The 72,089-nt window shown below is 38.6% G+C and overlaps 1 protein-coding gene across 1 annotated transcript; it reads left to right on the top strand.

Moving 5' to 3' along the window:
• The first annotated feature begins 43,244 nt into the window (after positions 1-43,244).
• On the top strand, positions 43,245-45,558 carry LOC149233985 (pathogenesis-related thaumatin-like protein 3.5). Its single transcript, XM_089371699.1, has 3 exons — positions 43,245-43,635; positions 43,826-44,519; positions 44,620-45,558. The coding sequence occupies exons 1-3, from the start codon at positions 43,587-43,589 to the stop codon at positions 44,843-44,845; spliced, it is 969 nt and encodes a 322-aa protein (XP_089227825.1). The 5' UTR covers positions 43,245-43,586; the 3' UTR covers positions 44,846-45,558.
• Positions 45,559-72,089: the final 26,531 nt, after the last annotated feature.

The raw sequence follows: 72,089 nt of genomic DNA, 5'->3' as shown, positions 1-72,089 counted from the left end.
TGAATTTGTTTTCTTTTTTATTCTCCTTTCCTCAATATTAAAATTTTTGGATCTTAAAACATTTAGAATATCATTTTTCATTCCAATTATTTCTATTTTTTTTAATACTTAGACTCAATCTATATTCTCATTTATTTGAACTATTTTTAGAATTTGTCTCATTTATTTAATATTAAATAAATTTTTAATAAAAAAAAATTTGATATATTTATTTATTAATTTAATTTAGTCTTTATTTTTATCTAAATTTAGAATAATAATAAATATTTGACTTAATCTATATTTTTTTAGTTAAGGCATTTTCATTATCATATTTACAATAATTTTTCATTCCAATTAATTTTAATTTATTTAAATATTTGACTCAATCTATATTCTTATTTATTTGACCTAATTTTTAGGATTTGACTCAATTAATTAATATTAAATTTAATTTTGATATATTTTATTTATTATTTAATTTATAAAAAACTTTATTAATTTTGTCTTTATTTTTATTTCAATTTAGAATAATAATAAATATTAAAATTATTAATATTTGACTTAATCTATATTCTTTGACTAAAGACATTTTCAAAATTATTTTCAACTAGTCATTTATTTATCATTAAAAAATTTGAAGGTCTACATTAATCTCTCTATTTAATCCACTGCCTAGATCTGATTCTCCATCTTGTCCTGACGATGAACCACAATGGATGGTTCGAAACATGTTGACAATTTTCTTATGATGTGATTTTCATCGAACACTTTCTCATATTCAAGTAAATTACATGTTTTTAATTGAATAATCGCCTACATTCTATAATTATGAATTTTCATACCAAAATAGCCGCCTACAATACCCTTAAAAAATAGTAAATCCTTAAAAAATACCCTGACTTCAAATTTACCTTTTTCATTTGTTCTTAGATTGCAGATTAACAGTGGCTTCTCTGTGGAAAAAAATTACCCCTTTCTTGTGACTTATGCAGACTTAAAACGACCTCCTCCTACAACCTTGACCTTGTCTTCCTTATGCTGCCTAACAAGACTATTTTAGCCTCGTTATTTGGCCTCAACAAACTTCCCTTTTGCAGCTTAAACATGCATCTCTTTTGCACTAAAACTAGGCCTAAATAAGCATCTCTTCTATGGCCTACAAAGAGCTCAGTCTGGGAAAATATTTATCCAACAAATTTTGGATTCCTTGCTTTAGACATGGCCTCAAATAAGGCTAAGAAAATTTTGCCTCAAGTCCAATGTATCACAAGAAGGATAAAGAACAAAACCAAAACAACATTAGATACTTAACCTTGCTTCAAAATACAAACTTGTCTTCTTTATCCACGGTCTCTCTTCTTCTTGCCTAATTTACTCCTTTTTGTTGGCTTCAAGTTGCATTAGTGAGATCATAGGTGTTTACCTCTTAGATAGATGTATGAAATTATGATTTTGAGGCTCCATGAATGGGTAATTTATACTGTTTGGAAGGGGGCCCTATTTTGGGAATGACCTTAACCAAAATTAAAAATTTCCATTTTTAAAAGGCATATTTATTTCTAGAGCTAATCTGAATCTTTTTTAGGGTTGACTTGAATATTAATTAATCATTTTTTACTTTTAACATGAGGGGGGTTGACTTACCTATAATGGAGGTTGTCTTCCCAATTTAATGGACCACCATGATTAAGGCTTGGACCATATTGAAAATGATTGTGTCATGCATTTTATGTGGGCTCAAACCCGTTCAACTTGGGGCAGATTATAAGCAAGATTCAAACTTGAATATTTCTCCAACCAGGATGACCCACAAAGAGTACCACCTATCAAACAAAATGGTGTGACAATGGATACCATTCTAGAGTGGCATTGAATTCAATTCACTAACTTTTGAACACAAATCGTTAAGAAAGTGCATCGTATGAATGGTCCATTAACCCTTTGACATCAATGACAAATTCTTCCAACAACAACAACAACCACCACTCTAGCGACAATGATGGAGAAGAGCCACTGCCTCATGTTTCCCTTGAAAAACCACATGTAGTTTCATCATCTAAAAGTAAAAGTTCAAGTAAAAGGGTTTCACATAATGCAGAAGGAACCATGAACATGGAAGTAGACAATACTAGAATTTCAAAATGGGTAATGACATGAATGGTTGAAGCTAAGAAATTTGCTGAAGAACTGTTCATTGAAGATCCAATCACATTTGAAGATCAATATTTAACCATTAGGGACACCAATTGTGATAAGTCTACCAAGAAGCTGCAATTTGAAAAGGTGCAAATAGAAAAGAAGAAGGTAGTGAGTCAAATGAGGAGTAAAATAGATGTTTTAGGAGTTGGATCTTTTGGACTCCTAAAACTACATCAAACTACAAGGGGCACTCTTGCTTATTCTGTAACAGAGCGAGAAGACGAAAATTTAACACTAAAGAAAATGATACATGAGGTTGAAGAAGCTCTTAGTCCAACACCCCTATTCATAACTTCATTATCAATTCAGGCACTTGAAATAGCAGAAACACCCAAAACACCCTAGAGGATTAGAAAAGCAACAAAGTTGTTAATAGGAATCAGAACATACACCATTATGAATACTAACAAGTGACTTGAAATTGTAGAAGACGCATGGTGAATTTCTCTACACTTGAGAAATTTATCTCAAAGAATTAAATAATTTTCACAATGTTTATCAAGGGACCTTGAGAATGATCAACAATTTACTGAAAATGATTTGAACACATTTATAAGTAAAATGAACTCTCTCAGTGAAATCCAAAGATATTAGCAAGGTTTGCCTACTCCAAAAAGAGTTAAGCAAATCAAAGCAGGTTGGTTTGTTATAATTAAGATGCTTGAGGAGGCCCTTGTTGAATCTTCAAGCATCAATGACCGCATAAGCAATAGTTTCTTCAAAGCCATTAAGATTTTCAAAGATCTTAGAGGCCCTCGAATGATTAGGGACTCCATGATGATCCCTAAATTTGTTTTAAAACAAGAACTAGATGCTATAAGAGTATCATTGGGTGTTGACTTCGACAATCTGGCTGACTTTCTAGGAAGCCCTAATCAAGAAATGTCTAGTGGCATTTTTTAATGACAATAACAGCCAAACGGCTAATATTGCCCAGCTGTAGTTAGATGGAAAATAAATAGAAGATTAAATATTTACTTGAGTGAAGCAAGACATAATGATCCTGCCCATGAAAAACTACATTGAAGAATGGCTCAATAAGTTCTTGAATGAAGTTTGCATCGAATAATGGCTCAATAAGTTCTTGATTGAAGTTGTCAACCCACAATAACTGGCTGAGCAATTATGATAACGAAAAATTGAGGAGCCAATTCTATATAATTTCTTCTAGAACAACTACACAAGGGAGATTTTATAACTATGCTTTAAGTAGTTGACTTTATTATGAAACTTTAAATTTGTAAATTATTCTTTTGACTCTTGTAGAGAGCTTGATTTGAAGCATGCAATTTTTTATTCTAAAAATTTAATTTTGAGTCAAGAAGTGAGAGTCTTGTGAATGTTTTCCTATGCTCTTATGCTTTTAAATGTGTGATATAATTTTATAGTTTTGTGGGTATTTAGACCAATACTTTCAATATACATCTATTTGAATTTGCTTAAAATATGTTTCCTCGTCTATTTTTATGGATGACCATTTGGAATGGATTTGTGAGTACATAATTTATTTTGCTATCATTTAGTTTTTTACTTTTTCACATAATCATTTCATTTTTTACTAAAAAAAACCCTTATTCCTCTCACAGGTGCATGTATTGAATGCTCAATCTTTAATATTCAAGTTATACTATACCAGTATAAGAGTACCACCCCTATTAAAACATAGAGGGAACTTGGAAACATGCCCTTGGAAAAAAATTTCTATCCCATGGAAAAAATATTAACATTTGGTTTGAATGGACATTAATCATCATCATTATCAAAAAAAAATTTATTATATTGAAATAAAAAAAAAAAAGAAGAAGATTAATTTAATATTTATATTTGTTACCACTCAAACCAGCAGGGGACCTAAAGGGATTCCTAAGAGGAAAAATGTTAGGTTAAGGGCAACAGTGGAGGCTTAGCCCACTATCACCACAGCTAAGTCTCCCTGCTCTTTACAGACTCTCACTGATGGGAGGAGTCCCGGTAGTGTAGGGATTCACTTGTAAAGTATATGTCAATAGATAGGTGAGAAGTGACCTTGAAAACCCTTCCCCAAGGATGGAGTGAAGAATGGAGCATGCTTACTCTTTAAGCAAGGGACTTGGTCCACTAAGGATGAGGGATGAGGATTGGAGGGTTGAGGGAGAAAGGATAGGCTTATGAACAAGTTTCTCAATCCCTATAATCATCGGGAAACATGGATTCCAAAATGGTCCTTCACAAATAGTCTTTATTGAGAAGTGGGACCACACGGGGCCAAGTGGACCCAACCCAGGTTCGGGGATGGAATGTAGCAACCAATGATGTTACTATCTTGGACAAGGTGAGGGGAAAGGACCAAACAAGAATGCTTTCTTAAAAATGTTGAATTGATCCTATTGAGTTCTAGCCTTGGGGATGCCTAGGAACAATTCAATCCCAGAGCTAGGGCTTGAGATTCCCAGAGATTCCACCATAAGAATTGCCTCAAATTTGGAGGAGAGGGAGGGGACCCACCAACGCAGTAGCCTATAGGAGATCAAATTTTTTCTTTGGGTCAATTCACAAGAAATTGACGCCCTAAGTGACCTGATGGGGCTAGACATGGGGAAAAAGGGGAAAATGGTTAAAAGAGGGTTGAAATGATCACGCTTTTTGAGGGATTAGTGCCTAGTTCACTTGGGGATATGGATTCAAGGAGAATGATGGGTAAGAACTTGGTTTCTTGATTAAGGACGCCCAGAAAGTAAACTTCGTCCAATGTTCAAAGAAAGAAAAGAAAAGTGACCTTCAAGCATTTAAACTTCAAAGAAAATGATGAAAACTTCTCAAGAGAAATAAATACCTCAGACATTTCATTCATATAACATTGGCCCATATATTAAATTAGCTAAAACATGCTCAATTCCACATTTCAATAATGCAACAACTGGCCCTAATTTTAGCATTATGCAGCAACAAGAATAATGGCATCAAAATTATTCTACAATGTTATAGAGTATATCCAATGAGAATTTCGTTTGCTCAATAAAGCTCCAAGACAAGAGAAATAGCCCAAATCCATACATCAAAATTCATCCATCTCCTAGAATATCCACCAAGGAAAAATTTCGAAACTTCTCTATGATTAGAGAGATCCCAAGTCAAGTGATGATACAAATGAGTGTATATAACATCAATATATAGCCTCCTAAGGAGTTTGAATTAGCCTATGGGCCTACATTAGCCCCTAATGATAGAATATTGTGCAAATAAAACCCCTATTGGTGACAAGCCCACCAAACTAGCTCATAAGTGTAAAAATAAGCCTCATAAGGGGCCAAATAATAATATGTGCATGTTGTAGGGTCCTCTAAAGGCTAAATAATATCCCGAAGTGCCATATTGAGGAATAAATTCCTCGGATCATAGTGAACAAGGGGTGGCCCCTTGTTCTCCAAGTAGTAGACATGTGGTTCTCCCATTGGGTATGAGGGCACATAGATGATCCCATGGTTCTCCATATGAATCAGAGATCCTCTCCAAGGGTCCAAGTGGTGGAATTAATGTTTCCATGACATCGTATAAATACTAGGACACCTGTCAAGAGTGTGGGGCTCCTGTGGGGGCCTACTTGGCATAATGTACCAAGCATATCATCATCATCCCAAAAGTGGATCGCTAGTAATCTCTGAGCATCCATGAAGATACATGGAGTGTTGTCTACTACTGTGGAGGCCCGTGGCTCTCTATGCACACCCTACATGTGCCAATGTAGACCTTTGGGGGTTAGGATCCCATATAGGGAAACCAAACCCAAATGGAAAGAACCTATAATCTTGCATAAGATCCAATGCATCCCCTAGGCTTCCAGTAGAACCAATCATTAAAATAATCGGGTTAAAAGTTTACAAATCATGGATAACAACATAGACACTTCATAATGGCATGCCCTTTCGTAGTGGGATTTGGCATGTGCAAGTGTCTCCAAGATCCAAAGGGGGTCAGCTAAGTACCTTATTAGGTGGTTTCAGCCCTTAAAGGGGATAATATATCCAAGGTACATCCCTTTAATGGGGGTGGCAAGTAAAAAATAAGTGGAATAGAATAGGGAATGAGAGGGGAAATCTTGGGCCACATAGTGGGCATAAGGGTAGCTAGATAAGGGGAAGACCACACCAGGGTATGTAATGTATAGGAGGGAGAAATCGTGGTACATGAGGTGCCCCAACCTTGATTTTTCCATCCTTGTTCATTTACCTTTTGCCTTTTATGAAATTTCTTTAATTAACTGCTTGGGGCCTAAAGGACAAGAGCATGATGTGTAAGATATAACAGTGATTACCCCCTTTTAGGTAGGGCAGTTTATTACCCTCCATGGGTTGGACAATCATGGGTTCCTAAATGATAGAGGAGGCTCGCCTAGGGCCTATGGAACTAGGGATATGGCTAATGATTGGGGTAGAGCTCATGTAATGGATTTTTCCTATGTGTTAATTATTGTTGTCCCAACCATCTTTTGCATTTTGTGGTACAATTTCCTGTTAAATGTGGCCATTTATGCTTTTCACTTTTTCTTTTAATTCCTTCAACCTCCGAGGCATATCATTCTAAGCCTGACCCAAGGTGGGGGCAAGGGGATAGGGAGGCTAGCCCTATGTGAACCCAAAATGATAATGTGGACCCATGTGGGAGAAAATATGAATAGGGTATAGTGAGTGGAAAGGGAGTAATATGTGCAGATAAAGGAGAGGGACCACATGCCCAAAGTCGGGGTTTCCCAAATAGTACCACCCTAGAACCAAATGGTCAATAAAGGAAATCCCACAGGACTAAGATCCAAGGGTAACAACCAAAAGAGATCAAGGGGACAAGAGCACAAACTAAGCAAGTCTTTCTGCCAAATCCCCCCATCAATCCATACCCAGAATGATCCATGATAAGTAAACCCAATACTCAATTACCAAATGACCAAACATACCTTTAGATTCGGGAGGTCCACCTTCAAACATATGATCAATACATGTGGGTGAGGAACCACATGGCTGGCTCGGGCGGTAGAGAAATGGCACAATGAGCTAGTAGGAGGCATCAAGGGGCTACTGACTATCAGTTGAGGCTCATCATGGGGAAAATTTTCTCTTGGGGATATCACCCACAAGATGATGGGTAGCATCTGGCTTCAACTATGACATGATCTCTCAAAGAAGTGGACGAGGTTGCCCAAACAGGAGGCCACGAGAACTCCAACGATATCTTGGTCACCGTAGACCTATTATCTACACATGTCAAAGATTGAAACCATGGGGCAACATGTTTAGACCTATGCTTAATGTTAGCTCATAAACCAATATATATATATATATATATGTGTGTGTGTGTGTGTGTATATATATGTATATATATATAGATATATATATATATATATATATATATATATATATATATATATATATATATAGAGAGAGAGAGAGAGAGAGAGAGAGAGAGAGAGATATATGCAATCTAATCTATCATGAGAAACATCATATGCGGTTATTTCTAATGCCAAAATCATTATGAAATGCATCCTATCTTAACATGCATATAATACAACGTCAAGTATCAAGGAAAGGAGTGATGTGACTTATTTTGACAGGTTGAGGCCAAAGTTTGTCGTCGAGTTTGGCAATGTAGTAATAGTCATCCCCAACTTTCCCATGAATCTTGACGGGAACTAACTCTCTGTCCACCAAGACCAAGTCCCCTACTTTGTATTCTTTCTTTGGTTTCCACTTCTTTCCTGGCTTGTGATTTGTTCTTTTAAGGATACAAACCTCTTGTGAAGCGAAAATGGGGGAGGGCTTCTCGGCGTTATGTGCTTCATAGTAGGGACCGGGTTCAATCACATGAGATAGGTAGGTAGGTTCTCTATGAAGAATGAAAGGGTTCCCATCAAATTGAGGGATGGTAGCATATGATAGATCCATTTGAACATGGCCCCTAATAGTGGCTCCCCATTTTCTAGATAGCAATATCCCCCATACATCAGGAATATCGATAACAAAAATGTCCATGAGGAGAGATATGTCGGGGTTCATAGCTAGAGAAACCTTAAGATCCTTGATGAGACCCTCCACTTCCACATGTTTGGAGTTAATCCACACACCTTATTGCATGTCGGGCGATGTTGAGACCCAATTGCTTCATGACAGTTAAAGGCATAATGTTTGCAGAAGCCCCTGAGTCGAGCATACAATTATGGAGGTAAAGGTCATTGACAACCAAAGTGAGCATGAAAGGTTTGTGTCCGGGGTTATGATTGGGAATGTGAATGTTTTGCAAGTCTTCAGGTAATTCTTCCTCTTCAAAACCCAAGGAATTCTTAATTTGTTGTCCTTGCTTAGGAAGTTTAGCAATCTCCTTTAGAGGGATAAATACAGTCATCTTTCCGATAGTAGCATCCATGTCAATGTTAAGCCCAACATGTTTTCCCTTTTCTTTCTTTTTGGTGTTTTCTCCCTTTTGAGGGCCCTTTTTTGGTTCAACTTTGTTTTGGGAATCCTTTTTCGGAAGATTCCTTGAAAGGGATTTCTCTTTGGGAGGCTCTTTAGAGGGGACATTTTTGGGAGGATTTTTCTTGGGAGGACCGTCCTATTTGTTAGGCTCTTTGGAGTTTGTAGGGTATTTATTATTGTGTCTTCGGGAATATTGAACCCCTTTGAATCTCTCACTATGTTATAGACATTTTTGTGCCTTACAACTCCAAGCATGAAATGTCCATAAACCAAGGGCTCCTAAGTCCCTAAAAGTGTTGTTCTAACCCCTAAAGGAACAAGGTCAACAAATTACAGCTTCTCCCAGAAGTTCCCCACCAAAAACTGCTCAGAATAAGTCAAAACAGGATCATTTCAGCTGCTCCACTGGCTAGGTGCGTTGCATTGCACCTAAATACACTGGCTAGGTGCGTTGCAACGCACCTAAATGCATTATGAGGGTGCGTTGGGCGAGAAATGACAAATGGCGGTGTCATTCCGCGAGGTGGAGAGACAATGGAAGCTTCCAGAATCTTCTCCTGTGACACTTGCCTCACTGAATTCGACCAAGGATGAGTAAGAGGCCTTCAGTCTCCAAGTGGAAGCAAGAACTGACAGAGAGAAGACACTAATCAAATCACAAGCTGACTCATCCTCCTTACACATATGTATATATGGATCCCTCATCCCAGAGATCCAGAGGCTACAATTTTGCATATTGTAAGGAATTGTTGTTGGTTTTGAGACAAACATCAGAGTATTGGGTGATCTATGCTTTGTTGGAGGTGAAGAGGGGCTTCTTTGCTGGGAGGTTGATGCTGGGTCAGGAACCATCGATTGCAACTCCTCCTGGATCTATTCTTGTTTATCAATAAAAATTATTTGAGTTTTTCCTCCATGCTTTTGTATCATTGATGCTTGTTACATTCGTATGGTTAACTTAAATCTGATCCTAAGTTGTTTATGAATATAGATCCATGTCTTTGTATAGTATTCCTCTTCTGTGATCTTACAGGTACTTGCTGAAGCTGGGCAAGTAAGGGAGCAGGTAGCTGGAGGCTGTCAAAGAAGAGAGGGATTGGATCAAAGGATTAGCGCAAGACACAGGTTGGTTCTTTATATTCCTCTCTATCTATAGTTCATAAAGGAAATACAAAAGTAGTTTTTCTCTGTTTGTTTCTAAGGCAGCTGTCACACCTTAGTGGGATAGAGCTGTTCTAAATAGACACTTTTCCCAGTAACACACTACGCCCATAAGTGTTTAGCATAGGCTTCTCTTTTTCATCTTTGGTTATGACCTCATTAATGGGAGGATGAGTGTATGAACCACCAAGTAGAATGTTGAATACATTGGACTCTATAAGGTTAGTTTGCTCATTTGTTTCATCATCATCACTCTCATCACTCTCACTAGCCTCATCTTCAGATGATGAATCCTGGTCCACAATATTGGTTGGGGCTAAGGTATTTGGGACTTGAGATGAACTAGGTTTATCTTCCTCACCTTGCTTTCTTACAAAAGTCTTCCCTTTCGCAACAAAATTTGACATTTGGGCTTTCTTGAAAGTTGCGATCTTGTTCATAATGATTTGATCTCGTGAATGAAATTCCTCGCTAAGTTTGTCCATTTTATTAAGGATAACCCAAATGGTTTCTTCATGTTGATCTTTCAGCTTTTCCTTCTTAGTCTCAGTTTTGGCTTTAGGGAGGTCATCGAAATTCATTTTTTAGACACGAAGGTTTTCCTCAACCTAAATTGCAATTTCTTTAGCTTCAACAAATGTGGAAGGTTTCTTGTTTCTTAAGGCATAGGTTAGGTGGACCCCGATAGATTTAAAAAATTTATGAAGGATGTTGGCATCGTAAGTACTAAGGCTTTAGGTCATCAGGGATATCCTGTACAATCCTATCAAACTTTTAAATGAATTCCTGGAGGTCTTCTCTTCCCTTGGATATCTGAAAAAAACTTCTTGATGTTGAACATTCCTTGAGCATTGAAAGACCATCTTTTCATGAATAGGTCTTCAAATTCATCATAATCACTAATGCAGCCAGGAAGAAGACTAAGGTAACACTCTCTAGCTTGTTCCTCAATTGATAAAGCAAACAACATCATGATTCTATCTTCATCAGAGATCAACGTAGGGGACAATTTCCAATAAAATTCTTCAACAAAGTCACGAGCACTCATGGTGGTATCTCCCTTGAACCTGGGTAACCATCGGTCGTATTTTTCAGGTAATGGCTTGGGATCATTACCGAGCTTCAAAGGAGAAAATACACTAACCAAATGTCTTTGACTTTTGGTCAACTTGTTCTTGCTAGTGCCAACAGTACTTGTCATTTTCGGAGTCGAGTCACTTACTTTTGCAAATTCAGGAAAGAGAGTGGTGCCAACAGGTGATGGTTCATGGTTACTTCTTGCAACAACCCTAGTTAAAGCAGGAATGTTGTCTCCTTCAAGCAGACTGGGGGTTTTGATAATGAGTGGATTCACTAGAGGAATTATGAGAATGTCGTTAATGAATCAATTCCTCGATGATTCACTAGGGAGGCAAACTTTCTTCCTCCCCAGCAACGGCACCAGAAATGTTACCACTCAAACCAGGAGGGGACTTAAAGGGGTTCCTAAGAGAACAAATGCTAGGTTAAGGGCAACAATGGAGGCATAACCCACTGTCACCATAACTAAGTCTCGCTGCTCTTTACAAACTTTCACCAATGGGAGGAGTTTTGATAGTGTAGGGAATCACTTGTAAAGTATATGTCAATGTATAGGTGAGAAGTGACCCTGAAAACCACTTCCCAAGGATGGAGTGAAGAATGGAGCTTGCTTGCTTTTTAAGCAAGCGACTTGGTCCAGCAAGGATAAGGGGTGAGGATTGGAGGGTTGAGGGAGAAAAGATAGGTTTATGAACAAGTTTCTTAATCCCTATAATCCTTGGGAAACTTGGATTCCCAAATGGTCCTTGACAAATAGTCTTTATTGAGAAGTGGGACCACATAGGGTCGAGTGGAACCAACCTAGATTCGGGGATGGAATGTAGCAACCAATGATGTTCCTATCATGGACAAGGTGAGGGGAAAGGACCAAACAATAATTCTTTCTTCAAAAGGTTGAGTTAATCCTATTGAGGTCTAGCCTTGCAGATGCTTAGGCATAATTCGATCCCAGAGTTAGGGCTTGAGATTCCATCGTAACAATTGTCTCAAATTTGGAGGAGAGGGAGGGGACCTACCAACACAATAGGCTATAGGAGATCAATTTTTTTCCTTGGGTCAATTGTTAGAAAATTATATATTACGAAGCAATGGAACACATAAAAATATTGCAGAAATATAAACACAGAAAAATGCATAAAACAAGAGAGACACAGATATACGTGGTTCACCCAGTTTGGACTACGTCCACGGAGAAACAACCAGTCCTTCCTTTTATATTATCCAGCAAACTAAAGAGATACAACCTACAGCTGATTCGCTGCAACACCCTCTTCGCTCTCAATCTCCTCTCTCTTCCTCACTCAGAATCTAGATCTACATAGATGCAATACAATTCCATCATATATAGTGAGGGGTTGCCTTCTAGGGCAAAAAAAACCCTAAATTAAACATAAATTCTACTGTGAGATAATCTGCCTAATGAACGGCCCATATTGACTAGAAATTACTAGACTTTTACAAGGCAATTTTACATCTATTTTTAGCTTTGGGGGCACTGCCCCAAACCCCTGCCGGGGGACTGCTGGCCCCCGGACCCCCTAGTCGGGGGGATTAGCCCCCCCAGACCCCTGCAGGGGGGACAAGTCCCCCCCGCATGGAGGGGTGTATAGTCTTCCTGGGGTATACATCCAGCTGAAACCTTTGAATATAGAAGATAATCAGGCTCCACACCCAACAATCTCCCACTTGGAGACTGATTATAGCAACTCCACCGCTGCTTCATTTGCTAGACAATAACTCCACTTTGGACCTGGCTGTTTCTCATCTTCTTCATCATACTTGAAGACCAATTGAAACTGAGCAGATTCTCAGTTTCTCCATGGTTACAACTTTTGTTAACATATCTGCAAGATTCTGGCTAGTGTGTATCTTTTCCAGCTTCAACTGTCCATCTTCCAATGCTGACCGTATGAAATGGTACTTGAGCTATATATGTTTAGTCTTGGAATGAAATGCAGAGTTCTTTGTAAGATGTATGGCACTCTGGCTGTCACTGTATAACCTGCCCAACTCCTGCTTCTTACCCAATTCATCCAGAAACCTTTGTAACCAAATCATTTCTTTACTAGCCTCTGTAGCAGCAACATACTCTACTTCTATTGTTGAAAGTGCAACAACACTTTGGATTTTTGAAACCCAACTGGTAGTTGTTCCACCTACAGTAAATACATATCCTGTAGTGCTCCTCCTGTTATATTTGTCACCTGCCATATCTGCATCAACATATCCCTGTAGAGCAATGTTTGAACCGCCAAAGCATAATGCTTGATTTGTGGTACCTCTCAAATACCTGAGAATCCACTTCACTGCCATCCAATGTTCTTTCCCTGGATTTTTCATGTACCTTCTTACAACTCCCACTGCATGTGCAATAGCAGCCTTGTGCAGACCATTGCATACATTAAGCTTCCAACTGCTGATGCATATGGAACTTTAGACATATGAGCCATTTCTTCCTGAGTCTTAAGACATGCCTCCTTACTTAATTTGAAATGGATAGCCAAAGGTATACTAACTGGTTTTGCATTCTGCATATTAAACCTTTTCAACACCTTTTCTATGTACTCACTTTGAGACAATGTTAATTTGTGATTCTTCCTGTCTCTAGTTATTCTCATACCAAGGATTTGTTTTGTAGCACCCAAATCCTTCATTGCAAATGAGTTTGCCAATTTCATTTTGAGAACATTTATTTCCTGCATGTTAGAACCTGCAACAAGCATGTCATCTACATATAATAACAATATAATATAGCTGCCATCATTTTGCCTTTTGAGATAGACACAATGATTAGAGTGACATCTAGTATAACCTTGTTCAGACATAAACCTGTCAAATTTTAGATACCACTACCTTGGAGCCTGTTTTAAGCCATACAAGCTCTTCTTCAACCTGCACACTAGTTTCTTCTTCCCTTATACCTCATATCCTTGTGGCTGCTGCATATATATCTCTTCCTCCAAATCCCCATGGAGAAATGTTGTCTTTACATCTAACTGCTCAAGATGCAAATCTTCAGCTGTTACTAGACTTAGAATAGTTCTGATTGAAGTCATTTTAACAATAGGAGAAAATATTTCATCAAATCAATACCTTTGTTCTGTGCAAACCCCTTCACCACAAGTCTAGCTTTGTACCCCTGTTTTCCTCCATCTTCTTCCTTCAGCCTGTAAACACATTTATTCTGCAATGTTGTTTTACCTACAGGCAACCTAACTAAGTCCCAAGTCTGGTTATGTGCTAAGGAGTCCATCTCTTCTTTCATGGCTTGCTCCCACTTCTTCCTGGTTTCTACCTGCACTGCTTCTTCATAACATTCTGGTTCACCAGAATCAGTTAACAATGCATAACATAATGAAGGAGAGTATCGTTCAGGGGGTCTACTTATCTTGGTAGATCTTCTAACACCACTTTCAGGTGTTTGAGGTGCTTGTTGCTGTTGAGGTTGTTGTTCTAGCTGTTGATCATTATGATTTTCAGGCACCATCACTTTTCCTGTGACATCGTCAAGCACTGTGTATTCTTTGTTTTCTTTTTCCTGTTTCTTTTCCTGCAGCTGATCCTTATACAAAACCTTTTCATTGAATATTACATCTCTGCTCCTAATGATTTTGTGATTTTCATAATCATATAAGCAATAACCAAAATCATTAACACCATATCCAATAAAGGTACATTTCTTTGATTTTGCCTCAAGCTTTGTTCTATTTTCTTTGTTAATGTGGACAAAGGCTTCACAACCAAAAGTCTTTAAAAATGAGTAGTTTACCTTTTTACCTGTCCATGCCTCCTCTGGAATACCACCATCCAAGGAACTTGAAGGCCCTCTGTTTATTAGATAAACAATAGTGTCTACAACATCTGCCCAAAATTGTAAAGGCAATCCTGCATGCGATCTCATGCACCTTGAACGCTCCATGATTGTTTTGTTCATCCTTTTTGACACGCCATTTTCTTGTGGTGTTCTTGGAACTGTCTTCTCTCTATGAATTCCATTCTATGAACAGTACCTATCAGACTCTTTGCTGCAATATTCACCTCCATTATCTGATCTGAGACACTTCAACCTTTTTCCTGTCTCATTTTCAACCAAAGCTTTCCATTTCTTGAAAGTATCAAATACATCAGATTTATTTTGAATACAATAAATCCAGGTTTTCCTGGTTGCATCATCAATAAAAGTAACATAATAACGAGAGCCGCCAAGAGATGATACTTGAGTAGGTCCCCATACATTTGTATGCACAAGCTCTAATTTTTCACTCTTCTTTTCTTTCCCAACTCTAAGGAATCTGACTCTCTTCTGTTTTCCATAAACACAATTCTCGCAGAATTTTAAATCGACATGCTTCAAACCTGGAAACAAATTTCTTGAGTGAAGAATTTGCATCCCCTTCTCACTCATGTGCCCGAGCCTATGATGCCACAATGTTGTATCTTCTCCTATAGAGGTTAAAGCATTAACAGAATTAGAAATACCATTGCATAAATACAATGTACCAACCTTTTCCCCTTTCGCTATTACCAGGGATCCTTTAGTGACCTTCTAGGTTTTATCTATGAAAGTAGTTACGCAACCTTCACCTCCCAACAGCCCTATTGAAATCAGATTTTTCTTCAGATCTAGAACATGCCTTACCTTCTTCAATAGCCACTGATTATCATTTTACTGTTTTATGAAAACTGTACCCATTCCAATAATTTTACAGGGTTTATCATCACCCAATCGAACTTGTCCAAAATCTCCTTGAACATAATCATGAAAATGTTTCTTATCAGGTGTGGCATGGAATGAGGCCCCTGAATCTACCACCCAGGCATCAATAATATTTTCTAATGAAATAATCAAAGCATCTTGCAACACATCACCTGTTACATTCGCTTCATGATTAGTTTCTTGTTGTGCATCTCCTTCTTTTCCCTTCTGAGACTTGAAATCTTTCTTCAGGTGTCCTTTCTTCCCGCATTTCCAGCACACTATCCCCGATCTGGAATTGGATCTATATTTTCTTGACTTACTGCGATATCCTGAGCTCTTTCCTCTTTCCATTTTTCTTCCCCTAGTCTCTACAGTCAAAGCATTACCTGATGTCTCACTAGAGCTTTTTCACCGCATTTCCTCGCTAAGGATTGCACCAACAACATCATCAAACTTTAAAGTACTAAATCCAGAGACAGAGTTACTAACAGCCATAACTAAACCATTCCAACTTTCTGGCAATGAGCACAGAAATAACAGAGCCCTAACTTCATCATCAAAATTTACCCCTACAGAACTTAACTGAGTTGTAACTGTATTAAAATCATTTAAATGATCTGCAATAGATCCATCTTCTGACATCTTCATATTAAATAAATGCTTCATAAGAAATACCTTATTTGAGGCGGTGGGTTTTTCATACAGTTTGGCCAATGCCAACATTAAACCCTATGTTGTCATTTCCTTAGAAATATTAAACGCTACCGAAGCCGCTAGGTATAGCTGTATTGTTCCAAGTGCCTTTCTATCCAGAATATCCCATTCTGTGTCTATCATACTCATCGGCTTCTTTATCTTTCCGCTCAATGGTAGGTATAGATCTCTCTGATACAGATAATCTTCCATCTGCATCTTCCACGGCTGGTAGTTTTGGTCATTGAATTTTTCAACCCTAAACCTACCATCTTCCGCCATTGCTCCCACTTGAACCAAGAACCCTTCTCTCCCAGTTTATAAACCAAATAGACCTTCAGCTCTGATACCAGTTGTTAGAAAATTATATATTATGGAGCAATGGAACACATAAAAATATTGCAGAAATATAAACACAGAAAAATGCATAAAACAAGAGAGACACAGATATACGTGGTTCACCCAGTTTGGGCTACGTCCACGGAGAAACAACCAGTCCTTCCTTTTATATTATCCAGCAAATTGAAGAGATGCAACCTACAGCAGATCCGCTGTAACACCCACTTCGCTCTCAATCTCCTCTCTCTTCCTCACTCAGAATCTAGATCTACATAGACGCAATACAATTCCCTCATATATAGTGAGGGGTTGCCTTCTAGGGCAAAAAAAACCCTAAATTAAACATAACTTCTACCATCAGATCATCTGCCTAATGAACGGCCTAGATTGAATAGAAATTACTAGACTTTTACAAGGAAATTTTACATCTATTTTTAGCTTCTGGGGCGCTACCCCCGAACCCCCGCCAGGGGACCACTAGCCCCCGGACCCCCCAGCCGGGGGGGATTAGCCCCCCCGGACCCCCGCGGGGGGGACAAGTCCCCCCCGCGTGGAGGGGTGTACAATCTTCCTAGGGTATACATATGGCTGAAACCTTTGAATATAGAAGATAATTAGGCTCCACACCCAACATCAATTCCCTAGAAATTTATGCCCTAGGTGACCTGATGGGGCAAGACTTCGGGAAAAAGGGGAAAATGGTTAAAATAGGGTTTAAATGATCACCCTTTTTGAGATATCAATGCCTAGTTCACTTGGGGATATGGAGTCAAGGATACTGATGAGTAAGAACTTGGTTTCTTGATCAAGGAGGCCTAGAAAGTCAACTTCGTCCAATGATGAGAGAAAGAAAAGAAAAGTGACCTTCAAGCATTTACACTTCAAAGAAAATGATGCAATATTCTCGAGATAAATAAATCTCTAGGACATTTCGTTCATATAACATTGGCCCATACATTGAATTATCTAAAACATGCTCAATTCCACATTTCAATAATGCATCAACTAGCCCTAATTTTAGCATTATGCAACAACAAGAATAATAGCATCAAAATTTAATTACATCATTATAGAGTATATCCAACCAACATTTTGTTTTCTCAATAAGGCTCCAAGACAAGAGAAATAGCCCAAATCCATACATCAAAATTCATCCATCTCCAAAAATATCTACCAAGGAAAAAGTGTGAAAATTCTCTATGTTAGAGAGATCCCAAGTCAAGTGATGATACAAATGAGTGTATCCAACATCGATATATAGCCTCCTAAGGAGTTCAAATTAGCCTATTGGCCCCTAATGATAAAATAATGTGCAAATAAAACCCCTATTGGTGACAAGCCCACCAAACTAACTCATAAGTGTAAAAATAAGCCTCAGAAGGGGCCAAATAATAATATGTGCATGTCGTAGGGCCCTCTAAAGGCTCAATAATATCCTGAAGTGCCATATTGAGGAATAAATTCCTCAGAACATGATGGACAAGGGGGTGGCCCCTTATTCTCCAAGTAGTAGACATGTGGTGCTCCCATTGGGTATGAGGGCACATAGATGACCCCATGGGTCTCCATATGAATCAGAGATCCTCTGCAAGTGTCCAAGTGGTAGAATGAATGATGTCATGACATCGTACAAATATTGGGACACCTGGCAAGAGTGTGGGGCTGATCCAAAATGGATCCTAGAACCCTCTAAGTCTTCATATACTTAAAAACATTAACAAATGGCGGAAAACACTTGCAAAGGAAAAAACGTGCAAAATGGCCAAAAACAGAGTCTATCAGAGGCTTGAACAACTTTGCATAGGAGCCATTAGATCTGGCCGATCAACGATCCAGATCTGATCGGCATATCACAATCGGCGATGGCAGGCGGAGTCTATTGGAGGCGGCTTTATGGGAAGTGCGATAACGATCAACGCGATTAAACGAGGACCGTCGATCAAGTGCGCAGATCAACGATCCAGTTCAATAGCGCTATCGCATCGCCAATATCTATATATATATATATATAAGGACTTAACCGTGGCCCGAAGGATCAGCGATATGCGATTATGATATCTCAATATCGCATCGGAGAAATACAAAGGAGCGGGGCCAATACGAATGCGACTTGCAATAGCTGGACCCGATGGGATTATGGATGAAATTTAATAATATTTCAAGTCCGGTAAAAGGATTTTTCCTATGTATTTCGCATTTTCGTTAAATAAACGAAAAACAAAGGAAATGTGAATGGAGCGACAAAACGGACCCCTAAAGGATTATATATGCAGTTTTATCTCATTTGAGTTCTATAATGAGTAGGATTTCAGGTGGGCCTTAGGCGGTAAGTGGTATTGGATAGGCCCCACCCGATCCCATCCACTGACTGACACGTGGCTTGACAAAACTGCCTTTTCGGGCGAGTAATCTCCATACACCTTAGCCACCCGAAATGAATCTCAACCATTGGATCAAGATCACTCAGATCAATGGTGGACATGCAATAGTGATATAAAGGTGGACCCAATGGAGTTATAAGGCAGAATTGATAATATTTCAGGTCCGATAAACGGCAGTTTGGCGGATTTTCTCGTGTTTTTGTGTATTTCTTTGTGTAAATAGAGAATGACTATTTTGGGGATTTCAAAGGTGCCGATGGTCCCTTCCATTGCAAAATAGGTGGCCACCATCCCTGAAACCGTTTAGCAATGATTGCTTAACACTCAGAGGGGATTTGAACGGACAGAGGCCGGGAGCCAGAGAGCCCAGAAGAGGAAATGAACAGACAACATCGATTGGCTTAAAAGCCACTGCGTGACAGAGACAGAGGCAAGCAGTGCTGGGACAGAGGGAAGAAAGAGACAAAGAGCGAGAGAGAGTCAGTGTTATAGGAAAAATTGACCTCCTAATAAACTCAGAGGATAAAGACAAGATGACTGAAAGAATGACCACAGTTGCAGGGCCAGAATCCACACTAACGCTTTTTGTACACTGACAACCTACTTTATAAAGCTTGTTACCAAGCATAAAGGAGTGTTAGTCAACCTGCTAACTCTTGTTGTTAGACCAGGGGGAGCGTTAGTGAACTTAAGTGATGTTCAAGTGGTTATGCCAACGAATCTACCAATAAATATCTAGATATTAAATCCCTAAATTTATGCAAGAAAAGCAAGGAAACTCCAAAAATCAAGATATTTGGAGAAATTCTATTCCGGGAATAGAGGCAAATGGGAAAAAGCTGGTAAACAAGGCAATTTCATGGTTTTTACCCAAATGAACTACAGGTGGAGTTGGGCAGCCCTAATTCGATTGCTATATAAGCAATGAGAGGGCTATTGCAAAAGGGGTCAGAGCATTTAGAAGGATAGTACATGGTGCTGTTGTGATATTGTCATATTCTTGAAGGAGCTAGCTGAAAGAAGGAGAGAGAGAGAGGAAGAAGGGATAAGGAAGGATGATACAATAGGGTTGTTGTAATCACTCTTCTATTCTGAATATAGGACTGTGGTTGTGTTCCCTACTCCAAAGTGTCGATGATATTGTGCATTTACTTGTTCATTCTGATGTTTGTTGTGTTGAGTAGATAAGTTACACATTTATAAATGTTTGTTACAGATTCTTACATTAATTGTCAGAAGTATATGTTGTGTTTAGTTTGCTTCGTTCTTTTGTGTAGGAATCATCTTGGAGCCGATCAGGAGGAGTTCTTCTTACTGCATGGAGATCCCCAAGCGAATCTAGAAAGAACCAAATGTGATCCTTTCTCCATATCCTATCAATATATGTCGGATATATGAAGATGTATGTAACAGGTAGCTCTTGCAGATAACCTTACGGTCTATTGGAAGTCCTGGGAAGGCTTTCGAGGGTAGTTTTCATCCCGTGCATTATACCCCATAGCAGAATTGGCAACTCCACTGGGGACTATACATTTAGTTCCCGGTTATCCAAACTCCTCTCAAATCTCTTCTCTCTTTTATGAGCTTCCCGCTTCTTCATATCCTTCTCTGATCCACCATCTAACTTGTTGCATCCTGCAAAGTTGCATTCTCTTCATAAACTGATCCCAAAAGCCGACTTTTTGAGCTCTTTCCCTCACTAACGCAGGTTGTTGGTCTACACAGAGCTTTATAAAGCTCTTTAATTGTGCACAGGGAGCGTTAGTGGCCAAACTAAAGCTCTGTTTACACACAGACAGAGCATTAGTCTCCCATTTCCATGTTTTTCAAGAGATTTTGTGGACCAAAAGGGGGGGAAACTTGTCTCAGGGGCTAAATTAAGATCTGCAACAGTATCATGCTAACAAATTTGGTGTCTTAAAATTTATTTTTTAAGAAAATGCTTTAGTTTTTCTCTCATAAAAGAAATTTTTGTTGAAAGAAAAGTTGATAAACTGTACATCTCCTTCTGTCAAAATAGTTGTAGGCTGCTTTGTTTTGGTTCAATAGTTTTTAGGGAATATTGAGAAAAGAAACTTTCGGTTATGCAAAGTGTTGAATGGCTTTAGATGCACTCCAAATCCATGAATATGTGAAATAATACATGTGTAGAATAAGACTTGTTTGCATAAGAAATTGAAAAAAAAAATTCAAAGCATTGTTCTGCATGGTTTATTGAGTCGATAGTCTCATCATATTCATACATCAACACCCCCTCCGAAGACAAATAAGCATGTACACTAAAATTTACACTAAAAACAATAAGTTACTCTTTTTAGAGCAAACCAACATTAGATAGATTAGGACCTTGGGATAAGAGAGTGAGTCAACTACCCAGGGTTGAAAATCAAACTAGTGTCGTTAACGAGTGAAAAATCCTTCTGCACTCATATTACCAGGACCACTCCACTCACAACGGAGCGAAATACGAGACAACATCAAACTGTAATCGAAGGTAGCCTGCCTTATTTTACATCTCCTTTGGGAATTCTGTGTATCAGGGGTCCCCTCGGGGATTTCGGAACTGAGTCGGGGACTCAGGTATCCTGCCCACGCAGCGTGCTGTCTACGACTATGTCCCCCCTGGTAATGTCTATGATTTGAGGTATCTCTAGTGGCCAATACTTGTAGGTACTTACCTAAGGTGACTAGGACGGGCTGTCCTGGTACCTCAAACGGACAGACCTACTTTGTCTTCAATTTTTGGGAGGGTGCTCTTCTTCACGAGAGTACTTGGCCCCTCAATCTGAGGCTCGGGAGAAGCTCAAAAGTAACCGTAATCGTACATTTGGCCATCCTTCTCTGTTACTCATTGAGACATTGGGTTTCATCTCCAGTAATCGGTGTTTATCAGATGAGGTAATTTCCCTCTGTTTGCTGATTTTCATATCTAGTGTATTTTTTCTTTTTAGGTACCTGAGTGCTATCGTTTTTGAGACTTAAAGACTATCACCTTAAAATTTATCTGATAAAACTTTCTAGTCATTCTAGCTACATCCGACCATCATCGTCAATGCAGACGGTTGTTAGGACTTCCTCCACTCACTGTGGAGGATCCACCGAGATCCACTGACTCAGATTCCTCATCTTTGAGGAATCAGTCTCCTAAATCGCACACGGGATATTTCTGGACGACCAACGATTCTAGTTTGCCAGAGGATTTCTTCACGGAAGGATTTCTTCCTCATTTTAACACTCCGCTTACAAATCTATCAGATCCTGTCATTGCTCCCGTGGTACCTGTACTTCACTCTTCAGTGGGAGGAACTCTCCCATCTATTCAGTCGACACCTCAAGGGTTGTGGAATTATAGAGACACTGTGAGTCCTCTACCACCTCCCCAGTCGACGATCATCACAACATCGGTAATGTGGAACCCTACAATCCTGTTTGTCCCAGGTACTGCAACTCACATAACACCCTCTATAAGTAGAACCCAGCAGATGCCAGGTTCCACTCCTATGGTGCGCCAAATCATACCTTCGACTAGTGCCACATATAGTGCTCCATATAACACTCAATGTGGCACTATGGGTGCGGTTCCAGTTTACCAAAATCAAGGTCGGTTGCCAATGTATAGTTCTAACCCCCAGATTTAGATATCTAGGGCGTTTCCCAATATGCACATGCTGGCAGGGAATCTCATAGTTCCCCTGTCGTTCTCCGGCATGCATGGACAGTCGCTGATTGACTTGAGTGTACCCTCTATCAATCAAAGCCATATGGTTAGTTCTGTGTCAGTTGGGAATCCACAAGGGATCTCCACCCAATCCATGGGGGCACCCTACTCACAAAATCAGATGAGTCAAGGGGGCACCACTTATACTGGGGGCAACTTCATACCCCAATATCAAAATCCTCATGGTAATCCACTTTACAACGTCGTACCGCAAATCAAGTGCTACACCACGCAGCCCATGTACACCATGGGGAACCAAATGATGGGAGGAGCACAGAGCTCCTCAGGTCATCCGTCATCACAATGGTCAGAGTTGGGGGCACCCAACAATTTTCCTTTTTTGGCAACATTGGATATCCCCAAGTTATACAAGTTGACAAATGACCCCATCTACCACAACCTACAATGGTCGCCGATCCTGCATAAAATACCAGCTGATATTCCTAAGTTCGATGGAAAACAAGGGGAGGATCTGGGCACTCATGTCACCACCTACCATCTATGGTGTGTTTCTAACTCCATGGTGGATGGCAGTGTCCGGTTGTGTCTTTTCCCCGCACCCTCACTGGCAATGCTGCAAAATGGTATATTGAGTTACCACGTGCGTCAGTGAATACCTTTGACACTTTAGCGATGGAGTTCCTAAAGCACTTTCAGTTACCTATCCGTTATGAGACAGGGACAGAGCTCCTTACTTCATTTCGTCAGGATACCGCCACCCACATCTCCGATCATATCCATGAATGGAGACGTAGGCGGAGGTTAGTCAAAGCTCCCATCCCTGACTTTCTCTTAACAGACTGGTTCTGTAAGTCATTGCTCCCACAAATCGCTAGAGATGTCGCTCTAGGTGGTGCAGTCACAGAGGACCAATCCATACGTTGTGCCCAGCACTTGGATTTAATTTATTCACAGTCTAGCACTCTCTACGACATTATCCCCTATGCTCCCAGTAACCCCAATCCTCCCACCACTCAGTGCCCTAGAGCGCATGCCGACGGGATCGTCGCGCAACCTCCACGGGTGCTGTAAAACAACTCAGTGGGTCCGTTTCCAAGCTGGCAATGGACCCCTCTACCAAAACGACTACTCTTCCTGCCACTACGATTAACTCTGTGCAGTCTACATAGAAATACAGTAGCAAGAACAAGAAGAAACAGAACAAGACCGCTCCTTTTGAGGAGCAGTCATCTAAGCAGCCCAACCCGAAACAGAAGGCCGTTGTGCCTACTGATGTGGGAAAGGATAAAGGCACCAACTATTTGTGCAAACTCTGTCTTGAAGATCACGTAACCTGGCATTGTCTGCGTCTTCAAGAATGCACAGATTACCTTACCAAGAAAGATTCTGGTAAGACACCTGCGGTCCTTAGAAATCCTTTTCCTAATCAACAACAGCAAAATCTCGTTGCCAACCAACCACAACCCATGTCAGGGGGTAGCGACAGTCCACACCATCCTTCAACTGGAGAAGGATCTTTTGCCGTTTACACATTTGGAACGGTAGATCTCACCACAAGAGCCAAATCTTATGGAGCTCCTGTCGCTCCGGCAGCAGAACCATCCACAAGTCAAAACCCATTGCTGCCCAACGATTTGCGAATCGAAAGGCCGATTGAGGACTTTGTAATTCGACCCCCCAAGGGGGCACTTCGATGCACAACGCACAACACATCTGCACGTGCCGCCCAACACTACAATATCGTAGAGGATTTGGCACAAGCATCGTTGGCTATGTCAGCGCTCGAAGTATTACAAACATGCCCTAGCCAATGGAAAGCTTTGATTTCGGCTATCGGAGGTATTGACCCTACGGATTCCATGCTTTCTATTTTCAACATGGACAAGTGTAAACCTCTCCTTTCTGACTAGCTTGCATTCCAGGTGCATATCACCACGAAAGGTAAAGGTATACACAAAACTGTCATCGACGAAGGTGCTTCAACATGCGTCATGTCAACTTCATGTTGGATCGCCCTGGGTTCCCCAACCCTATCCCCACCTTCAAACTCCCTTAAAGCTTTTGACGACCACACCTTTGTCCCAAAAGGATACTTGGCCAGTTTTCCCATCACTTTGGCTTGGAAAACTGTAACGGTGGACATAGAAGTCGTAGACAGAAAACTCATCTATAATCTATTGCTGGGTCGCAGTTGGACATATGCCATGACGGCCATCGTATCTATTGTCTTTCGCATCATCTAATTTCCATTGGATGGAAAGGTTATTACAGTAGATCAGTTGTCTTTCTACACCCCTGATTATTCACCATTACCAAGTGGCTCTGTACCCCTACTAGGAGGTGGAACTGATAGTTACGTCAGTTTAGGTATCGGTCTACTGAAGGCTTCTTCCCTCATGGTTTGTTTCCCTCTTCAGTTGCCGAAGGTTTCACAATCGGTCAACATGCTTTCATATTTTCCTCATGAACAGACTGATCCATGGATCCTACCAGCTCCTTCAGACATTAACACTTACGGAGAACAAATGCCACTGTCACCAGCTGAATTGGCCTGTGAAGCCATTCAAATTGCACCCGAATCTCTGGTCACTTTGGTTTCGGCCAATGGTACCACTGCCCCTCCCATAATCGCTCCTTCTTTCGATCCACTCAATCAAGTCCCGTCGATGGAAGAAGCTATTAGAGATATCACGAAGTTAGAAGAGCGACCTTGGGAGGATTCGCACCATCATGTTTCGATATCTGATTCGAACATGATGCCTCTTCAAATCCTGTCACTTGACGCACATGAAATCATTCCCTCACCATATACGACTATCCAAATTTTGGACTCGGAAGGAAACAAAGGCAATATTTCACAAACATTGCTCCCCGATATTTCTGTCATGACAGGCATCGTGGAAAACATACAGAGTGGAGCCAATCACAATCCTGAGGAAATTGTGAGATTCACCTACCCGTTTAGGGACTTCCATGATGCTTTTCCTTGGTCTTATGAGGAAATGCATGGCATAGACCTTTCTAATGTCAAGCATGAGATTGAGAAAGATCGAGCATTCTTTTTATGGTATTTTTCTTGCTCGTTAATCCGAAAAACCTCGAGTCTTCTTCTTTGGGCTCGTTAAACTACAAACGAAGATAATAGAGCACTGTTAGGGATATTTTATTGCTCTTTAAAAAATATAAACATCCCTGAACTTTTGTCGTTGCGCTCGTTAAATCTATGCAACGATAGATAGAGCACTTTTGGAGAACATTTTATTGCTCTTTAAAAAATATAAACATCTCTGAGTTTTTGTAGTAGGGCTCGTTAAACATATATACCACAATCTGTAAAGCACTTTTAGGGATATTTTATCGCTCTTTAAACAATATAAACATCCCCAAGTTTTTCATCACTTGTACTCATTAAATATATGCAAATGAAGCTTTGAGCACCTCTTTTTTGATCTTGTTCCAACTCATAAACTAAAAAAGAGCAACGAAGCATCCTTTTTAGGCACTTTTTTCTCGCTCTTTAAACTGAAAAAATCCTGAGCTGTGTCTTGCTGCTCGTTAAACATGGTAAAGATGACCTGAGCATTCTTTCAGGTATTTTTTTCAAGCTCGTTAAAAAATGAAAAATCCCGAGTTTTTGTTACTGAGCTCGTTAAAGTGTCACGACAAAACACGAGTTTAATCTGTTGCCTCGTACTCGTAACAAAATGAGGTCGACATCTATTGGAAAAAGGTTTCTCTTTATCCGGGTCCAATAGATTAAATATGGAAAAGTAACCGATACGGGTATACTATTAACCTTTTGTCGCACCGGGTTAGCAACTATGACAAAGGGACCACCATGGAGTCTCTCTTTACGATCTTTTCAAACTCTCTAAAGATGAAAAGACCACCGAGTTGTCTAGTCTGGACTCTTTAAATACACAGACAAGATATAGAGTCGTTCTTTTTACGATACTTTTCAGACTCTTAAAAGATGAAAAAATCAACGAGTTTGCCTGTCTGGACTCATTGAACTAATCAGATAGGGCAAAGAGTCGTTCTTTTTGCAATCATTTTCAGACTCTCTAAACGTGAAAAGATCGTTGAGTTTACTCGTCTGGACTCATTAAAAATCAAACGGGGAAAGCGCAAATACAACTGTATCCTGAAGCATGGTTTGGTAGCAAAAGTTCCCTTGAACATGGCACTCCGTCAAATAAACCATCATTTTGATAGCCTCTCAATATGAACCCTACCAACCTATGATTTTTTAGCCTATATACCTTGATGCCATTGCATCTCCGTATCTTAAACACTCTGTAGTGTTCATGAGTCTAGTGCTGTCTGGTTAAAATTGTTGTCATGCCTTCTATTATTCAAGGGTCCCTACTTGTTTCCTTGATCAACTGACCCTACATATCCTTTCATCATGCCCTCCGTTGTTTAGACCCAAAAGCTCAAAAGATTCTTCAAAAAAAAACAATCATCCTTGTCCTGTTTCGTGTCGACTAATGTAGGACACATCATTGCCTACCTTTCGATAGGCTCCTTACTATCAACTTCAACACTCTATCTAGGAAGGTAACCCAGAAACACATTCAGTGCCTTGGCACTTGTAGACATTAGTGGCAGGTTACCTTGTGCTTGATCACGGGTTTTCAGTATTGGCTCTTGGTTAAGCGATTCTACGAGTGTTCGATGAAAAAAAATCTTTCACACTCGCTAGTTTGCACTGTGCATCTTGGAGACCATCACCATTATCGGTGGCCTTCCTCGTGTCTGTTAACAGTCTCCATTATTGGTTGGTAATCAGATGATTTCGTGCATGTTCGACGTCAACTCATTTTATCACATGTACCGATCTATGTTGTTCGGTGAAGCAGGAATCAAGACCTTGGGTAGAGGCTTGCATCATTCAGCCTTGTTTCCTCTCCCAAGCTGCAATATTGTTCTTTGAAGATAGCCATTTCAGGATAATCTATTATGACACTGGATCTGCCCTGTGCCATATTGGCGGCCAGCATTGTTATATCTCTGAGGAGAAAGTTACTCTAACATAGCTACTGAGCATGGGAATGCCCGACTCAGGACATGATTTTAGTAGTTCACATATATGTACTTTTGTTGTATCAGGTTTTCCTTACCGCGTGAAACTTCTCTCTCTCTACAAAGATTTTGACAAGAAAACTACAGTATTTTCATAAAGTATTTTGGCCATCGTCTCTGCCTCTGATCTCATACTTTAGGGGGTGTCTGTTATAGGACAAATTGAACTCCTAATCAACTCAGAGGAGAAAGACAAGATGACTGAAAGAATGACCACAGTTGCAGGCCTAGAATCCACACTAACGCTCTCTGTACACTGACAACCTACTTTATAAAGCTTGTTACCAAGCATAAAGGAGCGTTAGTCAACCTGCTAACTCTTGTTGTTAGACCAGGGGGAGCGTTAGTGAACTTAAGTGATTTTCAAGTGGTTATGCCAACGAATCTACCAATAAATATCTAGATATTAAATCCCTAAATTTGTGTAAGAAAAGCAGGGAAACTCCAAAAATCAAGATATTTGGAGAAATTCTAATATGGGAATAGAGGCAAATGGGAAAAAGCTGGTAAACAAGGCAGGTTCATGGTTTTTACCCAAATGAACTATAGGTGGAGTTGGGTAGCCCTAATTCAATTGCTATATAAGCAACGAGAGGGCCATTGCAAAAGGGGTCAGAGCATTTAGAAGGATAGTACATGGTGTTGTTGTGATATTGTCATATTCTTGAAGGAGCTAGCTGAAAGAAGGAGAGAGTGAGAGAGGAAGAAGGGATAAGGAAGGCTGATACAACAGGGTTGTTATAATCATTCTTCTATTCTGAATATAGGATTGTGGTTGTGTTCCCTACTCCAAAGTGTCGGTAATATTGTGAATTTACATGTTCATTCCGATGCTTGTTATGTTGAGTAGATAAGTTACACATTTATACATGTTTGTTACGGATTCTTACATTAATTGTCAGAAGTATATGTTGTGATTGTTTTGCTTCGTTCTTTTGTGCAGGAATCGTCTTGGAGCCGGTCAGGAGGAGTTCTTCTTAACACACGAAGATCCCCAAGCGAATCTAGAAAGAACCAAAGGTGATCCTTTCTCCATATCTTGTCAATATATGTCAGATAGATGAACATGTGTGTAACAGGTAGCTCTTGCAGATAACATTACAGTCTATCAGAAGTCCCGGGAAGACTTTTGAGGGTAGTTTTCATCCCATGTATTTTACCCCATAGCAGTCTGTGTACTCAAAGAGACTTGAGGGATTCAAGTAAACTCCTGTTGTTTTGTATCTGTTGTGTTGAGACTCAAATTGAGCTCACTTTTGTAAAACTCTACTCTTGAAGACATAATAGAGAGGTCACCACTAAAGGCTGGACCAGGAGATATAGCCCAGGAGTTTTGGGTGAACTCCTTGATTATTTGTTGTGTTATGTGTGTGTGTCTGTTATGTTTCTTTAACTGCTTCATTGTCTATATTATTCACAATCTTTTCGATCCGTTGCACTAAGTAATATAGGCAAATCCTGCACATGAGTCTGTAATACCTTAATATTAGTCTAAGGTCACATTTTCAGATCAAGTGGTATCAAAGCTTTAGGTTTGCTAAGGTTAGAAAAGCTTGTGTTGGATTCTTGAATGTTAACTAGGTCAAAGCTCAAACTAGGAGAAGGAGAGCTTGTTGAGGCTAATCCAGAGATTGGAAGAGTCTACTCTCAGAGGAGAATGGCTCGAGAAGTCCCATTGGAATCAGAATATCAGTTCATGGACAACTTTATGGCCATGTGAGCCATGGTGGAAGAGATGTATCAAGAATTTAAGCAGGGTCAAGGTGAAAGCACCTCAACACCCAACAAGGCAAAGGAGTAGAGGAACCTTCTCTAGACTCCCATCCAGAGGGAAAAGGGAAAGGGGAAGAGCCTCCTACATCATCTCCTCCACTATCACCTCCTTCTAGCCCTGAAAAGAAAAAGAAGAAAACATCTTTGATTAAATTAGATGTAAAGTTTGGTTTGCCAATTTATGATGGAGAATTGAATGCAGAAAAGCTAGATAACTGGATTAGACATATTGATGTATATTGCAGGGTGCAGAACATTGATTCAGAAAGGAGAAAGATTCAACTGGCTAGCCTTCACCTTGGAGGAACTGCATTAGTGTGGTGGGAAGGCAAGACACAAGCTGATTTGAAGACTCATGGTAAAATTATTTCTACCTGGAATGAATTTGTTTTTGCCATTAAAAAATTGTTCTATCCTCTAGCTTATATGCAACAAGCAATGATGAGTTGGCAAACTCTTCACCAATTAAAGGGCCAAAGTGTACAAAGTTATACCCAGGAATTTAGAAAAAGAGCTTTAACTCTTGGCATATCTATAGACTCACCTGAAACTTTGTTGAAGTATATAGGTGATCTATATAGCTATTTGAAGCACACCATTCTCATGTTTAATCCCACTATCCTAGATGATGTATCAATTCAGGCTACACATCTAGAGGCTAGAGGCAAGAATGTGAACCCAGAGATTGGGGGATCATCAAAGCCCTTTGCAAGCAAGAACAAGGAAAAGAAAAAGCTGAAATGGAAGGAGAGGAAGACAAACACTGTACAGAAAGACAAACCTTCATACACTCACTGCAAGTGGGATGGACACAATGATGAGCACTGCTGGTCTTTGCATCCGGAGCTGAAACCTAAAAAGTTCGGTGGTAAGAAGAAGAAGATTGTTGTTGCTATTCATAAAGACTTTGGGTCAGACTCAGGTGATGAAACAACAGTCACAGCCACAGGTATAAAAGCTAAAAATTCTGAAGCATCTACAAGTAATTTTGCACAATCTATTGATAATGAAGATAATGAGAGGAAAAGACATGAGCTTTTTCATATTAGAGTTATTTCCAAGCACCAAAAGATTGATACTTTATTTGATAGTGGATCACAAGTAAACTTGATTTCTGAAACAATTGTAAAGAAGTTGGGCTTATTAACAACACCACAAGAAGCCATATCCATTAGGTTGGGTATGTGATAAAGCAAAGCTACAAGTGACCAGACAATGTAAACTTAGGTTTGCTATTGGGTCAACATTTGTAGATGAGGTTGAGTTAGATATAGTTCCCTTAGATATATGTGGTATTGTTTTAGGAAGTCCTTACTTGTATGATAGAAAATCCATATTCTATAGAGCTGAATATAAGTATCAACTCACTAAAGATGGAATATAATATATTGTAAGAGCTCATAAACTCAAAAATAACTATTCTCTCATAAACTCAGGGCAGATGAAAAGAATTGTAAATTCATGCAAGCAATTTTTACTGATGGTTGTAAAGGAAAAGAACCCTGATAAAACCGATGTATTTGAAGGATGTGATGCTAAACAAAAATCGGATTTATTTAAAGTTGTTTCAGAATATAATATCTTATTTCAAGAACCTAAAGGTCTGCCACCCAAAATGGAAATAGTACATGATATTCATTTGCAGCAAGATGCTCCATTTCCTAACATCGGAATGTACAGGTTATCCGCTTTAGAGAATGCAGAGATCAAGAAGCAGGTACAAGAGCTGCTCGATAAAGGGTTCATAAGACCAAGCACATCACCATGCAGATCTCCAATCGTGTTGGTGAGAAAGAAAGATGGTTCGTGGAGGATGTGCATTGATTACAGAGCATTGAATAAAATAATGATCAAGAATCGTTATCCTCTTCCTTGCATTGATGATCTATTAGATCAGCTGAAAGAAGCAGTTTACTTTTCCAAGTTGGACTTGCGTAGTGGCTATCATCAGGTCAGAGTAGCAGAACAAGATGCATGGAAGACTGCTTTCAAAACAAAGCAAGGGTTGTATGAATGGCTGGTTATGCCTTTTGGCTTAACTAATTCTCCTACCACTTTCATGAGAGTTATGAATGATGTACTCAGACCTTTTATCGTTGATTTTGTAATTATATATTTAGATGACATTCTTGTTTTCAGTAAAACATGGGAAGAACATTTGAAGCATGTAAAGTAGACTTTAGATGTTTTGAAAAGAGAAAATTTGTATGTGAAGTTGTCAAAATGTGAATTCGGCAAAACATCTTTAAATTATTTGGGTCATATTGTAGGGGGTGGTGAATTGAAGATAGATCCCTCTAAGGTTGAAGTCATTGTGAACTGGCCTAAACCCAATTCTGCTACAGAAGTCAGGAGTTTCCTAGGAGCAGCGCAATATTGGAGAAAGTTTATTGCTAACTTTTCCTTGATTGCAGCTCCCTTAAATGCTTTAACAGGATTGAACAAGGTGTTTCAGTAGGGAGGCAAACAACAGAAAGCCTTCGACACCTTAAAAGAAAAAATTAGTACAACACCAGTACTAGCACTGCCAGATCTTCAACGACAATTTTGAGATTGAAACAGATGCCAGTAACTATGCCATGGGAGCAGTGTTGATGCAACATGGTAAACCCATATGCTATCATTCTGAGACATTTAATTCTGCAGTAGTTAATTATCCCACATATGATAAAGAATTGTATGCATTAGTATAGAGTGTGAAAAAGTGGAAACATTACCTAATGGGCAAAGAAACAATTATACATACAGATCATCAACCACTTCAATATTTTCAGTCACAAACTAAATTGCAGCAATCAAGACACTATAGGTGGATGGGTTTTCTATAGCAATTTCATCTTGTCATCAAATATAAGAAGGGCATACACAATAAGGTTACAGATACGTTATCCAGACGAATCATAAATGCATCTACTATACTTAAGCATAACTCAGTAATGCATGAAAGCTACATTAAACAATATGCTCAAGATGTAGATTTTAAAGATGTATATGCAACTTTAAGTCATGGCAAACAAGTAGAAGAATTGGATTATTATGTTAAGGAACAACTCTTGTATCATTTGGGAAAGTTATGCATTCCACAAACTGAAAGAGTTAACATAATCCAAGAAGCACATACTTCTCTTATATCAGGTCATTTTGGTGTAAGTAAAACAGTTGCACAGCTGCAAAGGTTCTGTTATTGGCCAAGAATGCATGAAACAATTTCTAGATATATTAAAGGGTCTACTATGTGTGCTAAAAGCAAACCCAGTAATAGAAAATTAGGCTTGTACTCTCCACTTCTAGTTCCTTCTCATCCTTGGGAAAGTGTTTCCATAGACTTTGTTGGGGGATTGCCAAAGTCTAGAAAAGGTCATGATTATTTATATGTTATTGTGGACAGGTTCAACAAAATGTGTATTTTAATACCTTGTAATAAGCAGATTACAGTTGAACAAACAACGAAGTTGTTCTTTTAGCATGTCTAGGTTCATTTTGGGTTACCCACTTCCATTGTATCTGATCGAGATTCCTGATTTGTTGGGAAGTTTTGGTCAAGTCTGTGGGAATTGTTGGACACCAGATTGAAGAAGAGCACAACATTTCATCCACAAACAGATGGCCAAACAGAGGTGGTCAACAGGACAGTGATCTAGTTGCTCAAAGGCTATTGCAGCAAGCATCCCAAGCTTTGGGATGAACATTTGTGTTATGTGCAACATACTTACAACTGTGCTAAGCACTCTTCTACTCAAAGATCTCCTTTTGAGACTTGTTTTTGTTTTACACCAAAGTCTCCCTTGAATTTTGTCTTTAGTAAAGGCATAGCAGTTGATGGACACAATGATGTGGACAAAGCAACCAAGTTCATTAAACAGATCTAAGAAATTCACCAGGCATTACAGGAACAACTGGAAAGAAGCCAGGCCAAGTACAAGGCAAGGCATGACAAGCATCGAATTGAGCATAGCTTCCAAGTTGGTGATCAAGTCTGGCTGTACATCAACAAAGACAGAATGAAAGGTGAAGGTAAGAAGCTGAAGCCAATAAGGTATGGGTCTTTCAAGATACTTGAGAAAATTGGTGAAAACGCTTTTCGCCTTGATTTGCCAGCTTATATGCATATCTATTCAGTCGTTAATGCAGAGAACTTGAGGCTGTATGAACCTTCATTGATTGATGATCCCAAAGAGCAGAGTTAGGTGCCTTCTATTGATGATCTGTTGCCTAAATATCTCAATGAGTTGCAGGAAGACACAGTTCTGGATAGGAAGGTGAGAACTACGCGCAAAGGGGATGTTGAGTACCTCAGAATTGGACTCAAAGGTTCAAAACCAAGCAATGCACAATGGATAGAGATTGGACAAGTGAGGAAGTTGTATCCTCACTTGATCGATGCTTAAAAACCAACTTTTGGTGGTCCAAAAGCTTTTTCAGTGGGAAGGCGTGATCCAAAATGGATCCTAGAACCCTCTAAGTCTTCATATACTTAAAAACTACCGCAAAGGGAAAACATTAGCAACTGGCGGAAAGCACTATCGTAAAGGACAAAACATGCAAAATGGCCAAAAACAGAGTCTATAGGAGGCTTGAACAACTTTGCACAGGAGCCATCAGATCTGGCTAATCAACGGTCCATATCTGATTGGCATATCACAATTGGCGATCAGGCAGAGTCTATCGGAGGCGGCTTTATGGGAAGTGCGATAGCGATCAACGTGATTAAACGAGGACTATCGATCAAGCGCGTAGATCAACGATCCAAATTCAACCGCGCTATCGCATCGCTAAGATATATATATATATATATATAAGGACTTAACCGTGGCTCGAAGGCTCAGCGATATGCGATTGCGATATCGCAATATCACATCAGAGCAATACAAAGGAGCGGGGTCGATACGAATGCGACTTGCGATAGCCGGACCCGATGGGATTATGGATGAAATTTAATAATATTTCAAGTCCAGTAAAAGGGTTTTTCTTGTGTATTTCTCATTTTCGTTAAATAAACGAAAAACAAAGGAAATGCGAATGGAGTGATAAAAAGGGCCTGAAAGGATTATATATGCAGTTTTATCTCATTTGAGTTTCGTAATGAGTGGGATTTTAGGTGGGCCTTAGGCAGTAAGTGGTATTGGACGGGCCCCGCCCGATCCCATCCACTAGCTGACACGTGGCTTGAGAAAACCACCTTTTTGGGCGGGTAATCTCCATATGCCTTAGCCGCCTGAAATGAATCCCAACCATTGGATCAAGATCACTCAGATCAACAGTGGACATGTGATAGCAATATAAAGGCGGACTCGATGGAGTTATAAGGTGGAATTTATAATATTTCAAGTCCGATAAACGATAATTTGGAGGATTTTCCCGTGTTTTTGTGTATTTCTTTATGTAAATAGAGAACAACTATTTTGGGGTTTTCAAAGGTGCCAATGGTCCCTTCAGTTGCAAAACAGGTGGCCACCATCCTTGAAACTGTTTAGCAATGATTGTTTAACACTTAGAGGGGATTTGAACTGATAGATGCCGAGAGCCAGAGCCCAGAAGAGGAAACCAATAGATAGTGCCAATTGGCTTAAAAGTCACTGAATGATAGAGATAGAGGCAAGTAGTGTTGGGACATAGGGACGACAGAGATAGAGAGCGAGAGAGAGATTCTATGTACTTAGAGAGACTTGAGGGATTCAAGTAAACTCCTGTTGTTTTGTATCTGTTGTGTTGAGACTCAAATTGAGCTCACTTTTGTAAAAATCTGCTCTTGAAGACATAATATAGAGGTCACCACTGAAGGCTGGACCAGGAGACGTAGCCTAGGAGTTTTGGGTGAACTCCTTGATTATCTGTTGTGTTATGTGTGTGTGTCTGTTATGTTTCTTTAACTGCTTCGTTGTCCATATTATTCACAATCTTTTCGATCCATTGCACTAAGTAATATAGGCAAATCCTGCACATGAGTATGTAATACCTTAATATTAGTCTAAGATCACATTTTCAGATCAAGGGCTCATGTGGGGGCCTGCTGGGCATAATGTACCAAGAATATCATCATCATCCAAAAAGTGGAGTATCCATGAAGATCTCTGGAGTGATGTCTGCTATTTTGGAGGCCCATGGATCTCTATGCACACCCTACATGTGCCAACGTAGACCTCTGGGGTTTACGATCCCATATAGGGAAACCAAACCCAAATGGAAACCACCTGTAATCCTGCATAAGATCCAATGCGTCCCCTAGGCTTCTAGTACAACTAGTCATTAAAATAATCTGGTAAAAAACTTACAAATCATAGATAACAATGTGGGCACTTCATAATGGCATGCCCTTCCACAGCGGGCTTTTGCATGTATTAGTGTCTCTAAGCTCCAAAAGGGGTTAACCAAGTACCTTATTAGGTGGTTTCAACCCTTAAAGGGGATAATATATCTAAGGTACATCCCTCTAATGGGAGTGGCAAGTGGCAAATAAGTGGAATGGAATAGGGAGTTAGAGGGGCAATCTTAGGCCACATAGTGGAGCATAGGGGTAGCTAGATAAGGGGAAGCCCACACTTGGGTATGCAATGTATAGGAGGGAGAATTGTGGTACATGAGGTGCCCTAGCCTTGGTTTTTCCACCCTTATTCATATACCTTTGCCTTTTATGAATTTTATTTAATCAATTGCTCAGGGCTCAAAGGACAAGAGCATGATATGTAAGATATAGCAGTGATTACCCCCTTTTAGGTAGGGCAGTTTATTTCCCTCCAGGGGTTGGAACAATCATGGGTTCCTGAATGATAGAGGAGGCTCATCTAGGGCCTATGGAATTAGGGTGATGTCTAATGATTAGGGTAGAGCTCATGTAATGGTTTTTGCCCATGTGCTAATTATTTTTGTCCCGGCCATCTTTTGCATTTTGTGGTACAATTTCCTATTAAATGTAGCCATTTATGCTTTTCACTTTTTCTTTTAATTTCTTTGACCTTCGGGGCATCATTCTAAACCTGACCCAAGGTGGGGGCAAGGGGATAGGGAGGTTAGCCCTATGTGGACCCAGAATGGGAATGTGGACCTAAGTGTGAGAAATGATGAATGGGGGTATAGTGAGTGGAAAGGGAGTAATATGTGCGGATAAAAGAGCGGGACCACACACCCAAAGTCGAGGTTTCCCACGTAGTACCAACCTAGAACCAAATGGTCAATAAAGGAGATCCCATGGGACTAAGATCCAAGGGTAACAACCAAAAGAGATCAAGGGGACATGAGCACAAACTAAGCCCGATCTTTCCGCTAAATCCCCCCATCAATCCATACCCAGAAGTATCCATGACAAGTAAATCCAATACTCAATTACCAAATGACCAGACATACCTTTAGATTCGAGAGGCCCACCTTTAAACATACAATCAATACAGGTGGGTGAGGGACCACATGGCTAGCTGAGATGGCAGAGAAATGGCACAACGAGCTAGTAGGAGGCATCAAGGGGCTGCTAGCTGAGGCTCATCATGGAGCAAAAATTTCTCTTAGGGATATCACCCACAACATGGTGGGTAACAATATTCATTAAATAAATATTTTTTTATAATTGATTTTAGTTAAATATTCTGAGTGTGATTGGATATAAGGGTTTTTATTTTGTAAGGCATTCAAGGTTAAAAGCTCCAAGGAGGAGACACTTAAAAAAACCATCCATGTTAAGGGTTGGCATGGTCCAACCATGCTAGGAGATCACTGAAATTAAATATGATTTCCAATAATTTTGATGACTAAAATACACTTAACTCATAACTTTAGAAGCCAAAAACTAAACTCATAAATCATAAACATATTATCATTTAAAAAAAAATTAAATTAGATTAAAATTTATAAAAATAAAGTGTTAAATTAATAAAAAATTTAATTTTTATATTTTAAAGTGGATTCCCCGACCCTCACTCAGATCTTTTCTCATTTCCAAAACATGTGTCAGACTTCCAACCTTCTTGACTTGTTCATCCATGTTAACTATAGTGATCTAGGAAAGCTCCTATCCCTTCTATTTGATTATAGAAATAATATTTTAAAGTCTCAACTAATTTAATTTCTTAAGGTCCGATCGGTCTCAATGGACGTTAATCATCATCATCATCATAAAAGCTTACTATAATTTTAACCATACATAAAAATTGGCTAATGTGAGTCATAAGATGACTAGCATGCCTAACCTGTGACTTGAGTAGCCTTGACCCAACGACATCTAAGCCATTAAAATCATTTGGGGATCACACATCGCTTTGAATAGTTAGATTTTAATCCACATATTTCAAAGCAATGACCTTTTCACCATTAATTACCTTAAAAAAAACACCCTATCATCATCTATTTTAAACCTCATAAACTTAAAAACTTACTAATTTCAACTTATATAAAATTTAAATTTTTTAAAACTTTAACCATTCATCACATTTAACTTTTTAAAAAATAATATTTATTTAATTTTTTCTCTCCCTATTTCCCAAATTAGCAAAAAAATAAAATAAATAAAAATGGTTCAAACCTTAATCATAACTTATCCAATTTAACTTTAAAAAAATAATTTAAAAACAATATATATATTATTTTTCCTCTCTCCTTAATTTCCCAAATTAACAAGGAATTTTGTTCAAACTTTAATCATACACAAAATTTATCAAATTTAACTTTTAAAAATAGTTTAAAAACTATATCTATTATTTTTTCTCTCTCCCTCTTTTCTAAAGTTTAGGAGGGAATATTGTGCGATAAAAAAAGTGTGAATACTGATTACTCTTCTCTTGGAAAGATGGGTGACAAATCATATACACTCCCGCCACATTATAAATAGGGTTCAATATGTTACGGCGGAACATGGGGTGTGCTAATAATTTGGATTTTATGAAGATTATTAATAGATTGGGGGACATAAGGTACTTTGGTAACATGGGGTGTGCAAATGTTGTCTTCAAAAAAGTGAGATGCTTTGTTTTTTGTTTTTAATAAATATTTAAATCTTTATTTAAGGAAAATAATTAGTTAATGTGTAATTTTTTTTTTTTTAATTTTTAATATATTTTATAAAAAGGTAAGTTTTTTTTTACATTATTATAATTTTTTTTTTTTTTTTCTTTCGAAGGTGGCAAAACCTATCAAACTCAGGTGTCAAACCAACAGTGAGGACAACCATCTCTGGCTGCTATCCGCGAATGTCGATTTGACTCATCACCGTTATCAAGGAAAACCACGCCACCTGTAATAACCCGCTGGTGGTCCGTAAGGGAGCAGGCTTTCACTCCTGCCAGATGCCTCTGGGTCTTGGGCCGTTAACCTGTTTCCTTACGTCCGAGGAAGACGAGCTCTTAGCCAAGCAGAAGCAGTTTTACGGCATACTCCAGGCCGTACATTATTATAAAATTTATTTAAAAATAGTTTTAAATTAATCAATTAATTTATATTTTAATTAAATTTATAATAAATTTATATTACAATATAAATTTATGTGATTAAATATTTATATCTTCGTATTTTTTTGTAATTTGTGATGTTTAAATTAATTTGTTAATATATATTTTAATTAAATTTATAACAATTTTGATATTACAATATAAATTTATATTATGTAATTAAATATTTATATCTGAGTATTTTTTAGTAAATTGTGTTGTGATGCAGTTGATTTTATTGCAATTTAGTAATTGGATAGGATAATCATGTAAATATTTCAATAATTTTAAATTTCTTTTAATTATGTGATTAAAATATGTTTTTTATTTCATTAATTTAAATAGATTTAAATTGGAATATTTTATTTTTATTTAAGATTAAATAATTTGATAATTTTTTAAGATTATATATAGTGAGACACCATCTATAAAAGTTGTGTTATTTGTATTATAGTGCAATTCTAATTTTATTTAATATTTATTTGAGATTTATTGATAATTCTAGCATGTACCAGATTTATGAGATAGTTTGTGGTTTAAGAAATTGCAACTTAAAAATATTTAAATTGTCAAAATTATTTAGATCTAAGTCCTTAAATTTACTTGAGAGTTGGATCTAAATCTTCAAACTTACAAAAAAATCATGTTGAGTCTAGATTTATCTATTTTTTTTTTCCTGTAATGTCTCTTTCCAATTATTGTAAATCACTTAATATCTAACATGGATTTTTTTTGGGATATTGCTTTCCAACTATTATGACTAACTTAGTATCTATGTTGATTTTTTGGGTGTCTCTTTTCAGCTATCTAACTATTTTGAAACTTAGAAAGTAAGATTCTTAAAATCCAATCACATTAATAAAATTTGATAAATTTATTAATAACCTAAAATTATATTAACAATTTTTTTTCAATATTTTATTAAAAATATAACAAATTAAAATTTAACCAAATTTAATAATTTTCCCATATTTTATGAAAAAATTAACAATATATTTTTAATTATGATATCTAACATTATAACCCTACACTGAAGGGATATGGCTGATAAAGTTCGTCATTTTGAACCAACTGGTCTGCAGGTTTCAAAGAGAAAATCAGATCTTACGTTTTTGAAACACTGCAGAGATGCATCCGTGGTTCCTGTTTTCGCCGGTATTAACCCCCTAACAGCTAGTTTTTAATGGCTATTTAAACTTTTATTAAGACCCCCTAATAGCTAGTTTTTAATGGTTATTTAAACTTTTGTTAAGACTGTTTTTCTCACCATTTGTGGTGAGGATGAACCACATTAGTTGGTTCGAAACATCGACCCATTTTATAACATGTGATTAATCCGGAAGACATATAGATTACAAAAGTCTGAGATCTAACAATATATTTTTTCAAAAAATTTAAAATAGAAATAATCTAAAAAGACATCATTCCATTATAAAATTTTGAAACTCTAATCATATATCAAATATTTAACTAACTTTAAATTATATTATTAATCTTAATAATCTAATTTAAATTCAATTCTTCAAAAGATTTAAAATGAATTTTTAAATACATAAATAAATTCAACATACATAAATTAATGTAGCACTTAAATTTTACAGATTATACCATAAAATTGACCCTCCTAAAGAATTCCCACTAGTTTTCAATAATTTTTTTTTTTTTGTAGGCTGCGGTGGGACTCTTCGATTTACATGTCCATTATGTACCCCTCTACGGGGGAAGGGTAGCCCAAGATTTGAACCCAAGATCTCCGGTTGGTAAGACTTCATTTCCACGGCCCTTGCCGCTTGAGCTACCCCATGTGGACCACTAGTTTTCAATAAAATTGATCCATAAAAGTATTTGTAAAAGAAAAATTTCCAATAATTAGACTACCTTAAATTTGACTACGGGTTTTTGGGAATTATTATATTTTCTCACCTTATTCTAATTGTTATAAGTTTTGGAGGTTTCGAGTGATATTTTGTGGTTAAATTTCTCCCAAATCTTAATAGGATTGGTTAGAATCACATTCCTCCCAAATCTTACTTGATTTTGTTCAAATCACAAGTTTAAGTTGTGAATGTTGCAAAATTTAGGTGCCCCACAAATTTTTAAAAGTGCTGAATCTATTTATGCATTCAAAATCAAATTTTAAACAACAAAAAAAAATATGATCTAACCAAAAAAATATATTTTATCCAACAAAAATTCCAAAACTCATCATCAAATTTGTTTAAAATTGACAACAATTTATTGGAACCCCAAATTAAATTTATAAACTTTAGACAATTGTGTATTCACCCAAACTTTAAAACCTAGGATGACTCAAATATGATGAAGAAGGATACCACGCGGAGGAATTGCCACAAGATCAAAAGTGCAAAAAAATTCATTTTGTTTTAGGAGCAGTGTTTGTGTTTGAATTATGTTTTTGATGGTGAAAATGAATTCAGTACCATAAAAAACTTATTGGGCATTCAAAATCTTGAAATTTAACCGCCCTAACCTAAATTTACCCAAAAAGAAAAGCCAATCAGATTTTATCAAAGCCAATCAGATTTTATCAAAATGTTAAAAAAGTTTCATGGTTTTCAAAGCAAAATAGCATTGGGTCTAGGCTTACGGCAATACGATGGGTTAGTGTTAAGAAGGTATAGTGGGTAGGTAGTTAGAGTTTATGGGTCCGCCAATGTGATTGAAATAAGCAATGCACATTCCAAGACAGGAATATATATTAAAATATCAACAGTATTGTAAACTGTGTAATGGTACTGAGAAACTGTCAGTTGTGCTGCATTAATGATGATGCAGTCACATGCCGCGCATGAAACGATGGCCGTGACAGTAAATTTGGAGGGAATCTTCTGGTAACGAGGTCGTGTGTACCCTGGACTATCATCATGATGCGCACTGTGCACGCTTTAAGAAGGTATAATAGATGATGTGTCCACTCGGTTATTCCTTTTGCACAGGACTCCAATTTCCCCGCCGGTTTCGAACCCTTGACCTTTTGGTCTTTGCACGTCGAATTTTTAATTCCTAGGCTTGGTAGCGTAGAATAGCCCGCCAGAGTACAGTAAATTGCATGCGCTCTGGTTTTTCCAAAGGTATCAATGCTTGACCCGCCTTTTGGCTTGCTTTCAGCACGAGGTTGCCTCCTCATTCCATGTTTTCTTGCGACATTTCAGGTGGAGCTTTGCTTCTGTTTTCAATTTTGTTACGTTCTTTCGGCACTTGAAACGGTCCAGTAAGAGACGTGGTTTAATGTTTGAGGTAGCCGAGGAGGAGGGTAATAAAAGATTCAACAAAGTAAATTAATGAAATTGATAACAAATTTGGTGGTGGTGTTGTTTTTAAGGTATGGTTAAATAATTTTTAAGTTGTTTTTGTGAGATTTTTTTGAAAATTTTCTGTGGGTTGTTTTTCTAAAATTTGGCACAAATTTATTGAAATCACAAGTTTGATCCGTAATCTTACACAATCGAAGTGCCGTGAGGGGGTTTTTCAAGGTGCTGAATCTATATATACAGTGAAAAACCAGTTTAAATAACAGAAATCCAAGATTTCACTTTAAAATTTTCCACTGATTCTGGCACGGCAAAAACCAAAAAGTCCCACCACTAAAAACAACTCCATGATTTTTTGTTGGATCCCAATTTTTTTTATTGTTATTTAAAATATATTATTAAATTGCACAGAGTTCATAAACTTGTAATTACAACGAACCCACTAAATTTTGGTTAAATTATTATATATCTAGCAAATTTAACTAAAACACATGCACATAATGGTAATAATAATTAAACTTTATAATTTTATAGTGAAACTGGACATTAGTCTACTCCAAAAAAATAAAAAATAAAAACTATATCTCCTTAAACCTATGTAAAGTATGCCATCTAAAATACATACTAAAAAGTTAAAAAGAAAGCACTTATTATCCAACTTATAGTCAAATTTGTTTTCTCACGCCTTTTAAAGCATATAAATATGTTTAAAATCTTCAATTAAAAACCATATTAGTCTTAATGCACATTAATATTAGGGGCAAATTTAACTTTTGCTTAAAAATTTACACAAATTTTCTTTTCATTAATTAAACAAATAAACAATACTATATGAAATAATAATTTGTTAATTTTCATTTTACCGATATGCCTCTGACACGAGAATATCCTCAGTCACTCCATTAAAATTAATTAATTAACTACTTAAATATATAATATTCTGTTAGAGGGGGACCCTCATCGTTGCGTCTATTTTGGAGGATGCCACTAAGAGGGACCAGCTGGAGCCCATGTTTTTCCTTATAAGAACACGATGAGATTAGGTTCTCTCACCCACTGAAAATAGTGTGCCAAGCAGAAACTGGACCATTGAATCCCTCTGTGCACACCTGTAAATCTCTGACATGCTTGTTTTTCTTTTGACGCTTTCATATGCTTTCTTTCTTGACCTCTTTGTCCCAGGCTTTCATGTGCGTTTTTGCTGTAGTAATTGACAGATAGACACCAATTGAGCTTTCAGTGATACTTTTGTATTTCCATTCTGACAAAGTTTGTACCTTCTTTATCACATTGTATTAAATACACACACCCACCCTGTTCGGGGGAAAATATCATTCAACTTTTGAAGAGCTGTGATCAAGGGGAGTGTAGCCTGTGTAGGTGTGTATTCATGGCTATTCACAAGTTTTTCCTCCTGCTGTTGTTAGCATTCTTAAACAGTAAGTTCTGGACCATTTCTTATTTGTGGATTTTAGTTTTCTTGAAGTGACCTAGAAGCTTCTGATGTTATGATGGAATCTTGATATCTTGATGCTTTGGGTTTGTTGATGGAAGAATCTTGATCTCTTGATGCTTTGGGTTTGTTGATGGAAGAATCTTGATATCTTGATGTTTTGGGTTTTATTGCAGGAGCTTGGGCAACATCTTTCATTATTGCAAACAATTGCAAATACAACGTGTGGCCTGGGTTTCTCTCTAATCCAGGCAAAACTCCCCTGTCTACCACCGGTTTCCAGCTTCTTCCAGGCCAGACACAAACCGTTGGCATACCTGCAGGTTGGGCCGGGCGTCTCTGGGGACGCACCGGTTGCACCTTTGATTCTACTGGTAAGGGCAACTGCACCACTGCTGACTGTGGCGGTTCCCTTGAATGCAATGGTGCAGGGGCGATACCTCCCGCTTCCCTTGCAGAGTTCTCAATTGGGCAAGGCCAAGCCCAGGATTTCTATGACGTGAGCCTTGTTGATGGCTACAATCTTCCTCTGCTGGTCACAGCTCAAGGGGGCACTGGTGCTTGCACCTCAACAGGTTGCATCACGGATATCAATCTCAGCTGCCCTAAGGTGCTTCAGGTCGATGATGGTGTTGGAGGTACTGACGTTATGGCCTGCAAGAGCGCCTGTGCTGCCTTTGGAGATCCTGCATATTGCTGCAGTGGGGCATATGGGAATCCCAATACCTGCAAGCCAAGTGCTTACTCTCAGCTCTTCAAGACACAATGCCCTCGAGCCTACAGCTACGCCTATGATGATACCACTAGCACCTTCACTTGTACAGGTGCTGACTACACCATTACCTTCTGCCCTACCCTCGCAATGGCCAGGTAATATTTCATTCGTTGCTTCTCTTTAAATCCTGTTTGTTTTTTTTTTTGTTGGACAATGACTGATGGTGATTGTGTGATTTTTTTTGTGTGAAAGCAGCACTGAGAGAAAATCTAATACACCTGCGGTAGCTGATAGCCCAATAAGTGGCACTAGTAGCAATGACAATAATACAAATCCCCTGTTTCAGACCAGTGCAACGCAAGGGACTTCGGCGTCCTCCATGGATTCAGCAGCCTGCCGGCCACTCACAATTTCTTCTGGTCTTTCATTGATGATTGCTTTGATAGTGACTATAATCATCAACATCAGAATTTGCCATTGAAGCAATGCCTGCCAACCTAGCAGGTGGACCCACTCCCAGCACGTCTCTCTTTACAAATATCGATAGCATTATCCTGGGAGGGCCTTTTGGGTATTAGGGTAAGCATCGGTCCAGAGCTATGAACTCCATATCTACCGACAGGACTGGAATACAAGTAAAACACACAGGGTCCCGTCCGGGACCCAATTCTCCTCATGTTTGATCTGGGTGGGTCATTTGCTGCGTTTCAACTAATAGACCACCACATTGGAACAAAGGGTTGTCCCAGTCATTCATTTGTGCCGCTATCTGTATTTTGTAATAGAGATGCAGTATCCACCTTCTGCTGCTACCTGTATTTTGTAATAGAGATGCAGTACTAGTAGGAGGGTGAGGAGTACTTGTATTTTGTAATAGAGATGCAGTACTAGTAGGAGGGTGAGGAGTACTTGTAATTGATTGGATGGGAGAGGAATCTTCAACCCCCATTGCTCACAAGTTCAACCCATGAGAAAGTTATTATGATATACTAATACTGGTTATATATATGTAGTACAATCTATGTAGTAATTTCAACCCATGAGAAAATTATTATGATAAACTAATACTGGCTATATATATGTAGTACAATCTATGTAGTACAATGAATATATGTTGTACAACTTCATTGAGTTGGAGGTCTCTGTCAAATATTTTTCTAATGTCAAGTCAAGCTACACATTGCTTTTTTTGGAGGTGTTTTCACCAAGTTCATACATCCCGAAACTGGGTTGTTGTGTATCAAATCATTTCAGTGAGTTTTCTTTATGTGAACTCAAGCTACAATGAAGTTCTTTTTCTATAAAGTTTGTCCCTGAGATTGATTAGGTGCGCTTCTCAAGTCTATGACGCAGGCAGGTGCATCATGCAACTACTATATATCGGATTTTATGAATTGAAAAGCAATCTGAATGTTAGACAAAAAGTAATGAATGGGGCCCTGGTTGGACTTCTGAATAATCCATGTCATGATATTCAACTAATGTCAGTCCTTTGTCACTATCATCAAATCAAATTCAAATTCTAAAGTAACAAAATTCTGGTTTAATAGAAATATTTTATGATGTTGGCATAGTTTACCATTAACACTGAAGTGAAAATTCACATCTAATTGATTAGATCTGTGATAGGAAATCTCCATGTCCAAAAGCTACCAAGCACAAAAACATCTAAGCATGAAAGTTCAAGAGTACCAAAATCATAGACCCACTGTCATAATGCGTATATATCTCAGTATGGAATCAAGTATATTCAAAATATTCTGCAAATTGAACATACATAGACCATAGTAAATACTATGGAAGCAGAATAGAGCCATCTTCTGCAAGAGTGTTGTCAACAAGGAATTAGAAGTGCAGGAAATGGAAGTGCATTAAGCTGGCTGCCACAGAAAGACTCTATTTCGACAGAGAATCAGTCACAGTGTTAGATTCCCTTATATGAGTTGGAGAGTAATGTGTGCAAAGGACTGTTTGTTTGAGATTGTGTATGTAGTTAAGCCGGCCTTTAAAATTTGGTGAAGAAAAAACAGAATTCCTAACACTCCATCTATGAGAGATTTGGAAACCCTATGAGAGGTTTACCTCTGTATTTTGTGTTTCTGTCTGAGGATTTTCCTCTGCGTTTTGCAAGAAAGTATCTATTGCAATTCACGCTACTCACAAGCTACATAATTTTCACCAGAATTGTTGCAATTCAAAAAAGCAAAAACGTATCTATTACCATTCACGCTACTCGTTACATAATTTTCATCAGATTTGTTGCAATTCAAAAATGGAGGGCAGAAAATTCAAAAGCTGAAAACTAGGTCACAGAGTATTCATAAATCACACAAACAATATTACGATGGAGAATAGGGTATTTAAAACAGATCGCAGTATTAAAAATTCAGATAGATAATACGGTATTACAATAGATAATAGATAATAAGGTGTATTTAAACGGATCACTGTTTTAAAAAATCAGTTTGATAGCTAGTTTCTGCACAATCAAAGCATCTTAGGGGTTTTTCAGGGTGCTGAATCCAAATATGCAATTAAACCATTTTAATTGCAACAGATCAAGATTTAATCTCAATTTCTTCTACCGGATTCCGTCACCCGAATCTCCAAAAAATCGCATTATAGACAACTCCATTTAAAACTAGATCACAGAGCATTCAAAAATCACATTGGATAAAAATGTATTCAAAGATGACAATATTTATTCAAAACTGGATGACGAGGGTTCACAAATAAATGGGATACCGTGTTAGAGTATAGTATGAAAAAATGGCCTTGTTTATCCATGTCACAATTGGGAACATTTTCAGTTGGAATTTAGTGGTTTTTTATTTTTGTTTTTTTTTTAAATTTAATTGTGGGAATGTTTGAATTGTGTTTTTTTTTATAGGGGAATAGATTTATAAAATATTTTTTATTTTTGTGTTTTGCAAAACATTTGTAAAGTATTTGAATAGTATTTTTAATAGATTTAGTCTCATTAAAACTAAGAGAGACACCTAAAATCTTAAAACTTCACCGTTGTAATTAAGATTTTCAAAATTTCAGTGATATGGGGTTTAACGGTAAGTTTCGCTGGATGCAACCCACGAGATGAGGGTTCAAATCTAGACTACCCATGGCGACCCCATAGCCGACGTCTCCGCTCTTGTTGAGGCATAAGTTTTCTACTATTGTACGGCTTGCAGGGTGTTACAGGTAGCCTAGGTTTATAGTGACTGCCAGTTAAATTTAATCCCCGATCTGTTAAGGGTAACTCTCACCACTTACCGATTATTCTAGATTAAAAAAAAAAACTAAAATTTTCTAAATTTTCAAATATTTTTTATCTAATTTTATCAAATTTCTAGAAAGAAAAAAGAAAAAAAAAAAAAAAAACTCTTTGAAAAATTTCGCTGCAAAAATCACGAGTCATCCAGAAAGTTAAGAAAAGGCTATATGAAAAATTTCGCTGCAAAAATCACGAGTCATCCAGAAAGTCGTGTTACACTAGTGACAGTATTCAAAACTGGCTGATAAGAGTATTCACGAGTCTGTGTTCCACTAGCGACAGCATTCAAAAGTGGATGACAGAAGTATTCAGAGTATTTAATGTTTTTTTTTACCCAGAGCAGTAGGATAGAATTTGATTGACGAATTGTTTTAAGCGATTATAGTTAAAAAAATTATAAAAAATTATTTAATTATTTAATTAAAATTATAAAAATAAATTAAAATATAAAAATTACGCATATATTTTTTTGAAATTCCAACCTTAATTCAGAATATTCACAAATAAAAAATCAATCATGCCACATTATTTAAAAAAATATAAATCAATGACACATGATTTTAAAAAAAGGTACAGGATTATATCGATGTTTCATTTTCAAGAAGAAAAAGGGGAGTGGAGATTAGATTTGAGGACTGCTGAGGGCTGTTTTTAATTTGAAGAGTGTGTTTTTATTAAAATTCTATTTTAATTAACTGGAGTAAAATGTCTATGTCAAATTTTATTAATGTTATTGGATTTGTTAAGATATTAAAAAATGTGATTGGATTTGTTAAGATTTTAAAAAATTAAATTTAGTTATTGGTGTAGTCTATATAGGAGAGATTAGTGAGTTGTGGTCAGTTTTATTGTCAAATTTTATCAATGTGATTGGATTTTGTTAATATGATTGGATTTGAAAAAGATATTTAAGAAAATAAATTTAATTATGTTAAGAGTTAGCATTTTTATAAGAGATATATTTTATTATTTATAGGTAGTTATTGTTAAATTTTATTAATATGATTAGATTTAAAATGATTGGATTTGAAAGAGACATTTAAAAAAATATATATTTAATCATGTTAAAAAATAGTGTCTACATAAGATATGTCTTACTATCCATAGGTAGTGGCTAGTCTTTGTCTTAATAAATTTTAAATAGATTAACAAAAACTAATTACACATTTCAAATATATTGTAAATAAAATATGCTTTTCAATTATTTAAAATAATAAAATTTAATGAAACCTTAAATAAATTAATTAAAATTAAAAATAATAATAAACATAATCTGTAATTTCAAATTTATTAATAATAATTCATAATTATTAATATATATATATATATATATAAAATTTGATTTGATTAATTATAATTTTTATTTTATTTTAAGATTTCATTATAAAAATATATATAATAAATCTTAAGGTTTTTTAAAGAGTGATAATTAATATTAGAAAAGTAATGATGAAACTTATTGTTCTATTAGGAACATGTAATTGTATCTTATATTGTTTATGATTTGAAATTTCACAAGATTTATAAAAACACAAAATTAAAAAAATTATTAATCAAAATCATTATGTGTTTTTTGTATTGGAAATATTTATTGTTCACTTTATCCCTTAAATCACGTGGAAATAACCCGGATGCGGGTGCCTTAAATATGTGTTAATGCTTGGGCATGCGAAGCAGGCAACTGGAAATCCACTGAGCAGGTTTCGGCGGTTCGAGGTAGGTCATTAACAAGCATTAATGGATCATCGGGCTCGAGGTACGCAGGCGAAAGATTTCAGGATGTCGCGCATTCTCCACGGCACATTTGCTCCGATTTCTTCAGGCATTGACATAGTGGCTCCGGGTTCTTCAGGCATTGTTCTCCTCTGGTGGTTATGTCCTCAGAGCCTCTGTGCAACCCAGAGAATTGGGAAGCCCCCAGGGCTTCATAATTGCTCCCATTTTGCCTGCTTCAGGTATATGGTTCTGTTTCTTTTCGACGACGTCTGGTGCATTAAGTCAGTCTTCTCCATATGCGTCTGGTGTATTAAGTCAGTCTTCTTGCCCATCTCTGTAAGGTGTTTCGATTTAGTCTTTTCTGAAAGTGTCTGGTTCGGGTATTGGGTTTATTCAGTCGTTGTTGGGTTTTTTCTTGTGGTCGATTCTATCTACTGTGTGCTCTGCTTTTGGGTCTTCAGTTTAGAGGTCTGGTATTCAATCTGGGTTCATTTAGCTTGTGGCGAGCCGCTTCACTCTCACCCTCAGTCCTCTGGCACCTTCAATCCGCTGATCTATACTATAATGGCCCGTCGTCGTGGCATCCCCAGGCGTGGTAGCAACTCAGGGTCCCGTGGAGGTTCTCGGGGTCGTGGTGGCTCTATGCCTCGACGTATAACTCTGTTAGCCTCTGCCTCTCCATCCTCTCCGCCCTCTGACCATTCTAGACCTTCCCTAAACAGCTCTTTTCAAACAACCCGGTTCAAGTTCAGAAGCAGGCTTAACAAGCCTCTTATCTCAGCTACAATAACTGTTATCTTCTCGGAGGAAGAAGATGAGCTTACAAGCTCAGATGAAACCTCCAAGGAACAGTCTCATTCTCAAAATTCCAGTGATTTTCAGGGTAGCTTGGCTGGAGTTGTCCTCAATGACTCCGCTGCGCTGCACGAAGAGGGCCAACAGGAAGACTTTCGCCCTCAGCCAGACTCTCCTCAAGAGCAAATTATAGCTTGTGAGCCGGCGCACCTCTCTGGCAGTGTTTTGAACCTTGTGCTTCCTCCAGGATGCAACATGATGGAAGCTGAAGATAATGTGATGGTAACCTGGGTAAGCTCCCCCAACCAGGCAAATGAGAACGCTACAGACTCGCCACCGCAGGCTTAATTACTTTTGGCTTCAGCGACATGACAGCAAGTTATCTTATGATTTCTGGGTTTTGTGTGTAATTCTCAATGTGCATGGCTTCTGTTATTATCAGCATGAAATTTTACATTCTCCAGGACATAATTTTGGTTTTCCTTTTTTTTGTAATAGTGACAAAGGACAGCATTTTGTAAAAGGTCAACTCATTCTGAAGCGTCGATCTTATCTAGCTCTGTTTAATCCTGGGTCTATGATTTTCATTTTTGTAAATAGAAGGCAATGTGCTACTTGCAACAGTCTTTTTGATAGAGGGCAGGCTACAGCCCCCTCAGAGGTTCAAACCTCTTTGTAAATATTTTTCTCTTTTTATTTTAATAGAATAGTCTTTATATAGAAAAAAAAAAATCACGTGGAAATAGATGAAATAGTGGAATTATTTTTTTTGTTGATTAATAACTTCTATTCAAACATAAACATTGTTTTACAAAAATCAAAGTTTCATCATCTCATTGTCCTTGTTTGCCACTAGGGAAACCAAATTAACCACCGTGAGTGCTACTATCATCAAGACTTAATATCAAAACTTTCTAAATCCAAACGTTGAACTAGCTAGTTGCTTGGTAAAACACTGTTTTAGATTGTTAACAACAACAACTTAATAGCTACTAATTATCTTGGACATACATTTAATTGTTAAAATAAAAACCTGTAACCAAAATTTCAACCAGGAATTTAGAACAATCATCATTTGTTGGAAGACATCACTGGGGTTGGGTTCTATGCATTGGAACTGTAACGACCAAAGTTTGTATACTCAGAGAAATGCTTTGATACCAATGTAACAAACAAGGTTCGTATGCTCAAAGGAGTGCTCTGATACTAATGTAACAACCAAAGTTCATATACTCAGAGGAATGCTCTAATACCAATGTAACAACCAAAAGTCATATACACAATGGAAGTCTTTAAAATACTTCAAAGACGTAAATGTCCATTTAAAGACATGTAACCATATATTGAATTGATGTAAGATATGAGATGATTACAAATGAGAATGAGGGCTTGCTTATATACCCTAGGCAAGTGCCATTTCGTGAATGGTCATGTCTCTAAGACATGTCTCTTCATTAATAACTGACCATTAGTTAAGTAATTATTAATTAATATTATTATATTTATATTTATATTTATTATTTTTATATGAATTATATTCATAACAGGAACCTACTGGAGGTTTACAAAAAACTGGAGATGTCCTCTAATATATGCTAAGCAATCATCAAGGTTGACCAAGTAGGAGTGCTGGTGGTGTTTGACTCTCTGAATTTCACTGAGGCATGTAATGATCTTATTGTGGTCCTCATATTTCTCTTTGAGGACATGGCCCAAGTGTAACATCCCTTTTCAAATTTATTTTGATTTCCTAAAAATTATTCTATGAAATTCATTTAGGAAAAACACATACTAATTCTTGCTAAGAGTTTGAGTGATTTAAAATCAATAATTGCAAATTTTGTAGACAAACTCCATTGTAAAACCCCAATTATTTATTTATTATTAAGAAGGAAATTACATCAAAATTTATAGAACCTGACAAATAGATAAGTTGGAGAAATATTCTCTGGCTGGATTCCCTGATCTATAATTGTGTGCTGCTCCAACCTTCTAACCACTGTTCCAAAATCTTGATCTTGCTAAGTACCAGTAGCTAGGGTATATATTTTAATACCGAAACCCCTCCCTGGTAGATCAACGAGGTGGACCATTGACCACTGAAACTAACCTTCTACATAATGTGGGCTCTCACTTAGATAAGCCCCAAGAGTTCAATTCAACAACAAAACAATAATCCCAAATGCATTCTTAGGCTATTGAGCTAGACTCTGTTCCCAATGCTTGAAAAAAGGATCATTACATTCCCCCTTCCCGAAATCACTTAACCCAAAGCAATTCTAATTTCAGTACCAGGACCCCAAATGAATCTGAAGAATCTATGTGATCTAGGTGGCTCTGCAGAGGCTTAAAAATAAAAAATCTTCAAAATATAGAGAAAGAAAGACCAAGTTGTAGTGCTCATCGATATAATTCCAGTGGCGTAGATGACACTGAAATCTGAGTCTGTATGATCAACTTATTGTAATTTAAATTTTGACAAGACAAAGAAAAAGAGGGGCCAACAGTGTGCCACATGGTATCACAGTCAGTAGGTGAGACCCACAACGTACATGGCAGCCCATCAAGCTTGACACTTAGCACTCCATCATTGGCTCCTTACCCTATAAAAAAATGACAAAAACAAATTAATGTTAAAAATCTCAAGTAAAACAAAAATACATAAAAAAAGAATATTACAACAAAACCAATTTAAAAAATATAAAAAATACAGTTATGAAAATAACCAAATAAAATCAAACTATTAAAAAATAAAGCTATGAAATATGGTTATTCAACGTATAAAATGGTCATAATGGTGGGATATATGGTTAATAATATATAAAAACCAAATGTGATGTACAATTAATGTTGGTTGGGTGTTAAACCATATATGTATATAAATGGTTGTTCCAATAACCAAACAAAAATTAAATTCAGCGAACACCCAAAATGTCAACTCACACAGATTTGAAACTAGGTCACACGACAACAAACAAATTTGCAAAGCATCCATCAACTACATGCGCCCAAGTGGGCCTTTGGTTTATCTGCCCACATTTTATATCAATGTTTCGCCATTCGACCAAATAAGGGAAAGATGATCCACTAGTGTGACAACACGGAACCTAGCCCAGGCGAGGCATGAATTTCGAGAGAATCACAGAGGGGATTCCCTAGAGGCCAATTTTTGAAGGTGATAGAAGTATGTCAACTTTATACTCATTTTTCTCAAAATTTCACAAGGAGCCCAGTGGTGAGATCAGTTTCCTCATCCGAGCATAAGATAATCAGTCAACTTGCAAGAGGAATCTTTGTGGAATCATGACGAATCTTTGAGATTCCCTAGAGGCTCGAAAAAAGATAGTTTCAGAACCAGGACAACTTTATACTCATTTTACTCAGTTTTCCGCAAAGAGTGTAGTGGCACAATGATATTTGTCATCTGAGTGGTGCAGTTCCATCCATCTTTAGAAAGGAACCTTAGGGGAATCTTTGAGATTTCCATGTGCCCAGAATTGACAGTGTGAGAAAGGGGTTGAGTTTACAGTCATTTGACATGATTTCGCACCATAAATTCAACGGTGTAGTCCATTTCTTTAGGAGAGCTGTGCATTTTCAGGCCATCCCCGAAAGTGTAGGTATATGATGCAGTGATGCCATGTCTTTCTTTTGATTTGCTGAGATGATGATTTTGATGTTGAGATCCTTGTTTACCATTCTATTGTAGGATACTTGTATCTCATGTGAGAATTTAATATCTTGTCATGCTAAAGGAAGGTCCATATGAGTGAGAGTTCCTATAGGAGAACGTCTCATGGAGAGACATGGCACTCTAGTTGAGGGAGTTTATCCTTGTAGTAACAAATAATACACCATGTACTCATCATCATCTTGCAACATTTAATGAAGCGACCTCCCCACTCTTGACACTGGGCCCGAAGATGTAACCTACACTAGGTGAACTCCGTTATCAACTTGTGGGTATTCTTTGATTTGAAGGTTGCCATTATGTTTTTGTCAGGCCAGGTTAGCTCAGAAATTAATGAGCTCAAAACAACTGATTGATATTATTCATTCAACTATTATTATTTATACAAATACAAAAACGGATCAGTTCATCTTCTAGATGACTGTCCGGCTTCACCTCATCCGTTTCGGATTAGGTGTCAACATTCCCCCCCTTAATCTGAAGGGATGTTGGTGAGTCCAAGCATCGTTCTGAATCTTTCAAGCTTTTCTCTTCCAAGCGCTTTGGTGAAGATGTCTGCAATTTGCTCATTTGTAGAACAATGACGGAGATGGATTGTTTTGGCCTCAACATGATGTCGGATCAGATGATATTTAGTATTGATGTGCTTAGTACGATCATGGAACTTTGGATTCTTGGCCAACTTTATTGCAGATGTGTTATCAATCATGAGTGGAGTAGATTGTATTTGTTTTACTTGCAAATCTTCAAGAATTTTCCTGAGCCACACAATTTCTTTCGTTGCTTCAGCGGCTGCCACGTATTCTGCTTCTGTTGTGGAATCTGCTGGTACTGATTGTTTGCGTGATCTCCAGGAGACAGCTCCTGATCCAAGACTCATAGCATATCCTGAAGTAGATACCCCAGTTTCTTTGTCTCCATCGAAGTCTGAATCAGAGTATCCAATCAAGTTGAAGTCGTCCACCTGTGTATACTTGATTCCAAGGTCTTGAGTTCCCTTCAAGTACCTTAGAACTCTTTTTGCAGCAGACCAATGTCCCTCACAAGGCTTTTGCATAAACCTGGAGAGGATTCCAACAACAAATGAAATGTCTGGTCTGGTAGTAGTGAGGTAGATGAGACTTCCTACAAGCTCTCTATACTTTGTTGCATCCTCAAATTCTTTTCCTTCAGTAGATGTGAGCTTCAAGTTTTGTTCCATTGGAGTAGAAAGGGGATTGCACTCTGTCATGCCAAATCTGTATAACAAATCTCCAATGTATTTCTTTTGAGAAAGAAATATGGACTTTGGATGTTGGGTTACTTCAATGCCAAGATAGTAATGAACATAGCCCAAATCAGTCATTTCAAAAATTTTTCCTAATTCTTTCTTTATGGATGCAATATAGCTTTCATTGTTCCCTATCATTAAAAGATCATCTACATATACCACAAGATATACAACTGTTTTGCCAACTTTCTTGACAAATAAAGTTGCATCATCAAGATCAAAATGTTTGAAGTTGAGTTTCAGAAGATGCTCAGTTAGTTTTTCATACCAGGCTCGTGGTGCTTGTTTGAGGCCATACAAGGACTTCACAAGTTTGCATACTTTGTGTTCATGTCCTTTCACAGCAAATCCTTCAGGCTGGGACATAAAAACATTCTCTTTTAGATCTCCATTCAAGAATGCAGTTTTTACATCCATTTGATGGACTTTCCAACCGTTCTGAGCAGCTAGTGCAAAGAGTGTCCGGATGGTGGCCCATTTTGCTGTGGGAGCAAAAGTTTCCTCATAATCGACCCCTTCCTTCTGTGCAAATCCTTTTGCCACAAGCCTAGCTTTGTGCTTGTCAAGTGAGCCATCAGCTTTGTACTTGTTCTTGTAGACCCACTTGCAGCCAATTGGTTTGGTTCCAAATGGAGGATCAACCAACTTCCAAGTGCCATTCTTTATGAGGGCATCATACTCCTTCTGCATCGCTTCTTTCCATTCATCATGAGAAGCGGCTTCTTTGAAGGAAGTTGGTTCAAAATCTGTAGACAAGTTCAATTCACAATCATAAGTAACATCCATATCAACAGGTGAATTAGAGTTATCTACATCACCTCCATCTTGTCAGTTTGAATTTCTGGTTCCTGTTTTTCCAATTTCATCAGGATGAACACTTTCAAGTGTCTTTGTCAGCCACTTTGGGGGACCTTTCTGAGATGGTCCAGGCTGTTCTGTTGATGGAGTTGGGTCTGAATCAAGATTGAGTCTCCCAATTCTATCAATTACACCACTTAAAGCATCATCCGTTGTTGGAGTGTCATGCAGGGGAGATTGTTCTTCAGAAGAAGATTCCACATGTTGATGTAGCATAGGAATCCCCCCTTCAAGATGTGGAATCTGATTATCAAACTCTTGAAATGATTTTGGTTTTGTGAATCTATCCAAGCGATCAAGTTGCCGCTCAACAACACTGTCAGATTTGGATGATTCAAGAAAAATGACATCTCTAGATAAAACAAACTTTTTATTTACTTCATCATAAAGGCGGTATGCTTTAGATGTGTTTGAATACCCCAGGAAGATACACTTACGACTTCTAGCACCAAGTTTGTTTCTATGTACCTTTGGTATTAAAGCATAACAGGTGGAACCAAATATCCTGAGATGTTTTACCGAAGGAACATGTCCATACCACAATTCATAAGGAGTCTTGTTTCTTATAGCACTAGATGGACATCTATTCTTTATATATGCAGCACATAGAACAACATCAGCCCAAAACATTGTCTTTACATTTTTGAAGAAAAGCATGGATCGTACCATATTCAAAATTGTTCTGTTCATTCTTTCAACTACACCATTCTGTTGAGGATTATAAGGCACAGTTGTTTGATGTTTAATCCCATGTTGGCGAAGATAGTGTTCAAATTCATTTGATGTATATTCTTTTCCATTATCAGTGCGAATAGACCCAATATGAGATTGTGCATCGTTTTCAATCCACTTATGAAAATTCTTGAATGTTTGAAAAGTATCATATTTGTTCTTCAATAAATAAACCCAACACATTCTGGTGTAATCATCAATAAATGTCATGATATACTTATTTCCATTTGCAGAAGGAACAGGCATTGGACCACATAAATCTGAATGAATAAGTTCAAGCTTCCTATGTGCTCTTGAATGTGAATCATGAAAAGACTGTTTGCTATGCTTTCCTAGAATGCAAGCATCACATTGTTTATGTTTTCTAGGAATTGTAGGCAAACCAGCAACACCATTTTTCTTCAACAAGCGGAGACTATCATAGTTTAGATGTCCAAATCTAACATGCCATAATAAACTTGATGGAAGTGTACCTTCATCATGATGAGAAATATATGAAAAATGCTGTGCATGAGCAGAGGTTCCTTGCAGTTTAAGAAGTCTTTCCTCTTCTATACCCCTCATGACAAGTGAATGGTCAGATGCCTTTCTTACCTCAAGCTTTCCATCAAACATATGAATGGAGTGACCTTGCTGGCGGATGTGGACCAGGGACAACAAGTTTCTCTTGAGTTGTGGGAGATATAGAACATGATCCAGAAGAAAGTCTGGAAGACCAGGCAGTTTAAGCCTGACTGTGCCAAGCCCTGATGGCTTGATTTTTGACTGATCTGCAAAGTATACTGCTCCATCAACATTATCAGTGAAATCTTCAAAAAAATCTTTCCTATGAGTCATATGACAGGTTGCTCCTGAATCAAGCAACCAGTCATTTTTCGACGAAGTAAGTGAAGCATTAAACAGATCTTCATTTACTCCAATGTTACATTGTGCCTCAATATAGTGAGCGGATTCAGGTGCTTTACCTTTGTCTGTGTCATCAGTTTTACCTTTCTGCTGATTTCTTCTCTGCTCAATCCTCTCCCATGGTTGTTTGCAGCGAATGCAATGTAAGTCTGCCTTTTCTTCTTGAGGGTGTCTGCCCCCCCTGCCTCTGAAGTATCTTCTTCTTTCTCTTGAAGGCATACTGTAACAAAAAACTTCTGCTGATAGAAAAAAATACTTATGCCACAACAAGACTTCAAATGGACGTGAGGCCGAGACCCTTCAAGGCTGTCTTCATTTACGATTTGCTGTCCAAAGAAAGGAGTATCAACGCTTCAACGCATCTCCAGCTGGGCCACATTTCCGCTAGCGCCATGAACGTTCATAAGAAAAAAATGCGCAGAAATAAATGAGCGATTGTTGACAGAGGAAGGTGAATGGACCATGTCAGGAGAGCAGAGATGTCAGAAGAGCAGAGAGCGTATGCAGCGCTGGTGCGCCAGGGAGCAGAGGAGCAGAGGTTTTATGAGGCAGCAGAAACCTGGCAGAGGCAGGAGCTATTTCTGGGACCTGTGCTCTGATACCATGTCAGGCTAGGTTAGCTCAGAAATTAATGAGCTCAAAACAACTGATTGATATTATTCATTCAACTATTATTATTTATACAAATACAAAAACGGATCAGTTCATCTTCTAGATGACTGTCCGGCTTCACCTCATCCGTTTCGGATTAGGTGTCAACAGTTTTCTCTTCTTTAAAGTATGCACATGTGGTTTTTCATACTCTTTCACATGCAATTATGCTGACATCAAAAAAGTAAAATATCCTGGTTGATTCCGGTAGTAGAGAGATCCCAGATCAAGTTTGGTATCAGAGTGGTGTTCTTGCTAATGTGAATTGTGAGTATGAATAATAACTAGAGATTGAACGTGCAACAATAGAATGAAAATGGAGGATCACAAATATCTCTACGAGGACCTCCTCAGGATGGCACGCATGGTATATATAATGTATGCAAATTATGAGTAGAAAATGGAAAAAGAGGAACAAGAAAAAGAGAAAGCAGAGGACGATGCTCCATCTCCATCTTCCAGTGAATATACTCCATATTCTTCTCATCATTCAAATGAAGAGATCAAAGAAAACCTTCAAGCAGAGAATGTTGAATTGAGGTGACTCCTACAATAAGCAGAAGAGGAGAAGAAGAGATTGAAGCTTCACTTACGAGCCATGGAAGAAGCCTTGGAAAAGTTGAAGCGTGACAAAGGCTTAACAAAGCCATCATCAGCTATTTCAGGATCAACAACTGAGGTAAACAATGTTGATAGTTCTTTAGTTTCATTTTCACATGATGTTATTTCTATTGGAAGACTTGAGGTACCCATTTTTGGAACTAGCATGAGACTCCTTACCAAGATGGGGTATAAAGGAGGAGGACTTAGTCTTAATGGCCAAGGGATGACTCAGCCATTGGAGGTTGTACAAAGACCTCAATTTGCAAGATTGGGGTACATTGAAGGAGAATGTTCGAAGGCAATGGAAGCAAGGGGTTCTTCAGATGAAGAATCCAAGTCATTGTCGAAACGATCAAAGGAAGAGAATGATGGGAACACATCACAATATTCCCATGAAAATACACATTGAAAAGGAAGAGCTAAGACAAGCTCTCATCACCAGGATAACACCAAACAAAACCATGCAAGGTACTTGCATAAGAGGTCTCATTATGCTAATGTTCCTTTTGATTACAAGTACACTGTTAATGATGAACAAAAATTGTGGCATAGAAAACCATGTAGTTTTGGTGGCTTGTATAACCATGTTGTTTCTAAGTGTTTGAAGAGGATGGAATCAAGAAAGAGGACGAGACGTGAAAGACCTTATCCACATCAAGGAAGGAAGACGGTTAAGTGGGTATGGAGGAAGAAGATTTTTTGCAGTCATTGCAATAGAGGTGGACTTCAGAGAGCCACATGTCAGATACTTCATGACCTGAAAGCACCTACGAAGGAACCAGCTAGTGAAGATGTTCAAAAAGGAAATTCGCCATAGGGATATGACCCATTCACTTTGTTGGGTGAGAGATCCTTTTATTAGATTGTCACGACCACATTTTCTAAATCATATTTTGTGAAAATATTTTAAAAGTGATGATGTGTTTTCCATCACTTATGAAAACAACATGATGATATTTTGGCCTTTCGCTGATAGCTAAGGTATTGGTTTCTGTTATGTTTTGATGTAAAAACTTGACCAAAGAGAGTGTTATAAACTCTTGGCAAGTATGAGGATGCTTGGATCATGGTTGGTCATGTAATTGAATATGTATTTTGTAAAATTGTACTACAGGTTTTCATAGGATACAGTTGTTGGTTCATCACTTATGGCTCCGAAGTACAAAGGTGAAGAAGAAGTGTGGCCTGTTAGGGAACTTGTTGTGCAAATGAGGGAGTGGAACAAATTGCAGATTGTGTTCATGCTTTTGGAGGACCAAAAGCTTCTCAATGGGGATGAATGATCCAATTGGCTCTATAGAGGCTCGAAAATAAAAAAATATTCAAAATGCAAATAAAACAAGACCAATTTGTAGTGCTCATCGATACGATTCCAGTGGTGCAGACGACACTCAAATCTAAGTCCGTGTGATCAAATTATTGTAGTTTAAAGTATGACAAGACAGGGAAAAAGTGGGGCCCACATTGTGCCACATGGTATTGCAGTCAGCAGGTGAGACCCACAGTGTACATGGTAGCCTATCAAGCATTGAAACTTAACACTCCATCATTGGCTCCCTACCCTGCAAAAAGAGACAAAACAAAATAATGTTAAAAATCTCAAATAAAACAAAAATACATTAAAAAAATAATATTAAAACAAAACAAATTTAAAAAATATATAATATAGAATATGGTTATTAAAATAACCAAATAAAATCAAACTATTAAAAAATAGAGCCAAGAAATATGGTTATCATCAAACGCATAAAATTGTCATAATGATGGGATATATGGTTAATAATATATATTTAAAACCAAATGTGATGTATAGTTAATGTTGGTTGGGTGTTAAACCATATATATATATATATGGTTGTTCCAATAACCAAACAAAAGTTAAATTCAGTGAACACCCCATATGTCAACCCACATGGATTTGAAACCAGGTCACATGACAACCAACAACTTTGCAAAGCATCCACCAGCCACATGCACCCAAGTGGGCCTTTGGTCTATCCACCCACATTTTATATAAAAACCTAAATGTTTTTCCATTTGACCAACAAAGGGAAGGACAAACCACGAGAGGGAGCACACAGAACCCAACCCAGGAGGGGCATGAATTTTGAGAAAATCACAAAGGAAATATTCCATGGAATATTCTCATGCAGAATCTTAGATATTCCTTGCAGGGCAATTTGTTAAAGTGACAAAAGTATGTCAACTTTATACTCGTTTTTCTTAGGATTTAATAAGGAGCATAGTGGCGAGATCAGTTTCCTCATCTAAGGAGAAGATATTCAATCAAAAGGGAATATTTGTGGAATCATGAGGAATCTTTGTGGAATCATGAGGAATCTTTGAGATTCCCTAGAGGCTCGAAAATAACAGTTTCAAAACCAGGTTGACTTTATACTCATTTTACTTAGTTTTCCGCAAGGAGTGCAATGGCCTAGTCATATTTTTCATATGAGTAGCAGATTTTCCACCCATCTTCATAAAGGAATCTTGGGGGAATCTTTGAGATTCTCAAGTGCCTAGAATTAACGGTGTTATAAAGGGGTCAAATTTACAGTAATTTGACACAATTTTGCGTTACGCATTCAACGATGCAGTCCATTTCTTCAGCAGAGTTGTGCATTTTCAGGCCATTCTTGGAAGTGGAGGTATATGATGCAGTGATGCCATGACTTTCTTTTGATTTGCTTAGATGATGATTTTTATGTTGAGATCCTTTTTTACCATTCTATTGTAGGATATTTGTATGCCACTTCATGTAAGAATTTGATATCTTGTCATGCTAAAGGAGGGCCCATATGAGTGATAGTTCCTATAGAAGAATGTCTTGTGGAGAGACATGCCACTCTAGTTGAGGGAGTTTATCATTGTAATGACGAATAATATACCATGTACTCATCATCATCTTGCAACATTTAATGAAGTGACCTCCCCACTCTTGACATTGGGCCTAGAGACATAACCCACACTGGGTGAACTTCATTATCAACTTGTGTGTGTTCTTTGATTTGATGGATGTCATTATGTTTTCTCTTCTTTAAAGTGTGCACATGTGGTTTTTCATACTCTTTCACATGAAATTCTACTAACATCACATAATTCAAAGATCTTGGTTAATTCCGGTAGCTGAGAGATCTCGAATCAAGTTTAGTATCAAAGAGGTATTCTTGCTGATGTGAATTGCGAGTGTGAATAATAACCAGATATTAAACATGCAACAAAATAAGGAAAATGGAGCATCACATAGATCTTTACGAGGACCTCCTTAGGATGACAAGCATGGTAGATATAATGTATGCAAATTATGAGGAGAAAATAGAAAAAGAGAAACAAAAGAAAGAGAAATCAGAGGACGATGCTCCATCTCCGTCTTCCAGTGAATATACTCCTTCATCTTCTTCTCATCATTCAAATGAAGAGATCAACCTAAACCTTTAAGAAGAGAATGTTGAATTGAGGAGACTCCTACAACAAGCAGAAGAGGAGAAGAAGATACTGTAGCTTCAATTACGAGCCACGAAAGAAACCTTAGAAAAGTTGAAGTGCGACGAAGGCTTAACGAAGCCATCATCACCTATTTCAGGATCAACAACTGAGGTAAACAATGTTGATAGTTCTTTAGTTTCATTTTCACATGATGTTATTTCTGTTGGAAGCCTTGAGGTACCCATTTTTGGAACTGGCATGAGACTCCTTACCAAGATGGGGTATAAAGGAGGAGGACTTAGTCTTAATGGCCAGGGGATGACTCAGCCATTGGAGGTTGTACAAAGACCTCAATTTGCAAGATTGGGATACATTGAAGGAGAGTGTTCGAGGGCAATAGAAGCAAGGGGTTCTTCAGACGAAAAATCCAAGTCATTGTCAAAACTATCAAAGAAAGAGAATGATGGGAACACATCACAATATTCCCATGACAATGCACATTGCAGAGGGAGACCTAAGGCAAGCTCTCATCACCAGGATAGCACCATAGACAGCCATGCAAAGTATAAGATGTCTCATTATGCTAATGTTCCTTTTGATTACAAGTACATTGTTAATGATGAAGAAAAATTATGGCATAGAAAACCATGTAGTTTGTGTGGCTTGTATAACCATGTTGTTTCCAAGTGTTGGAAGAGGATGGCAGCAAGAAAGAGGACAAGACGTGAAAGACCTTCTCCACATCAGGGAAGGAATAAGGTTAAGAAGGTCTAGAGGAAGAAGAATTTTTGCAGTCATTGCAACAGAGATGGACATCAAAGAGCCACATGTTAGATATTTCATGACCCGAAAGAACCTACGAAGGAACTAGTTGGTGAAGATGTTCAACAAGAGAATCCACCATAGGGAGATGACCCATTCACTTTGTTGAGTGAGAGATGGTTTTATTAGATTGTCATGGCCACATTTTGTAAATCATATGTTGTAAAATGATTATAAAAGTGATGATGTGTTTTCCATCACTTATGAAAGAAACATGATCATATTTTGGCCTTTTGTTGATAGATGGGGTATTGGTTTCTTTAATGTTTGGATGTAAAAACTTGATAAAAGAGAGCATTTTAAAATCTTGGCAAGTATGGGGATGCTTGGGTCATGGTTGGTCATGTAATTGAACATGTATTTTACAAAATTGTACTAGAGGTTTGCATAGGTTACATGTGTTAGTTCATCACTTATATCTCCGAAGTACAAAGGTGAAGGAGAACCGTGGCCTGTTAGGGAACTTGTTATGCATATGAGGAGTACAAAAAATTGTAGATTGTGTTCATGCTTTTGGAGGAAAAAAAGCTCCTTAGTGGGGAGGAATGATCCAATTGGCTTTGCAGAGGCTTAAATATATAAAACTTCAAAATGTAGGGAAACTAAGACTAAGTTGTAGTGCTCGTCAATACGATTCCAGTGGCACAAAGGACACTCAAATATGAGCATGTACAATCAACTTATTGTAGTTTAAAGTTTGACAAAACAAGGAAAAAGAGGGCCCCACAATGTGCCGCAAGGTATTGTAGTCAGCAGGTGGGACCCACAACGTACATGTTATGTGGACTTATCCCTCTTGTGGACAAGAGAGATCTCCCTAGACTTCAAAGAACCCTCATAACAAACAAACAAGAATTGCTACCTGTTGTAGCGACTACAACCACCCTTCAAAATTTTGCCTATGCTTTGTTTTGGAGCCTCCCTTCTAAACCATAACAACTCATCTTTTACTAATCAAGGTACTTGTGCTTTGATTGAACCTAATCCTTTACATCTTGGCTAGTCTTTTCTTACTTGGTTTACTTTCTAACCCACAAGCTGATCTCTTGACTTGGTTTCATCTAGTTCCAGGCTTTCCTTAGAGAACTTTGCAATACTTGTGGGAAACTAGCCTTTCTCTAAGGAATTGTGTAGTCCAAGCTGACAGTGAGCCTTGAGCTCAAGAATTGTGAAACATCAGATGTTAGCCAACCTTGAGCTGGGAAATTGCGCAGACATGAGAGGCAGCCCTGAGCCACTTAGCCCAGAAATTGTGCAAAAGCCTTTAAGTTTAGAATCTATTTAGCATGAACAACAGAGTTTCCCAGTTCTTCTTAGAATTGCATAATCTCTCCAGGAAATGCATGCCATTTTTTCCCAAAAAATGGAAAAAAATAAAAACGCAAAAAGCATCCCTAGGAAGTAGGGATCTATTATTAGTTTTCTGAATGTGGCACATTGCTATATTTAGAAGTTTATACCAAGTGTCACTTTTTTCCTTAATCTCAGGCATGCGCATCATAAATTCCAATTTTGTTCAATTATATGGAATGGATGCCTCTAGAGATCATTTTCGCATTTGATCGTCACGCTCTAGCATGCCCAAGGAGATCAAGGATCCTTCAGAGCATTGGCATCACTTTTTCGAGTGAGTTTTTCTTTTATTGTCTTTTGCCGTTTTTTTTGTCGCATTTTGTTGTTTAGCTTGTGTGAGTGTTGTTTCACTTGTTTCTTTGAACGATCACTGGCGTTTTAACTTGTTTTAGCTTGTAGGAGCGTTGTTTCAATTTATAGATTTCCTTTCCAAAGTGTTGCATGAGTTTTCCCATTTTTGCACCAATAATCGTTGTTGTGGTGACTCTCTTCACATGCTTAGTTTTCCTTCAGTTTAATCAGTTGTTGCACTTGTTTCACATATATGCATCAAAACGTAGTCAAATATGCACCCAATATCACATCATCCTTCATATATGCTTAATTTTCACACTCCCCATGGGAAAATCTAGGCTCCCCTTGCTCAGATCTCACACTTCTTTGCATCCACCTGTGCAATTTGGGAGCTCAAGGCTTCTTCTTTGGCTTCTGGAATTGCGCAGAACTTGCCCTGACCTAGTTGCAACTACGCACTGCACAGTTCTAGGAGCCAGTCTCCTAGCTTAACCACTGAGACTACGCAATGCGTAGTCTCTCCCAGGGCCTGACCTAGACTGAACTGCGCATTGTGCAATTCCAGTCATCAATATTCCACACTGAATTTTGGGACTACATAGTGCGCAGTTCCCATAGTCAGTCAGTCACCCTTGTCAGCCAAAATTGTGCAATCCCTCTCATCATATGCCCTGATTACTGCTTGGTCATGCTGTGAAGTTAGATTTTCAAGAGCTAATGTTTTCTTTCCATGAGTGTCCTTTCTGTCCCACAGGTACCACACTCATGAAGCACTTCTCTCCAATAGGTATTATACTAGGGAAACAATTGAGCAAGCGCCAGTTTACTCACCAAAATATGCAGATACTCAATTGTTCAAAGAAAAGGAATCAACACTAACATGGCAACAAGTCTAGCAGTAGTGGCAGAAGGAAGAAATCCATTAGAAGATCATGGAAATAGGAAGTTGATGACATAATAAAGGGAGAACAAAGCTGCAAAGTGAAAGCAGATTCAATCTTCATGCATGCAACTTTCACAATAGAAGCAAAAGGAAGTAGAGGAAACAGACAACAAAGTAGAGGAAGAGATAAAAGAAGAGCTTGCAGGTAGAAGAAATGAGATCACAGCAAGCAGAACAAGAACCAAAGGAAGGACAAGAGCTAAGGAGGAAAGAACAGGAAGAGAGCAGAAGTGGGAAGAAGAACAAAGGCAAGGTGAAATGACAAAGCAAACATCACCAATACATGTTGATGAGCTGAAACAACCAGAAGCTAAGGAAGAGAGTGAATAGATGCAGGTTCTCTCAACAATGCTAAACACAAGAAACAAGTCTAGCTAGAGATCAATGAGTACGTGGAGTAGCTAATACAAGAGGCCATGAAGACTTGGAGCTGAATGCACACAACATGCAGAAGTACATCGGTGGTCCTATCAAGGTCAACACCATGCTGCACATGCTTCAGAATGAGTTCGATATAGGTTCCAAGGCCATATACTCGGATGTGATGGAGGCAAGAGTCCGCTATCAAAAAGAAACCATCAAGCAGTTTGGGGATACCATCATGCAGTACCAAGCTTGGCATCAATATGTAACTGAGAAGCATCAAGTGGAGGTTGTCGAGTTGGTATTTACCCAAACTTCAGAGTCATATTGTTTTGTCTTGTTAGGCTATCTCTAGCCTATTTTGTCTCACATGGGTACATGTGGAAAATGTAATATTATTTGTAAATATGTTGTAAGTGAAATTCCAAGTGTCATTAGTGGAATGTGAAAGGTGATCATGGCATGTAATGAGTTATTTGTAAATAAGTTGAAGAGTCATGAGGAAAGTCAAAGAGCCACAAAGGGGAATGTCAAGGGTCACCCCACCCTTTGTTATAAATAAAACCTCATAACTCATAGAAGAGGCTTTTGGGAACCAAGCTTTTGTCTAGGCTTAGGCTAAGAAAAGGCTTGGGCATATTATGACGAGCCTTGGATTCTCCATAGTGTAGAGCAACTATACTTCTTTGGAGGAGCAGGTGTTTTTTACTGTAATGTTCGACTATTGGGGCTAGTGGTCGTCAATGTTGTATGTATGGATGGAACTTTCACTTATAATAATAATATAGAGCCATCACACTTTCATTTATATGTTGTTATTGTAGTTGGACTATTCCAGTTTCTTTAGAAATGTATGTTGTTTAAATTACACATTTTCTTATGAACTACTTTGTATACAATTTTGTACAAATCCTGTTCAATGCTTGTTGTTCGATTAACTCGTCACTTTAATTTTTGGATTAGTTCACATTTTAGCTTGTGATGTCATTCTTCTCATGTGTTCCTTTCAAGTTGCATACTATTATAGGTTTCTAAAGGGCGCACTTCCTTTTCTCATCAGTGTTTTGCAACCCCCTATGCATTGCACTTGACTCTCTGCAGGGTCACACACTTGCTCCCTATCAAAGTTATCTTACTTACCTCTACGTACTACTGCAGTCAAGGCATTGCACTACCACCCACTGCTGGGATTCCTACTCCAAATATTTTGAGGTCTAATTGTGACTTCTTATCGAGGAGATCCCCTGAATGTTGGCGCGTTTGACACCGTCAACATTTCTGGCGCTAGAAGGAGGGCCATATGACAAGCTGAGCCCTTGAAGCCTGTTTTGAATTTTTGCACATATTTCATGAATTCTGTTGAAATCATAACCCCGACATGTTTCTCTCTCGTTGTTGATTTTGAAGTGCCGACGAGCATTATAGGTGATTTGTCCAAATATATGTTCAATTGTGATAACAAAACTCCCTTATTTAGGCACACATTTTCCTTTTCTCACTTCTATGCCAGGCATGATATCCACTTGGATGACATTTGTTAGCTTGTTGGGGCCTGACCCAGGTTTAGAGTTAATTAGCCAAACAAATCCTCGTACTACTGGCCCTTTTGGCAATAGTCCGCGGAGTGCGGACTAAGGTCTCACTCGAAGTAGTATGGGAGGGTGCTAGAACTAGGATTTCGCACCATTGAGATGTCTGAGTGGTTTGACTGGTCCACTATTTGTTCCTGCATGCAGGTCACTTCGCGCACTTCCCTGTTCCTCATGGCCTGATACGCTGCCTTTGCACAGCCCTAACTAGGGGTTGTGGAGCTCCCGTGCTACTAGAGTCGCACTCCGTGCTATTACCCGAGATCTTACTTATCTTCCTGTACCAGTTAAATACCTTCGTGTACTTGGATGTCTTACATTATAATTAGTTATACAAAACAGTCATATAATTTCACGCAATACATAAATAGTATACTTGCTAATTATATCCAATCATGCATTAAATAAAGAAAAGATGCACAGAAATATAGTAAAACTTCTCTTTATTGATTCTCCCAACGGTTACAGACTCGACCTTCCCTACACACTCAGCTGCAGGGGTCCACGCACTCAACTGCGGACTACTAGGCCTCTGCGCACTTAGCTGTAGAGCCTTCTCCTACTCTACAACCCACAGACACACTTTACACTTCGACTCAATTACTCAGACTTCTCTTGCTTCTACTACTCATATTCTCTATTAGTTTTCTTATACACTTAGAGCCTCGATCTATTTATACAATCTCATGGTCTGTGGACCATGGATAGGTCTATCTAGCTAACATTACATTACAAAAACTAGGGTGGACAACCCTTTGACTTTATTATGATTTCGTGCCTCACGCTCGCAATTCACAGAGTTTTTACAAAAGGATTCGGTCAAAACTTACGCTTTAAGCCCCAAAACCTGTCTTGGGGGGATTCCATGCCTAACAGGCCCCCAACACAAACATTGTGACTCGCCCTCGAGTCACTTTGTCGGTGCGAAGATCTTTATGCGGAGTCCTCCCAACTCTGCTCGAATTGCGGCGAGGTCTGCAGTGCACTGAGCTGCTGCCTACTGGATCTGCTGCATGCGTTGTTCCGAGACCGCAGTGTTGGAAGTGATTCTCTACATCTGTGCCTGTATCCCTTGCATGTGTGCGAGGTTTCCTTCAATTTCTACTGTGATGGTGAAGGCCTCGTCGATCCAAGGCTGAACGCATGCCTTTAGGACTGCTTCCTTGTGTCATGCCATGTCCACATGTTCTTTCAATGCTTTGGCATGTTGCATCCGCGCGAGCCTCTGAGTGAGGGCCACCATTTGCGCAGTCCCTTTGACGCTATCATACTACTGTTGGAGTTCTCGCGACTCTTTCTCTAAGCGCTGGATGTTGGGGTCCTCCTACAAATTTGTGAGGACCTCAAATGATTCTTCCAACATGCTAGTGTAGTCGCGCACTGCACTGCCAATCTCATCCAGTCCCACTGTAATGGTGGTAGCATGCTATTCTCTGACCTCCGGAGGGGTGAACGGCTGCACCTTTAACTGTAGCTCGGCTATCTGAAGGTTCAACTCCAGCTGAACCTTTGTCATTTCCTCTCACGCCTCATGCACCCCTGCTGCTAACCTGTGGATGCATGCCTTTGCTGGAGTGTCTACTGGGATGGCCAGCTCTGGGACACTTTGACAAGCTTCATCTATTACCTATACCAACTGTCGGTTCTGTGACACCACTTCATCGTGTTGCAAGCTCAACTGTTCCATATTGATTTCCTACTCGCTGAGGACTTGTAGTGCGCAACTCTCCCTAGCTCGCATCTCTGCAGTTATCCTATCCTGCAAGATGTATAAGGTCTCCCACGAGAGTGCAACCATATTGATACCGAGACCCTTCAACATGCTAATCGTAGGCCTGTCAGCCTCATTTGTTGTCACTAGTGCCCCTTCTGGTAGCACTATGGTATTTGTCACCCGAGCGCGCAAAATTTGTTCTGCTGCCATTGTTCCAACTGTGAGGTTGGTCGAAAGGGTACCAACCTGAGGAGGGTGCACCTGCAACTCTGCTCTGAGGTCCCCCAACACAATCTGGTTCTCCTGCATGAAATTTTGGAGGGCCTCAGAGGTGACATCACACGCTGTCTCACCGATGTCATACAGATGACCCTCGGTTAGGGTGATTGGGTCAATAGACAACTTCGATGCCTTAACCTTCTTGCGCAGCCCTGTCTGCTCGGTTGGGTGCTGGTGCTTCAATTGTGTTGACACGGTTTGTGGGTCCATGCCTCCCTCTTCTTCCTCTGCTTCTTGCCCATGCGAAGGCGACGTTTGGCCCTCGCGCACCTTCGCGGCTACCTCCTATGCTACTGCTGTTGCTGCAGCCTTTTCCTGTTCAGTTGCTGTCTGTGCAGCATCCCGTGCTATCCGCACTTCTGCTGCCACTGCCTCCTTCCTTCTCTTTTCTGGCAACAGTGCGATGCGCAGTTTGGCCTCTTCTTTCTTTCTTTGTGTTGTCAACTTCTCTATCTCCGTGATGTTTGGAGTGTGCCACTCTGACAGCCAGGTCTCCAGTACGTGAAAGATGACATCGTTCATGGCTACAAAGGGTAGCTTTCTCCATTGTTTTATCGGGTCCTTGCGCGCTATGATGTATATGATATGGATGTCTGCTTTAAATTATGCAAAAATCTGTAGGCTGTTGTAGATAGTGGGTGACAACCGTGGCTTGTGGTTGATCCCCATTCTGAGGTTCATCTCCATGAACACCCAAATATTTTATTGTCGCGGATCCTATTGGCATCCTTTGTGGCCCAGAGTGAAGCGTATTTCGTAGCAATTCTCAAAAAATTCCTTGTAGAGGAACTCAAACCAGTTAAATTGGACCCCCTCCACGCACTATTTAGCGGGTGCTACCACTGGTGTGGGTACCTCGTCCGCGCGGAACTTGCGCATAACCTTACCGATCAATATTTGGGTTACCACTCTTACTGCTTTATCGTTGATGCTGGATATGGCGTAGCTCCTTTTCTTCTTTTCCAGCTTGTATTTCTTCTTCATGGCCTCCGCGATGGCCAAGTCACTGCTCTTCCCTTCCGAGATGTCCACAGGGTCCTCTCCTTTCCATGGAAGCCGAGAAATGCAGTGAATGAAGTTTGCCGTGATGGGGATGGGCTCCTCTAGCCACAAACACACATCATGCACCAGGCAAAGCAGCTGCCTGATGACAAAAATGGTTATTGGGGCACGGTGGAAATGCGGCACCTAGATCAGGTTAAGTAGCCTGGCATTTTCCACTCCACCCAACCACTTTCGTGGCTCTAATTTTGTAACCCCCGCCGCGGTGTTCTTCTTAGGCTTCATGAGGTGCGAGGTCTCAAGGTGAGGGAACTTCTAGTGGTTAGCAAGGTCCCAATATTCAAATTTTAAGCTCGGCACCCATCCCAGGTGCGTGCCCTCAAAAATAATGTTGTCTGGGAGGAGCAAGGTCTGGAGCAAGCTCTTAGTCTCGTCAAGGTCCTTGGGCACTTTAGCCTTCCCTTTCTATGGGGGGACATAGGTGAGCAACTTTGTCGGGGGGTGCACAAGCTCAATTTCCTCCTCCATGCCTTCGTCCTCGTCCTCTTTGATAATTTGGTCCTCCATGTCCTCTTCTTCTTCACCAGTCTTTATGGTGACAACTTTCCCCTTGTCCTCCATTGATAGCTTGGTACGTAGCGGGTTTTGCAGGGACACACGTACGGGAACCATCACTTGTTTGTCCTTCTTGGGTCTTGGTGTGCGTGGTGATTTCAGGATTTCTATCAAAATCCCAGTGCCTTGCGGAGCATCCGCCACAGTCAGGGCCTGCACAGCATCTTCAGTGGTCATTTCTGTTATTTCCATAAATGTCTCAGTTGCTGCCATAGTGTCCGTCCAGAAATCTATCACTAGCGATCTCAGGGGCTCAATCAACACTTGACACAAAAAAAACAAGGCTCTGCTCAATAGCTCAATTCACAAATGACCAAGTGTTGTTTGCTGGGAAGCCCCTTGTAATTTATAGCACTTTTTTAATTTGAATTCGACGGTTCCCCCCAAATCCGATTCATTAATGCTCTCTTGGCGGAATATTTTCCCAAATCTTGCCCATAAATCACGTCTTAAATGCCTGCTGCCTGCTCCATTTGGTCTCAAGTTGAGCATCCCATCATGAACAGTGACTTCAATGGTCACTTTCTGGCCAACCCGCCTGGCAGCGCAACCCTCTGTGCGCGGTCGTGGACCTTGTGAGTCTTTGCTTCTGCTCGCAGCTCCAACATCGCGTAGCTCCCGGGCATAGTAGTTTATAGTCTTGTACTTCCTTTCAATTGCCTGGAGCGTTAAGACTGTACTTCCCTCAGTTAATCAGGTGGTCACACCACTTGTGTAAGGTTTCATCCTGTCATCCATCACGTTTCCTGGAAAATACCCACCTTTTATTGTTACAGGCGACATCGCACACTTTATCATCTGCAATGTGCTACCCTGGTTGATTCGCTCAGTA

The sequence above is a fragment of the Pinus tabuliformis genome, chromosome 8 (assembly GCF_031772625.1).
Source record: "Pinus tabuliformis cultivar Carrire ecotype Pingquan chromosome 8, CPIR1, whole genome shotgun sequence".
NCBI classification, from domain to species: Eukaryota; Viridiplantae; Streptophyta; class Pinopsida; order Pinales; family Pinaceae; genus Pinus; species Pinus tabuliformis.
This window is presented reverse-complemented; position numbering and strand designations above follow the sequence as displayed.

Coding starts and splice junctions, on each gene's coding strand:
- LOC149233985 (XM_089371699.1), top strand. CDS start 43,587: ATGGCTATTCACAAGTTTTTCCTCCTGCTGTTGTTAGCATTCTTAAAC. Junction 43,636..43,825: donor GTTGTTAGCATTCTTAAACA/GTAAGTTCTGGA, acceptor GTTTTATTGCAG/GAGCTTGGGCAACATCTTTC. Junction 44,520..44,619: donor CCTACCCTCGCAATGGCCAG/GTAATATTTCAT, acceptor GTGTGAAAGCAG/CACTGAGAGAAAATCTAATA.